This window comes from Equus asinus, chromosome 24, assembly GCF_041296235.1.
Source record: "Equus asinus isolate D_3611 breed Donkey chromosome 24, EquAss-T2T_v2, whole genome shotgun sequence".
NCBI classification, from domain to species: domain Eukaryota; kingdom Metazoa; phylum Chordata; class Mammalia; order Perissodactyla; family Equidae; genus Equus; species Equus asinus.
This window is the reverse complement of record NC_091813.1, coordinates 19,066,407-19,127,354: the sequence shown is the minus strand read 5'-3', so window position 1 is coordinate 19,127,354 and position 60,948 is coordinate 19,066,407. Positions and strand designations below refer to the sequence as shown.

The following is a 60,948-nucleotide window of genomic DNA, read 5'->3' as shown; positions in this document are numbered from 1 at the left end:
GCGATGGCTGTAGATGGTCATACCGGAGAGTGAAGACATGAAGCATTGCTTATTAAAGACAAGATAGGGTACATTTATATGAAATAAATCTGCCTTCAAATTCTGCCTTTAAAATATTTATGCGGGAATAACACGGATTTAATAAATATTAAGTAGACTATCAGACGCCTGGTGAATCTTCCAGATGTTCCTAAAAGACCTTTCCTAACTTCATTTTATACATAATATCTTAATTCGAAATATAATATGACGTAGGTAACACAATATACCTTAGTTTTCTATCACTATTATCAAGACTTGAGAAACTTTTTAAAACACATAATCCACTTTTTTCCAAATCAGTTACGAAAACCTCTCCATCCATGATAATTCATCTTCTCAGTGGCAAAAATTAAAAGAAGTCTGGCCTTATTTGCGATGTGGCACACTCAATTATGGACACATGCAAGCTTTTGGGCTGTTTGTCTTGACTGTATATGACTAGCGAGGGAGCATTCATGGGGAATAGCAATCTGTGAGACAGCATAGGAAGAGGAGAAGGGTATTCAGAATTTTTTGTTTTGTGTGTGTGTGTGTGTGTTTTGGTGAGGAAGATTGGCCCTGAACGAACATCTGTGCCAATCTTCCTCTATTTCGTATGTGGGACACCATCACAGCATGGCTTGTTGAGTGGTGTGTAGGTCCAAGCCCGGGATCTGAACCTGTGAACCCTGGGCCACCGAACCAGAGTATGCGAACTTCACCGCTACACCAGCCCCCGGAATTTTTTTTTTTTTAAGAAAAAAACTAAACAAAACTTTGATGATTTCTCATACATTTTATTAATTTCAAGCATTTTAATTTTAGCATTTGCCCCTCCTTCATAAATGATGTTGCTTGCATGTGTAGCATTACAACTATACTACGTTCCATATTCCTAGTCATGATTTTTAAAAAGTCTTTAGACTTACATGTTTCTTTCTGTCTTGATGCTCACGTGGCTATAGATGCACGGCTTTTATCCAGGGCTGTGCACACAGCACGCATCGGTCCCGGTAAGTCGCCGACGGCAACCGCAGCCTGGCCGCGCTGCCTGCACTTGCCCTCGTGGAGGCGGGCGGGCAGCCCTGCCACGCCCTGCCTGTCAAGCTCGTGTTCTCTCGCCTGCCGTGGCCCCTTCTGCGCACTCTGCGTACACGCAGGGAAGCCGCGGTGGGCGGCTCGCGGAGAACGCTGCGGTTTCTGCTCTTCCTGCCTCAGGGCTGCTGCGCGCAGTGAGGGGCTGGCATCTGTCCAATCTCAGGGCGGCGGGTGTCTCACGGTCATGCAGCCCTGTGGTTGCTGAAGTGTTTCCACTTATTGCCAATTTGAAAAATCATTAGTTAATATTGGTCAATGAAGTGTCTAAACATTTAGATGAAACATTTCTAGTGTTGGATTTAATATTTGTGAGATCGTCAATTTTCTTTCTTATTATTCAAATGAAGCACTGAACAACTGAATATTTTAAGTGAATGTAAGTTTTAGTAACGTGGGATACTGTGAATTCTCAACATTCCTATAGAATGAAATCAATATAGTTACTCCTCAAATATATGCTGACCTCTGTGGTTTGCAAATACATTTTTTAAAGATTTTAGCTGAAAATTCATATTGGTTTCTTTGCAGACCATATAAGTCTGTATCACTGTATCTGTATTATTTTAGGAATAGGTACAATGAAGACGAAGAAGAAATCTATGCTCACTTTGTAGGTATTGAGCTAATGAAACATGAAATATTAAAAATAATTTTGTATTTTATTTGGTTGACATTCAACTTTGAGTTCGTTACACTTTACTCCCTACTCCAATATAGAATGTAATACCTTAGTTTTTCATGATTAATTTAGCATGAACTAAGAAAAATTTTATTTTGATGCTATTTACATACTTGGGCTGGAGTTGATTTATTTGAATCAACTAATTGAATCGTTATACTAATAATGATTATTAGTATACTAATTCTTTTAAAATGGAATTACAATATGGCTGATTGAATAAAAAATATAAACTGTTTTTGTATGAGTTTTCATTTCTACAAATTCACTATTGCTGTCAAGTACAAATATGATTTTCTAAAATAGGCTTTCAAAGTAAAATTAATGCTAATGGAAACAAATTCAATTTAAGCATCTCTTTATTAAAAGTTACCAGTTAACCGACTTTATTAGATGCAGTTATGTAGTGGCTGCAGTCAGGATGTCAAAAACGCCTTCCCCTGAGCAGTGCGTGTGCCCTCCTGGTGAGGAACGTGTGGCACAGTGATCGTCACCCTCAGTGGGGACAGGAGGTGAAGGACAAACACCCCTGAGAGCTGATCCAGTAAGCTTAAAATGCATGTACGTTCTGACACAGTTGAAGAGACGAGTTGAGACAACAAACTGCATGTTGTTGCATAGCCACGGACTTCTTTTCTGAGAAAGCTAAGCTTTGGAGAAACAGAAGCGTGCCTATTCGAGAGAAAAGGTGCAGAGTTTGAACACAGATTCTGGAATCAATGACCCGCACTCCCCTTCCTGCTCCCATGCGTACCAGCGTTCGAGTACTCTGCTATACAGACCATCCCTCTGATTCGGGAAGAAAGCAAAGTATCTGACAGCCCGCCTTCCTTCCCCTTAACCTTTCATTAGCCAGATACCGGGAAAAGAAATGTTTAAGACACAGCCCTACTACTGAGGTGAGGACGCTACACACAGTCTTGTGTAGAGACAGATAAAAGAATAATTAGGCTGTGATTAATGTGATCAGTGTAAAACTGAGATAGGTTTGAAACGTTGGAAGTATTTACCTGTTTTTGACTCTTTGCCCACAACTGCTTATAGAAGGGAAGGAACGGAGGATAAGCGATGGTAGCTCTGTATTTTGAAAAGTAGATCCCTCCCCCGCCATGGCACCATGTTCCTACGTGGTATTTGGAGGATACGTTTTTTAATTCAGGGATCACTCACTTGTTTCTGGATTAGATTAGCACTTTCTCCTGCCACGTGGGTTTTTTACCTCTTGGTGTGGAAACTGATTTTTGTTTTGGGGCTCACTAATATTGTCTCTTAATTGTACTGAGCATGTGAAACCCTGATAAATTTTAAACCCTGTGTACCAAATATGTTTTGGTTTAGTCTTCTGGTTTTTTCACTGTTATAAGAGAACCAACTTACATTTGAAGACCAAAGCCAGCATTTGTTCATTTTGAGGTGGGACTGGTGACCTATGCGAGTGTCGCGGCTAACTGGGAGCGACTGTTGGCTGCCATGTTGAAACCGGGGGTCCCGAAGAGTGGCTGAAACAGAAACGTCCTCCTGATAAACAGGTAAGAAAAGTGTTACTCTTTCAATAAAAGAGTACAAGCAATCCCTCTTGAAAAATATTACCTCACCCCGAGAGCAGTGTCTGACTTGGATTAGCCACTGTGAATCTTGCCTTGTAACATAACTGAGCATGTGAAAGCAACTGAGGCCACATTAGATGATGACCAGAAGCTATCTGGCTGCACATACAACCTGCATAAAAAATAGTAAATGTTTATGTTAGGGCAATTTATATAGCGTTTTTTCTGGAATGAGTAACAAGCATTTGCCTCCCATATAATTTTGTTATGTAGATAATACATTAAACTCCCACTTTTGACTTCACAATTCATGTTTTTAGTTTTTTAGGCCAATGAGAAGAATTCCTTACTATCAAATTCTGGTCAACAAATCTGACAGAACTGGGATATCCTCAACTTAAATTCCTGAGAATATCACAATAATTCTGGGATGTGAATGGTGCACAGCATCATACGTGACAAATTATTTTTCCAGGTCGTATTTATTTACATTAACTCAAATTAACTCTCAAGTAAGAATACTGATAAAAGTAAGGTAAATTGGTACTACAAAAAAAGTAATCTTTAGCGTGTAACTGAATGGAATCCTAAATTTTATTGGTAATATTCAGAAATCTTATTTTAATAGTATTTCCTTTTAAAAAGGCGCTTGGAATATAGTGGTCTGCTTCAAATATCCTAATTAGAAAATGTTTCTTCTTTCAGAAAACAATAATTTGCTGCTTTCTGGAAAGATTTTTTTTTTAGACATGATGCTTTAAAAAAAATATTTTTTAAAGGTTTTATTTTTCCTTTTTCTCCCCAAAGCCCCCTGGTACAAAGTTGTGGCATGTGGGATGCCCCCTCAGCATGGCCTGATAAGTGGTGCCATGTCTGTGCCCAGGATCTGAACCGGGGAAACCTGGGCCACCGCAGCGGAGCATGCGAACTTCACCAGGCGGCCACAGAGCCGGCCCCTGGATCGAGTTTTTTTTTTTTTTTTATTAATGTTATGATAGATTACAACCTTGTGAGATTTCAGTTGTACATTTTTGTTAGTCATGTTGTGGGTACACCTCTTCCCCCTTTGTGCCCTCCCCCCACCCCCCTTTTCCCTGGTAACCACCGATCAGATCTCCTTATCAATATACTAACTTCCACCTATGAGTGGAGTCATATAGAGTTCGTCTTTCTCTGACTGGCTTATTTCGCTTAACTTAATACCCTCGAGGTCCATCCACGTTGTTGTGAATGGGCCAATTTTGTCTTTTTTTATGGCTGAGTAGTATTCCATTGTGTATATATACCACATCTTCTTTATCCAATCATCAGTTTCTGGGCATGTAGGCTGGTTCCACGTCTTGGCTATTGTAAATAATGCTGCGATGAACATAGGGTTGCAAGGGACTCTTGGGATTTCTGATTTCAGGTTCTTAGGATAGATACCCAGTAATGGGATGGCTGGGTCATAGGCTGGAACGAGTTTTTTTAAAGAGGGTTCAGAAGAAAGAAATTCTGTCAGGACTAAGTTTGAGATAGGTTTATTCTGTCAGGCTTTGTGGCACAGGTCCCCCAAGTCCTTCATTGTGAGACTCCACGGCATGCCATGTGTCAAAAATTAGATTGCCATCAACTGAGAACTAAATTTGATACCCTTACTCTTAGGTACACAGGATGTCATACATAAACAAGTCCAATCTTTGAAAGATTTCTTCTCCTAGCTGTCGTCTAGAATAGGACTGTCCATTTTACAGGATTTTTTTTGAAGCAACGTCTTTAAAAATTCCTGTAAATTCTCAAAAGTGTTTGCTAACTTAAAATTTGTTTTTTTCATACGCTAAGTTGAAAACCTTCTTTAGCAAATATGATGGAACCAAAAATATAATGAAGCCATGGCTAAGAAAAATCTACGCACATGAATCAATTTTTGAGTATGAACAATTTTTTTTTTGAGGAGGAGGATTAGCCCTGAGCTAACATCCGTGCCCATCTTCCTCTACTTTCTATGTGGGAGGCCTGCCACAGCATGGCTTGTCAAGTGGTGCAAATGTCCACACCTGGGATCTGAACCGGTGAACCCTGGGCCACTGAAGTGGAAAATTCGAACTTAACCGCTGCCCCACTGGGCCAGTCCTTGAACAATTTTTTTCTTCCTGTACAGTCCCAATTGTACTTTTCTACCCAACTGGATAAATAAAAGCTAAGATAAAATTTAACCTTTTTTGGAAAGAAAAATTCAACATACCAAACTCGTTTTCTGATAACTATTTTTAATATATTTAAAAATTCATCTTAATGGAGGATTTGGAAAAGACAACTTTTAATTGGGCTGACAGTAATCAAAGAATGCAGTTGATACACTAGCCACCATTTACTGAGTGACTGCTGTGGGCTAGGCGGTATTCTGTGGTCTTATATTTCTCAACTTAATCCTTATAGTAATAACACTGCAAAGTAAGAATTATTAGCCTCATTTCCTAGGTGAGGAGAGAGGCTTAAAGAGGTTAAAGTGCCTGGCCGAGTCTACACAGCTGGTGGACACGCTCAGCAGTTACTGGAGACCCTGCTCTGTGCTGGCCCTGCCAGGGTGCCGGGTCTGAGGACGCGGCCATGAGCCAAGCAAACAAAATCTCCATTCGAAAGGAGCTGACATTCTAGCAGTGAAGTAAGGATTTGAACAGAGCGGTGCTGGATTCTAAAACTTTTCTTTTTAGCTTCCACACTCCCTCCCCGCCAAGGACACTACAGAATAGACGGCTACAATTGTTTCAGTGCCACTTAAAGTGAGTGGGGAGGGAAGCCACATACTGGTGTATGTTGTAAAAAAGAAATATTGGTATGACGTGTATATATCAGAGGGAAAACCCTAGGACCTATTGTGTGTAAGGAATGGAAAGCCTATGCTGCGTAAGAGACCTGGCATATGGTAACCTGTAGATAATGTGTATCCAACAGCAGTGACACATCTCAGAGAGCCGTAAGGATCAGTGTCATCTCGGTGTGTAACCCTGTGCTGTCCCACATGGCAGCTGTCAGCCACTTCCGGCTTCCGAGTACTTGAAATGCGGGTAGTGCAATCAAGGAACTGAATTTTAAAATTTTAATTTAAAAACTGACACTTGATCAAGTTAGTAGATCTTTTAAGCATGTTTGGAAACACCTGGGTGTGTGAATCTATTTTTTCAACTACATATGAGGAAACTTAAATACAGATCAAGTATTTCTGATGAAAATTTAGCATCTGAATTGAGATGTGCTGTAAGATAAAAAAATATACTGGATTTAGAAGACAGTAAAGAAAAATATAAAATATCCAACAGTTACTTTAAAAATATGTATTACATGCTGAAATGATATTTTGGATATACTGCATTAAATAATTAAAATTAGTTTCAACTGTATCTTTTTTTATTTTTTACTCTTTACTTTAACATGTGTCTACGAGGGCATTTTAGCTATGCACGTGGCTCGCATTCTATCTGTACGGGAGAGTGCTGGCATAAGCGAAGGAGCCCTGGTGAGGAGGCTCTGCTCCATATACCGCCTTTCCTTCTGGCATCAAAATATGTTCCTAGTATACCTCACTACCCTTTTATCAAAGATATGTGTTGCTCATCATTCTTTCTATTAATGTTAAGAATCATGCTAATAACTGTGTCAATATTTCTTCCTGTAGTTAGAAACGTAAAAATCACTTACACATGCCCCATAGGAATTGTCAGTATTACAAGTGTGCACACACAACACTTCTATTTCCAAAGAGTATTTCCCATAGTAAGTTTTTAAAAATACCAAGTCACATAACTACTCTGTGGGCACTGTATTCAAGGAGTGACAGATTTTGGGGAGAAATACTTTATACACTACACAATATAAATATTCAGGACAAAAGCAAACATTATAAAAAGTATAAAAATAAACAAAAAGATACAAACACAATATATTTTGGTTGGAATTTTAGAGATGTTTTTTAGTCTTTTCTTTGCCCTTTACTTCAAAAGTTATAAATACTTTTGAAGCAGCATATAGCGTTGCACTCTTGATTTTTTGTTGTACAGATGATGCACTTGAGAGGCTGGATGACTGGTGGTCGTCTGTTTGGCCTTCCCATTCTTTGGTTTCTTCTTCTTTGATTAATAAAGGTTTTCCTAGAGTTTGGCCAACAAGGTGACAGACTTCTTGAGCCTTGCGCCATGCATTTTCAACAGCAACGAGACAGGCTTGCCGTCTTAGGAATTAAATGCAGAGATTATTAATGTGATATTCAATGAACTGTAGCACTGAATAGTTTTGTTTAATTAACTGATAATTTAGTGTTAAAGATGTGCTTAACTTACCTAAGATTCTCAAGAGAACCTGGAGTGTGATAGAACTGGGGTGGGCTGATGACAACAGAGCTATCTAGCTTTTCAACAAGAAAGTTACAAATATTTTGCATTTTTCCAAATTCAGTAAATGTAATGCAGACCTGTAAATGAAAAGACATTTGAAATTATTTTTATGCCTGATGCATTATTTCAAAATTTTCTCTAAATGTGAGTAAAAAAAGTGAAGCCTGATTACAATGAGGTCATTTTATAGTAACAGATAAGAAAAGCCTATTTAATACTTACAAACAAATTATTACTAAATTTATTTTTGCTTATAAATTTTGTAATTTATCTAATCTTATTTTAAAATTCATTTTAAACCAGTCAGGGATGTTTTATGAAACAGATTGGAGAGTTTCCCCTTCAACTTTACTATCTGGTTAAATTCTAACCCAGGTGAGTTTTTCATGAGTCCCTACCTGAATCTACGCCATTAGCTTCCTGATTAGCAGTAATTCCATCATACTTCTCTGCTGTGACTGAGCTATATTTCTTCTTCCAGTAGTTATTTTCAGATCTAAATGTGGAAGCTCATCTATTTCACTAAGACCTCTACCTTAACTATGTGAAAGCAGTTCTTATTTCAGCAATACTTTAAAGCAGTAATCTTAAAACTTTACAGGGCTAGACCAGTGGCATCGTGGTTAGGTTTGCACGCTCAGCTTCAGCGGCCTGGGGTGCACTGGTTCAGATCCTGGGCGCAGAGCTATACACGGCTCATCAAGCCATTCTGTGGTGGCATCTCACATAGAAGAACTAGGAGGATTTACAACTAGGCTATTCAACTATGTACTGGGGCTCTGAGGAGGGAAAAAAAACCCAGGAAGATTAGCAACAGATGTTAGCTCAGGGCCAATCTTCCGCACACACACACACAAAACTTTTCATGGAAGCAGACTAAACTTTTTCTTCTAAGGAAAATTTACACAGGCTCAATATGTAAAACAAAAAAGTACAGGTACTGGAGTAGGCTGGAGTAGCAAAGAGAAAGAGAGGGGTGAGGGGACCTCCTGAGTCATCGCATCCGATGCACAACACTGCCTTCAATCAAATGTTATCCAGGGCAAACTAACGTTCCATCTGGCTTCAATACTGTCAGTAATGTATTTTACAATCAGTTTGTCAATTTCTATTTTTAAAAAAGCTGACTGAGATTTGCAGTAATCTATATATGTAGATCAATCAAGGAAGAACTGATATCTTAATGATATTGACTCTTCCAAATCATAAACAAGGTATGCTTCTCCATTTATTTAGGTCTTTAATTTCTCTTAGCAATGTCTTGTATTTTTCAGCATACAGGTCTTTCACATTTTTAAAATCAGATTTATCCCTAGGTATTTTATATTTTTGATGCTTATTAGTTCTAGTGTCTTTTTTTGTAGGTTTCATCAGATTTTCTAGATAGATGGTCATGTTGCCCATGAGTAAGGACAGTTTTACTTCTGACTTTCTCGTCTCGATGCCTTTTCTTTCTTCTCCTTGCCTGACTGCACTGGCTGGAACTTGAAGTACAATGTTGAACAGAAGTCATGCGAGTAGATATCTTGGTCTTGTTCCCGATGTGAGGCACAAAGCAGTCAGAGTTTCACCATGCAGTATGTTGTAGTGCTGTCAGTGGCCAGCACAGCAGAACCTGTCCGGTTTTTGGCACTTGCTCTCCCCTCTGGCGCTCTATCAGACAGTGCTCCGCTGCTCTTCAGAGGGTTCTCATGGCCAATGTTTTTGGGAGTGGGTGTCCAGGTCCTTCTTCCTACTCTGTGTTAGTCTGGAAGCTCCACTGAAATCCGTCCACCATAGGTGACCCTGCTGGTTTTTGAAACACCAGTGGCATAGCTTTCAGCATCACAGCAACACGCAGCTGGGCCTTGGCGATGAGAGCACTGAATCTTAACCACTAGACCGCTAGGGCTGGCTAAGTATGATGTTAGCATAGAATTTTCATAAAATTCCCTTTATTGGTTTGAGGAAGTTCCCTACTATTACTAGTTTGCTGAGAATTTTTATTAGGAATGGATGCTGGATTTTGTTAAATTTTTTTTTTTGCATCTACTGAGATGATCGTATGGTATTTCTTTTTAATTTTGTTGATATGGTAAATTAGATTAATTTTTGAATGTTAAACCAACATTTCATTCCCAGGCCATTATGTATTATCTTTTTTATATATCACCGGATTTGATTTGCTAAAATTTTGTTTATAATTTTTGCACATATGTTTATGATGGGATATTGGTCTCTAGTTTTCTTTGCTTGTAATGCTTTTTTCCCTGGTTGTCTTATCCTCTGGCCCCAAATAATGAATTGGGAAGTATTCCCTTTTTATTTTCTGGAAAAGTTTGTATAGAATTGGCATTATTTCTCCCTTAAATTTATGCACTTTCTAAATTCTCTTTCACTTTATTTATTTTTTTATTAATGTTATGATAGATTACAACCTTGTGAGATTTCAGTTGTACATTTTTGTTAGTCATGTTGTGGGTACACCACTTCCCCCTCTGTGCCCTCCCCCCACCCCCCCCTTTTCCCTGGTAACCACTGATCAGATCTCCTTATCAATATACTAATTTCCACCTATGAGTGGAGTCATATAGAGTTCGTCTTTCTCTGACTGGCTTATTTCGCTTAACATAATACCCTCGAGGTCCATCCACGTTGTTGTGAATGGGCCAATTTTGTCTTTTTTATGGCTGAGTAGTATTCCATTGTGTATATATACCACATCTTCTTTATCCAATCATCAGTTTCTGGGCATGTAGGCTGGTTCCACGTCTTGGCTATTGTAAATAATGCTGCGATGAACATAGGGGTGCAACGGACTCTTGAGATTTCTGATATCAGGTTCTTAGGATAGATACCCAGTAATGGGATGGCTGGGTCATAGGGTATTTCTATTTTTAACTTTTTGAGATGTCTCCATACTGTTTTCCATAGTGGCTGTACCAGTTTGCATTCCCACCAACAGTGTATGAGGGTTCCTTTTTCTCCACAAGCTCTCCAACATTTGTCACTCTTGGTTTTGGATGTTTTTGCCAATCTAACGGGTATAAGGTGATATCTTAGTGTAGTTTTGATTTGCATTTCCCTGATGATTAGCGATGATGAACATCTTTTCATGTGTTTATTGGCCATATTCATATCTTCTTTTGAGAAATGTCTGTTCATGTCCTCTGCCCATTTTTTGATCGGGTTGTTTTTTTTTTGTTGTTAAGCCATGTGAGTTCTTTGTATATTATGGAGATTAACCCTTTGTCGGATAAGTGGCTTGTAAATATTTTTTCCCAATTAGTGAGCTGTTTTTTTGTTTCAATCCTGTTTTCCCTTGCCTTGAAGAAGCTCTTTAGTCTGATGAAGTCCCATTTGTTTATTTTTTCTATTGTTTCCCTCAACTGAGGAGTTACAGCGTCCGAAAAGATTCTTTTGAAACTGATGTCAAAGAGTGTACTGCCTATATTCTCTTCCAAAAGACTTATTGTCTCAGGCCTAATCTTTAGGTCTTTGATCCATTTTGAGTTTATTTTGGTGTGTGGTGAAAAAGACTGGTCAATTTTCAATCTTTTGCATGTGGCTGTCCAGTTTTCCCAGCACCATTTGTTGAAGAGACTTTCTTTTCTCCATTGTAGGCCCTCTGCTCCTTTATCAAAGATTAGCTGTCCATAGATGTGTGGTTTTATCTCTGGGCTTTCAATTCTGTTCCATTGATCTGTGGGCCTGTTTTTGTACCAGTACCATGCTGTTTTGATCACTGTAGCTTTGTAGTATGTTTTGAAATCGGGGATTGTGATTCCTCCGGCTTTGTTTTTCTTGCTCAGGATTGCTTTAGCAATTCGCGGTCTTTTGTTGCCCCATATGAATTTTAGGATTCTCTGTTCAATTTCTGTGAAGAATGTTCTTGGGATTCTGATTGGGATAGCATTGAATCTGTATATTGCTTTAGGTAGTATGGACATTTTAACTATGTTTATTCTTCCAATCTATGTGCAAGGAATGTCTTTCCATCTCTTTATGTCATCGTCAATTTCTTTCAAGAAAGTCTTGTAGTTTTCATTGTATAGATCCTTCACTTCCTTGGTTAAGTTTATCCCAAGGTATTTTATTCTTTTCGTTGCGATTGTGAATGGGATTGAGTTCTTGAGTTCTTTTTCTGTTAGTTCATTGTTAATGTATAGAAATGCTACTGATTTATGCACGTTAATTTTATACCCTGCTACTTTGCTGTAGTTGTTGATTATTTCTAATAGTTTTTCTGTGGATTGTTTGGGGTTTTCTATATATAAGATCATGTCGTCTGCAAACAACGAGAGTTTTACTTCTTCGTTACCTATTTGAATTCCTTTTATTTCTTTTTCCTGCCGAATTGCTCTGGCCAGCACCTCCAGTACTATGTTGAATAGGAGTGGTGAAAGTGGGCACCCTTGTCTTGTTCCTGTCCTCAGAGGGATGGCTTTCAGTTTTTGTCCATTGAGTATGATGTTGGCTGTGGGTCTATCATATATGGCCTTTATTATGTTGAGGTACTTTCCTTCTATACCCATTTTACTGAGGGTTTTTATCATAAATGGGTGTTGGATCTTGTCGAATGCTTTCTCTGCATCTATTGAGATGATCATGTGGTTTTTCTTTTTCATTTTGTTGATGTAGTGTATCACGTTGATTGACTTGCGGATGTTGAACCATCCCTGTGTCCCTGGTATAAATCCCACTTGATCATGGTGTATAATCTTTTTGATGTATTGCTGTAATTGGTTTGCGAAAATTTTGTTGAGGATTTTTGCATCTATGTTCATCAGTGATATCGGCCTGTAGTTCTCCTTCTTTGTGTTGTCCTTGTCAGGTTTGGGGATCAGAGTGATGTTGGCTTCATAGAATGTGTTAGGGAGTTCTCCATCTTTCTCAATTTTCTGGAACAGTTTGAGGAGAATAGGTATTAAGTCTTCTTTGAATGTTTGGTAGAATTCTCCAGAGAAGCCGTCTGGTCCTGGACTCTTATTTTTGGGGAGGTTTTTGATGACCGTTTCTATTTCCTTACTTGTGATTGGCCTATTCAGATTCTCCATTTCTTCCTGATTCAGTTTGGGGAGATTGTAGGAGTCTAGGAATTTGTCCATTTCTTCTAGGTTGTTCAATTTGTTGGCATATAGTTTTTCATAGTATTCTCTTATGATCTCTTGAATTTCATTGGTATCTGTTGTGATTTCTCCCCTGTCATTCCTAATTTTATTAATTTGCGATTTCTCTCTTCTTTTCTTGGTGAGTCTGGCTAGGGGTTTGTCGATTTTGTTAATTCTTTCGAAGAACCAACTCTTTGTTTCATTGATCCTTTCTATTGTCTTTTTTGTTTCAATATCGTTTATTTCTGCTCTTATTTTTATTATTTCCCTCCTTCTACTGACTGGGCTTTGTTTGTTCTTCTTTTTCTAGTTCTGTTAGGCGTTGTTTGAGGTTGCTTATGTGAGCTTTTTCTTGTTTAGTGAGGTGAGCCTGTATTGCGATGAATTTCCCTCTTAGGACTGCTTTTGCTGCATCCCAAATGATTTGGTATGTCGTGTTCTCATTTTCATTAGTCTCCAGATAAAATTTGATTTCTTCTTTAATTTCTTCAATGATCCATTGTTTGTTGAGAAGCGTGTTGTTTAGTCTCCACATTTTTGCACCTTTCTCTTCTTTTTTCTTGTAGTTGATTTCTAGTTTAATAGCATTATGATCAGAAAAGATGCTTGATATTATTTCAACTCTCTTGTATTTATTGATGTTTGCTTTGGTTCCCAAAATATGGTCAATCCTTGAGAATGTTCCATGTGCACTTGAGAAGAATGTGTATCCTGCTGTTTTTGGATGAAGTGTTCTATATATATCTATTAAGTCCATCTGGTCTAATTTTTCATTTAATTCTATTATTTCCTTGTTGATTTTCTGTCTGGATGTTCTGTCCATTGGTGTTAATGGTGTGTTGAGGTCCCCTACTATTATTGTATTGTTGTTGATGTCTTCTTTTAGTTCTGTTAAGAGTTGCTTTACAAATTTTGGTGCTCCTGTGTTGGGTGCGTATATATTTATAAGTGTTATGTCTTCTTGGTGGAGAGTCCCTTTTATCATTATGTACTGTCCCTCTTTATCTTTCTTTATCTGTTTTGCTTTGAAATCTACCTTGTCTGATATTAGTATAGCGACACCTGCTTTCTTTTGTTCATTATTAGCTTGGAGTATTGTTCTCCATCCCTTCACTCTGAGTCTGTGTTTGTCTTTGGGGCTGAGGTGTGTTTCCTGGAGGCAGCATATTGTTGGATCTTGTTCTTTGATCCATCCTGCCACTCTGTGTCTTTTGATTGGGGAGTTCAGTCCATTTACATTTAGAGTGATTATTGAGATGTGGGGGCCTACCACCACCATTTTGTGTCTTGTTTTCTGGTTTTCTTCAGTTTCCTTTGTTTCTCGTCCCATGGTTTAATCTGTTCTGATGTAGAGCTGCTACTCTCTGTTGTTGTCCTTCTACTTATTTCCTCTGCTCTTGGTTTTGTAGCCCCTTTCCTTTTTTGGATTTTTCAGGAATGAGGGTTTTCCTGAGGATTTCCTGAAGAGGAGGTTTTGTGGCAATGAACTCCCTTAATTTTTGTTTATCTGGGAAAGTTTTTATTTCTCCATCGTATTTGAAGGATATTTTCGCTGGGTAGAGAATTCTCGGCTGTAGATTTTTGTCCTTCAGATTTTTGAATATATCATTCCACTCTCTTCTAGCCTGTAAAGTTTCTGCTGAGAAATCTGCTGATAGCCTGATGGGGGTTCCTTTGTAGGTTAGTTTCTTTTGCCTGGCTGTCCTTAGTATTTCCTCCTTATCGTTGACTTTTGCTAGCTTCACTACTATATGCCGTGGAGTTGGTCTTCTTGCATTGATAAAGTTTGGAGATCTATTGGCTTCTGTCACCTGAAGATCCATCTCCCTCACCAGATTTGGGAAGTTCTCAGCCATTATTTCTTTGAATAGGCTTTCTGCCCCTTTCTCCTTCTCTTCTCCCTCTGGTATACCTATAATCCTTACGTTGCATCTCCTAATTGTGTCTGAAAATTCTCGGAGAGTTTCTTCATTTCTTTTTAGTCTTGCTTCTCTCTCCTCCTCTGCCTGCAGCAATTCTATATTGCCATCTTCCAAATTGCTAATTCTTTCCTCCATATTATCGGCCCTACTGTTCAGAGCATCTAGATTTTTCTTAATCTCCTCTATTGTGTTCTTCATTTCCAATATTTCTGTTTGGTTCTTCTTTATCGTATCAAACTCTTTTGTGACATAGCTTCTGAACTTGTTGAGTTGTCGGTCAGAATTCTCTCTTAACTCATTGAGAATTTTAATGATGGCTGTTTTGAAGTCATCATCATTTAGGTTATATATCTCATTTTCTTTGGGATTGTTTTCTGTGTATTTGTTACTTTCTTTCTGTTCTGGAGATTTAATGTATTTTTTCATATTGCTTGATGTTGTTGATTTGTGCCTCCGCATGGAGATAGACTTTAGTTGCTCCTTTCACTTGTTTCAGCTGCTGCGGTAGGGGAGCAGCTGTTTATACTGCACCAACCAGGAACTCTGTCCGCAGTTGCTAACTGGGCCTGGGCCCCTCCTCGTAGCCACAGTGGCCCTTTGGATTCCCTCCTCTGCCGTGGGGGCCGTCACAGGGGGGCTTCAGGCTGCTGGTGCCTACTGTTGCAGCTCACCTAGATGTGTTCTCTCCTTGGGGTCTTCAATGGTGTTATGGGCTTTTCCAGCGGCCAGGGGTGGGATCACTTATATTTGTCTCTCCGTTGCTGACGGCACCCACAAAATCTCACTTGTCCTCTATGGGTCGCAGGAGAGCTATTGGCATCTTCTACAGTCTGTGGTTAGTTCACCTAGCTATGCTGCTTTTGCCCTGGGGTCTTCCAGCCTTATGGCTGGCGGCTGGGTGCCTTCTACTGGTGCTGTGCAGAGGCTTTCCCTAAGGCTGCTGTGAGCCTGTAGGGTTTCCCCCTAGGCTACGAAGCTGGGTCTCTGGTACTCCCCCCAGCCCCAGTCCTCTCCGAGATCTCCGGCTATCCCTAGTCCCACGGGGCGGGCAACAGCTGGGCGTTGCCCCGCCCTTTGGGATTCTCTCCGGGCCTCTCCCGGAGCCGTGAATGCTGTGCGTGTCCCCTCTGCTAATGGCAGACAGAGAATTTTGTCTGCTGCCCGGGCGGAACTCCCGGCGCTTCCCCTCCGGGTCGCTGAGCCGGCCTTTGAAACTTCCCCCAGCCCCGGTCCTCTCCGAGATCTCCGGCAATCCCTACTCCCTCAGGGCGGGCAACGGCAGCTGGGGGTCGCCCCGCCCTCTGGGATTCTCTCCGGGCCTCTCCCGGAGCTGTGAATGCTTTGCGTGTCCCCTCTGCTAATGGCAGATAGAGAGTTTTTGTCTGCTGCCAGGGCGGAACTCCGGCGCTTCCCCTCCGGGTCGCAGGACCGGCCTTTGAAAGTTCCCCCCACCCCGGTCCTCTCCGAGATCTCCGGCAATCCCTAGTCCCATGGGGCGGGCAACGGCAGCTGGGAGATCTCCGTGCCCTCCGTGTCTCTCTCTGGGACCCTCCGGGCGCCGCGAACACCAGGCGGGGTCTCCCTGCCAATGGCGGGGAGAGACTCTCCCCGCGGGCTCAGGTGTGCAACTCCAAAGTTTCCCTCTGCATTTAGGAGTAACTGCGGGGGGTTTAGGTAGGGTTCTGGTCACCTGCTTCCACCGTCGCTCCTCTGTTGTGTGCTCGCTCCTGCCCTAGATGTGTGTAGATCCTCTGGGGGCGTCCGTTGGAAGAAAGCCGCTTGCGGGTACTAGGCTGCTCGTCGGGGTCAGAGAGTTTTCACCTATTTCCACATCCTCCCGGAGGAAAGTCTGTCCGCCTTCCGATGTATAGTCGCGTGGGTATCTCAGACGTCCTGAGATGCTGTCTGGATATCCTTTGTCAAGCGATAAGTGTCCAAATAGTTGTAGACTCGAAGGGGGAGAAACAAAGAGGACTACTCACGGCGCCATCTTGGATCCACCTGTTTTTCACTTTATCCTTTGACCCATGGGTTATTGACAAGTATGTTATTTAAACTCCAAATATTTAGGGAATTTTCCTGAGATCTTCCAGTTATTAGTTTCTAATTTAATTATACTGTGGTCAGAGAACTTTGTATGATTCAAATACTTTTAAATTTATCAAGACTTGTTTTAGGACCTAGAATATAGTCTACCTTGGCAAATGTTCTATGTCCGCTTGAAAGGAATATGTAGTCTGCTGTTGTTAAACTCAGGTTTATTAAGGTATAACTTAAATATAGTAAAATGCACTCTTTATGTATGTTCTGTGAATTTTGACAGATGCAGTCAGTCTTGTAGGGACTATTCTGATCAGTCTTGTCAACCTCCCAGAATTCCCTTCCTCCCCCTATCCCAGCCCCTGGAAACCAGTGATCTATTGTTTTTTCAAAAAAAAATTTATTTTTTAGAGCAGTTTTAGGCACACAACAATACTGAGAGGAAGGGACAGAGATTTCCCATGTACCTGCTGCCCCAACACATGCATAGCCACTCCTCCCTTACCATAATCAACACTGCCCACCAGAATGGCACATGTTACCATATATGAAGCTACACTGATACACATCATAATGACCTGAAGTCCACAGTGTACATTAGGGTTCACTCTTGGTGTTTTATATTCAGTGGGTTTGGACACATGTATAATAACATGCATCTATCAGGCAGTATCATACAGAGCATTTTCACCGCCTTAAAATCCTCTGTGCGCCACTCGTTCATCCCTCCCTCCCCCCGACTCCTGGCAACCACTGATCCTTTCCTGTCTCCACAGCTCTGCCTTTCGCAGAAGGTCATGTAGTTGGAATCATATAGTATGTAGCCTTTTCAGGTTGGCTTCTTTCTCTTAGTAACAGGCATTTAAGGTTCCTCCCTGTTTTCAAGGCTGATCGCTCACTTCTTTTTAGGGCTGAGTTATATTCCGTTTCCTGGATAGAAAACAGTTTATTTATCCATTCACCTACTGAAGGACATCTTGATTGCTCCCAAATTTTGGCAATTATGAATACAGCTGCTATAAATATCCATGTACGGGTTTCTATGTGAACATAAACTTTCAACTCCTTTGGGTAAATACCAAGGAGTGTGACTGCTGGATCAAATGGTAGGAGTGTTTACATTTTATAAGAAATTTCATCTTCCAAAATGGCTGTACCATTTTGCATTCCCAGCAGGAATGAATGAGAGTTCCTGTTGTTCCAAAACCTCACCGGCATTTGTTGTTGTCAGTGTTTCAGATTTGGTCTACACACCTAAACAGGTGTGTAGTGGCATCCCATTGTTGTTTTAATTTGCATTTGCCTAATGACATATGATGTGGAACATGTTTTCATATGCTTTCTTGCCATCTAGATGTCGTCTTTAGTGAGGGAGGTCTGACAAGGTCTTTGGCTCATTTTTAAATTGAGTTGTTTTCTTATTGTTGAGTTTAAGAGTTCTTTACATATTTTGGACAACAGACCTTTAAAATAAATGTGTTTGCAAATATTTTCTCCCAGTCTGTGGCTTTTCTTGTTTTCTTGACATTGTCTTTCACAGAGCAGAAGTTTTTAATTCTAATGAAGTCCAGCTTATCAATCATTTCTTTCATGGATCGTGCCTTTGGTGTTGCATCTCAAAAATCACTGTGATACTCAAGGTCATCTAGGTTTTCTCCTATGTTATCTTTTAGGAGTTTTACAGTTTTGTGTTTTACCTTTAGGTCTATGATGCATTTTGAGTTGATTTTTTGAAGGGTATAAGGTCTGTATATAGATTCATTTTTTTTTAATGTGGATGTCCACCTGTTCTAGCACCAACTGTTGAAAAGACTATCTTTGCCCCACCGTACTGCTTTTGCTCCTTTCTCAAAGATCAGTTGACCATATGGGAGTCTATTTCTTGGCTCTCCATTCTACTCCACTGATCCATTTGCCTGTTCTTCAAATAACACTACACTGTCTTGATTATTGTAGTTTTATACTAAGTCTTGAGGTCAGGTGTTCTTCAATATTATGTTGGCTGTTCTGGGTCTTTTGTCTCTCCATATAAACTTGAATCATTTACTAATATCTCAAAAAAAAACTTGCTGGGGATTTCAATTGGGATTGCATTGGATCTACAGATCTAGTTGAGAAGAACTGACATTTTGACAATATTGAGTCTTCCTATCCATGAACATGGAATACCTCTCCATTTATTTAGTTCTTCTTTGATTCTGTTCATCAGAGTTTTGTAGTTTTCCTCATATAGATCTTATACATATCTTGTTAGATTTATACCTAAATATTTCATGTTTTTGGGTGCTATGGAAAATTGTGTTTTTAATTTCAAATTCTACTTGTTCATTGCTGGTACACAGGAAATAATATTTTGTTGAGGATGATATTGGTCTGCAGTTTTCTTATCCTGTAATATATTTCCACAGGATCTGTAGTGATGTTGCCTTTTTCAGTTCTAACATTAGTAATTTTTCCTCTCTCTTTTTTTTCTTTCTTAGTTAGCCTGGCTAGAAGCTTAATGATTTTCAGTGACCTTTTCAAAGAACTAGCTTTTGGTTTCATTGATTTCTTTTCTTGTGTGTACTTTGGATTTAATTCACTTGTTTGTTTTTCTAGTTTTCTATCGCAGAAACTTGGGTTACTGATTTTAGATTTTTCTTCTTTTTAATATATGCATTCACTGCTAAAATTTCTAAGCACTACTTTCACTGCATCCTGCAAATTTTGATAAATTGTGTTTTCATTTAGTTCCAAATATTTTAAAATTACTCTTGAGATTCCTTCTTTGACCCATGTATTAGTTAGAAGTGTGTTGTTTAATCTCCATGTATTTTGACACTTTCTAATTATCTTTCTGGTGTTGATTTCTAGCTTAATTCCACTGTGGTCTGAGAGCAGACCTTGTATGATTTCTATATCCTTTTAAATTTGTTAAGGTATGTATTTTGGTCTAGACTGTGTTCTATCTTGGTGAATGTTCCATGGGAGTTTGAGAAGAAGAATGCTGTTTTTGGAGACAGAACTCTATAGGTGTCCACTATATTCAGTCTATTGATGGTATTTATTATTGAGTTCAACTATGTACTTACTGATTTTCTTCCTGCTGGATCTGTCCATTTAGACAGATAGAGGGGGGTTGGAGTCTCCAACTATGATAGTGGCTTCATCTATTTCTCCTTGCAGTTCTATTAGTTTTTGCCTCATATAATTTAATGTTCTGTTGTTAACAGGCATACATGTTAAGGATTGTTATGTCTCTTGGAGACTTGCCCCTTTATTATTATGTAATGTCTTTCTTTATCTTTGATAACTTTCTTTCCTATGAAGCCTGCTCTGTCTGATATTAATATAGTGACTCTTGCTTTCTTTTGATGAGTGTTACGATGGTGTATTTTTCTCCATGCACTTACTTTTAATCTATAAATGTCTTTATATTTAAAGTGGCTTCTAGTAACAACATACAATTGGGTTGTGTTTTTTGATCCACTCTGACAATTTCTTTTAACTGCTGCATTTAGGCAATTGATGTTCAAAGTGTTACTGATATAGCTAGGTTAATATCCACCAATTCTTGACTGTTTTCTATTTGTTGCTTTCTTTCTTTTTTCCTAGTTCTGTACTCCACTCTTTTTTGATTTTATGACTTTAATTAAGCATTTTATGATTCCCTTTTCTCTCCTTTCTTAGGGTATCAGTTATATGTCTTTTTTTTTTTAACTTTTTTTAGTGGTTGCCCTGAAGTTTGCAATATACCTTTATAATTAATCCAAGTCCACTTTTAAATTACACTATACCACTTGATGAGTAGTGTGAGTACCTTTTAATAAGAAAATAATCCTAATTCCTCCCTCCCACCTCTTGTATCATTACTGTCATTTATTTTACTTATTAGCATACATAAGTATATACATAAGAAATATACATAAGTATACATAATTGAATACCATGTTATTATTTTGAACAAAATGTTACCTGTTAAATTAATTAAAAATAAGGAAAATAAGAGTTTTTATTTACCTTTACTTATTCCTTCTTTGATGCTCTTCCTTTTACATAGATCCAAATTTACGGTCTACACCGTTTTCCTTCTCTCTAAGGAACTTTTAACATTTGTGGCAAGGCAGGCCTAATGGTAACAAATTCCACCAATTTTTATTTGTCTGAGAAAGTCTTTATTTCTCCTTCAGTTTTGAAGGATAATTTCATGGTGCAGAGAATTCTAGGTTGTGTTTTGTTTTTTTTTTTCCTGTTAACACTTTAAACATTTCACTCCACTCTCTTCTTGCTTGCATGGTTTCTGAGGAGAAGTCAGATGTAATTCTTACCTTTTTTCCTCTACAGGTAAGGTGTATTTTTCCTCTGGCTTCTTTCAGGATTTTTTCTTTATCTTTGATTTTCTATAGTGTGAAAACAATATGCTCTGCTGTAGTTTCTTTGGCATTTATCCTACTTGGTGTTCTCTGAGATTCCTGATCTGTGGATTGGTGTCTGGTATTAATTTGGGGAAATTCTCAGTCATTATTGTTTCAAATATCCCTTCTGTCCCTTCCTTTCTTCTGCTTCTGGCATTTCCATTACGTGTAGGTTATACCTCTGTAGTTGTCCCACTCCTTGGATATTCTGTTCTTTTTTCCTTCTTCAGTTTTTGTTCTCTTTGCTTTTCAGTTTGTGAAGTTTCTATTGAGATACCCTCAAGTCTAGAGACTCTTTCATCAGCTGTGCCTGGTCTACAAATAAGCTCATCAGAGGCATTCTTCATTTCTGTTACAGTGTTTTTTCTCTCTAGCATTGACTTTTGGTTCTTCCTTAGGATTTCAATCTCCCTGGTTACACTGCCCATCTGTTCTTGCATGATGTCTGCTTATCCATTAGAGCCCTTAGCATATTTATCATAGTTGTTTTAAATTCTCAGTCTGATAATTCCAACATCCTTGCCATGTCTAGTTCTGATGCTTGCTCTGTGTCTTCAAATGGTATTTTTTTAACTTTTGGTATGCCTTGTAATTTTTTTCTTGATAGCTGGACATGATGTATTGGGTAAAAGGAACTGCTACCAATAGGCTTTAGTACTAGTTGTGAGGTGTGATGGGAGGGGAAGTGTTCTATTGTGCTATGATTTAGACTCAGTGTTTTAGTGAGCCAATGCCTCCAGACAGTGAATTTCACAAGTGTTTCTTGTTTTTTCCCTCCTGCCCTCCCGCCCCCCCCCTCCCTGTAGGTAGGAGAGAATGGCTAGGGCTAGAGTGGGCTGGAGTTGGGTATTTCTCTTCCCTCAGGTCAGCCGGGCTCTGATAATATACCAGCAGGTTAGGCTCTGGTTACCTAGTTTCACCTGAGGGCAGACCTTGTTAAGAAAACGTGTGCTCTGGCATATTTCAAAATGGTTCCTTTCCGCCTCCCTCTGCTAGACAGACCAAGGAAGTCTTGTCCAATATTTACTGTGGGAACCTGGTGGAGCTCATGGAAGTAAAATCTCACTAAACTGTGAGCTCTGCTCTCTGACTGGGTCACCTAGAGTTTTAATTCCCAGAGCTGTCCACACCAAGCCTCCAGGAGTCTATCAATTATAGTTCAGATTTTCCTACCCAGGTGCTGGTTCCAGAGGTGGTTTCTTTGTGAATTTCTGCTCTGGTCAGCTCTGACTCACTGTATTTGCCTGTCTCTTCAATTTTCGGAGCAGTGTTTGCCCTGTGTCCTCACTTCTCTTATGGATCCTAGAAGAGCTGTTGATTTTTCAGTTTGTTCAGCTTTTTACTTGTTGGTAGGAAACAGTGGTGACTTCAAGCTCCTTACATGCAGAATAGGAAACTGAAAGTCTCCCATTACTTTTAACCAATTGGTGTCTTCATATTTGAAGTATGCTTTTTGCAGGAAGGTTATAGGTAAGATTTGCTTTTTTATATCATCTGAAATATCTGCCTTTTAATGGAGCTATTTAGAACATTTATATTTAATGTGATTATTGATATGGTTAGGTTTAAACCTCTGATCTTACTATTTATTTTCTATTTGTCTCATATTTTCTTTGTTCCCCTTTTTCTCATTTTTTTTTTGTCTTTTTTTTGATTGAGTATATGATTCTTCTATTTGATATCCTTCTTTGGCTTATTTGTTGTAACTATTTGTTGTTGCTCTTATTTTAGCATTTGCTTTAGGGTTTACAGTATATATGTTTAATTTATCAAAATCCACCTTCAAGAGCAATACCATTTTACATGTAACAACTTTACGATATTCTATGTCTGTTTCTCCCTTCTTGACCCTAATGCTATGCTGTTATACATTTTACTTTTACACATAATTCCTACAGTTCATCATGATTTTTGTTTAAACAGTCAATTATCTTTTATACAGATGTAGAGATATAGAGATCATATAAGAAAAATATCATGATTTATCTATGTAGTTATCATTTTCAGCATTTTCCATTCCTTTGGGTAGATTCCTATTCCTTTCTGGTATCATTTCCTTCTGCCTTAGACAACTTCATTTAATGTTTCTTGTAGTGCCGGTCTATACATAATAAATTCTTTCAGCTTCCTGAAAAAGTCTTTAATTGGCCTTTGATTTTGAGCAATACTTTTGCCGGATATAGGTTGGCATTTTTTTTCTTTCAGTACTTTAAAAATGTTTCTCCACCTGCCTTCTTGCTTGTATTGCTTTCAAAAGAAATCTGTTGTCTTGTTGTTGTTCCTTGGTGCATAATATGTTGCTTGTTTCTCCGGCTCACTGAGATTTAGTACTGGTTTTGAGCAATCTGATTATAATATGCATTGGTATAGTTTTCATATTTCTTGTGCTTAGGGTTAATTGAACTTCTTGGATTTGTCGGTTTATAATTGTCATCAACTTTGGAAATTTCTTGGCTATTATTTCTCCAAATATTTTTCTTGACCCCATTGGGACTCCAATTACATGTCTATTAGGCCACTTGAAGTTGTCACACAGCTGATTCATTTTTATGTCTTTCTTTCTGTGTTTCATTTTGGATAGTTCTTATTTCTATGTCTTCAAGCTCACTATGCTTATCTTGTGTAATGTCTAATTTGATGCTGGTACTCTTCAGTGTACTTTTCATCTCACATATTGTAGTTTTCATCTCTAGCAGTTCAATTTGGGTCTTTTTATACCTTCTATGTCTCTTAACTTTTTGTGTGTGTGTGAGGAAGACTGGCCCTGAGTTAACATCTGTTGCCAATCTTCCTCTTTTTGCTTAAGGAAGACTGTTGCTGAGCTAACATCTGTGCCAGTCTTCCTCTAATTTATGTGGGATGCTGCCACAGCATGGCTGACGAGCAGTGTTAGGTTTGCACCCAGGATCTGAACCTGTGAACCCTGGGCTGCCAAAGCAGAATGTGAGAACTTAACCACTATGCCACTGGGCCGACCCCTCTTCTTAACTTTTGAACATATGAAATACAGTTACAATAACTTTAATGATTTTGTCTGTTATTTCTAATATCTGTGTAAGTTCTAGGCTGATTTGAATTGATTTTTCCCCTTATTATCAGGTTTATTTTTTCTGCTATTTTGCATGCCAGGTAATCCTTGTGAATTTACTTTATTGGGTGTTGGATATTTTTGTATTTCTAAATACAAAATATTCTTTATCTGTTCTAGAACTCTGTTACTTTATTATTTACTTGGAAACTGATCTCTTTGGGTTTGCTTTTAAGATTTGTTACGTGATTAAAATAATGTTCAATGTAGGACCAATTATTCCCCCTCATAATATAAGACCCCTCTGTATACTCTACCTAGCACCCCAGGAATCGTGAGATTTTCTAGTCTGGCTGATACCCGCCTCAGCCCTGCATGAGCGCCAAACACTATTCCCTCTAATCTTTTTGTGGTTCTTTTTCTAGCCTCAGATCATTTCCTCAACATGCTGATCAGTATTTTGCTAACTACTTGAGGGGGTCCCTCTGTATTCTCTGAAGATCTCTCTCTGCAGCCATCTATTTTCCATGTCACTGTGCTAAAAACTCTCACTGTCTTGGGTGGGCTCTCAGTTCCATTTTCTCAACACAAAGAGTTTAACAGGCTCTATCCAGGTTCCCTCCCTGTGCAGATGCCTGAACACCCTCTTAAGACAGTGAACTAAGACAACTGTAGGACTGTCATTTGTTTCACTTTTTGCAGGGATTACTGTGGTTCAATGCCTGATGTTCACTCTTTTGAAAACTACTGCTTTATATATTTTGTAACATTTTTTGGTTGTTTCAGGTGGGAAGGTAAATCTGGTCCATGTAACTCTATCTTAGCCAGAGGCAAAAGTCTTATCTATCTTTTGAAGAGAAGTCTTATAGTGTGTGCTTTTGTTGTTTTTTTTTTTTTTAAAAAAAAGCTTGTATGGGCTAAACTTTTCTGTTAGTCAAAATCAGGCTTCCCAGCCCCACCCAGGTTGCTAGTTTTTAACCTCTGGGTAGCTTCCAAATTTGCATTTCCTCCCTGGTTGAAACTCAAAGCTCCAAAATGCCTACAGGCTGCCTGTAGAAATACAGACAATATCATACTTTTCTGCATTTGCATAGTTTAAATATGGAAAAATGCTCCTTCTTTTGCTGCTATATTTAATTTATAACCAACACCTGAAAAAGACTCAGTCATACAGCGGTAGCAGAAATATGGAAGCTTCGCCTCTTAGATCCATTTGTCCTGGACTTGCAACCTCACATGAAATGAACCATGGCAAGATTTATCATGCCTTTGTGGAAACTGGAAGGTAACTAAATTTGAGAGTTCAAAGGGTTTCTCTGCTTGCAGGTTAAAGTGATTGAGCATAGTGGGTTCTAAGTGTCAACAAAAACAGTTCCTTACTATCCAAGTACCCTTGGAATCAACTTTATTTTTGAAAATTATTCTAATGTGTACTCTAATAGATATCTCAAACAAAAATAATAAAAAAATTTCCACTAATAAGCTTTATGAAACTGTTCACATTCTGTATTTTATCCAACAGATTTGAAATAATGGGAGAGTTGAATGCTCATAATGAAAAAACTGGGATGCATGCCAGGCATTTCTAAAAAATAATAAAGTAAAAATTTGTATTTGAATTTGGGCTAAAGGTGCCATAAATTTCCTCAATAAAATATAAAATTTGACACAGATATATTTTGTTCTTCTTTACTACCACTGACACATATATGCAATGTAGGACTTCCAACCTTTTCCAACCTAGAATATAGGTTGATGTAGAGATATATTAAGTCTAATTACAGGCATATCTCGTTTTATTGTGCTTTGCTTTATTGCTTTGCAGATACTGTGTTTTTTACAAGACCTTCCACCAGCAAAAAGAGTATGACTTGCTGAAGGCTCAGATGATGGTTAGCATTTTTTAGCAACAAAGTAATTTTTTTTCTTTATTTTTGCTGAGGAAGACTTACTCTGAGCTATTTCTCAATCTGAGGATTGCCAATCTTCCTCTTCTTTTGCTTGAGAAAGATTATCCCTGAGCTAAGATCCATGCCAATCTCCCTCTATTTTTTTCTATGTGGGACACCACCACAGCATGGCTGGTTAGTGGAGTAGGTCTGCACCCAGGATCCAAACCTGTGAACCTGGGCTGCTGAAGCAGGGTGCACAGAATTTTAACAACTCAGCCATGGGGCTGGGCCCAGCATTTTTTAATTAAGGTATTTACATTGTTTTTTTTAGACATAATGCTATCACACACTGAACAGGCTATAATATAGTGTACACATAACATTTATATGTACTGGGAAACCAAAAAATTTGCTTGACTTGCTTTATTTGATGTTTGCTTTATTGCAGTGGTATGGAACTGAACCTGCAATATCTCTGATATGCCTGTATTTATTATGGGTCTCTATGACCAACAGGTTTATAATTCAGTATGTCACGGTGTCAATGAAACCGATTCTAGGTCTAATCCCTAAATTGGTTGGTTTGACAGAAAATCCTAATTAGTTTACTGTTATGGACTGAATGATTGTATCTCCCCAAACTTCTTATGTTGAGCCTCAACCCACAACATGACTATCTTTGGACATAGGGCCTTTATGGAGGTAATTAACGTTAAATGTGGTCATAAGGGTTGGGCCCTAATCTGAGAAGATTAGGTCTACATAAGAGACACCAGAGAACTTGCTTGCTCTCTGCCCACCATGTAGGACACAGTGAGAAGGCAGCCATCTGCAAGCCAGGAAGAGGCCCTCACCACAAGCCAACCCTGCTGGCACCCTGTTCTCAGACTTCCTGCCTCTAGAACTGTGGGAAAATAAATTTCTGTTGTTTTCTAAGTGACCTAGTCTGTGGCATTTTGTTATGACAACCCAAGCACACTAATACAGTTACCAATATCCATTCTTGTTTCTCTTTTCTTTAATGATAGAACTCACAAGTTGTAGCTGGGCATTGGCGTCTGACTACATTTCCAAATCTCTCTCGCATCAGTGTGACTGAGTTCTGGGTAAAGAGAGGTAAGCAGCAGTGATGGGTCAAGTCCTTAAAAGGAATGGGCTTATGCTCCCCTTTCTTTTCTCCTTTCCCACTGGCTGGAATATAGTATGATGGTGGGAACTGGAGGAGCCACCTAGGTACAGAGATGGATGCTGTGAGTAAGGCTGCAGAGCTGACCTACTATCATTGGACTGAGTACCTCCGGTTGTTAGAAGTGAGACACATTCATATCTTGTTTAAGCCACTGTGTTTTTTGGGTCTATTTGTTACAGCAGGTTAGACTGTTCCCTAACTAATTCAGGTGTTTATTTTTACTATATACTGTTAACTATATATTGCAGGTATAGTCTGACATAACATGTACATATCCTTATTTTACCACACAATTTCATTAAAATTCATTCTTCTAAAGCCAGTGTGCTCAGTGGGGAGGGGGAACATTAGCAGAGACAGCTCACAACAGGCAGACAAGGTCCCATACGCTAGCTCAGGCATGCTCAAAGAGTGGTCACGGGATCCCTTGCAGAGTGGCTGTCAGATCAAAACTATTTTCATGATAATACTGGCGTTATTGACCTTTTTCACTTATTCTTTCCTGAGAGACGAGTTTCTCAGAGGCTACATAACATGCGATCTACAGATAAGGTGATATGTCAGATTCTATACAGATATTATGTGACACATCAGATTCGATGCAGAAGCACACATGACAATCCAGGTATCTTCTATTAAGCCAGAGAGAGAGAGATTTGCAAAAATGTAAACCAGTGCCACTCTTCTAAATTCTTTTTGTTTATAGTTATTATTCATAACAATGTTATTTATGTTAGCGTATAAATTTATTATTTTTATTTTTAAATTAATTAATAAAAAACATTTTCAGAAAAGAAAGTGGCAGAGCCAGAATTTAAACCTGGGTCTGACTGGTTCCAAAGCTGCTGGTGCTCCTACCTGTGGGAGGGGGGTCTGTGCGTGTGCGTGTGTGTGCTTGTGCTCCTACCTGTGGGGGGGGGAGGGGTCTGTGCGTAGTTGATTAATGCTACTCAATATTTTTATTAATTACATAGATGGGCACACTGATGATCAAATCAGCTGATGACACAAAGCTGGTAGGACTACATATAAACACTGCCTGGTAACATCAAGATCCAAAAAGATCCTAACAGGCTGGAAATATAGATCAAATCTACTGGATAAAATATTACAGAGATAACTGTAAAATCCCACACTCCATTGTGAAAACAGCAATAACAAAGTATAAGATAGCAGGAGGAGGATTTAAAAGCAGGATGTGAGAAAGACACTTTTTTAGTTGTCATTATTGATTATGACTGTAAACTTGACAGAAGGGAACAATGTGATGCAAGTGCCAAAAAGTTACATCAGTTTTAAGTGTCTCATTAGAAATAAACATTCCAGAATAAGGGAGGTAATCACCTTTCTCTAACATGGACTGGCCAAATCATAACAAGGACACTATTGTTGTAGATGCTTTAGGAGGAAATTGGTTGACTAAAGAAAAACTTTGTCACATAACAAATGGCCAAAGAAACGGGATTCTTACCCCTGGAGAAGAAAACATTAGCATCAATATGATACTGAACTTCAAGTATATACTTCAAGGAAGAAGTATGAGCCTTGTTTTATTCTTGGAGAGGTACACTATTAATAATGGATGAGTACTAGTGAGTCAATTTTGGTTTAATGTTAAAAAATTATATATGGATTAGATGTCTTAAAATGGAATAGGCCTTTTATATTCATGACTAAGTATAAAATATTCCACAACAAAAATGAAGAGTTAAAAAAGATTACACGAGAGGGGCCAGCTGGGTGGTGTAATGGTTGGGTTTGCACATTCAGATCCTGGGTGCAGACCTACACGTTGCTCATCAAGTCATGCTGTGGAGGCATCCTACATACAAAATAGAGGAAGATGGGCACAGATGCTAGCTCAGTGACAACCTTCCTCATGCAAAAACAGGAAGTTAGGCAACAGATGTTAGCTCAGGGCCAATCTTGCTCACCAAAAAAAAAAAAAAAGATTAGATGAGATAATATATGAAAAACACCTGACACATGGCAGACATGCAAGGAAAGAGAGGGGGAAGACTGCATGAGTGGTTATACTCCTTTCTCCATTCAACAGACTTTACTGAATGCCTACTATATTCCAGGCTTTTAAATTCCCTCCTAACACTAAGATTATGACAGGAAAACAACATGAGAAGTGGAAAAGAGTAAAGATATAGAAATTACAAAGCCAAGGTTTTAATCTAACCCCTCGCTCCACAAATACTCACCCTTAAAGAAGTCACTTAGATAATTTCTAACTTTCAATATCCTTATCTTTAAAATAAGGAAAAGCAGCAGAGTAGGTGGGAGGTAGATAAAGAATCTCTAAAGTGCTTTTCAGGATGAAAATTTTAGACATTACGTGAAAAGTAATTTCTACCATCTAATCTTATTCTACACATTTAAGTGTCCATCATGGTGTATGTTAGACATTAGGTTTCAGTGTTCACGACATCCACAGCCATGAAGCCACATTGTTCTTCACACACAGCTTGGCATACTTTGTACCTGGTGGCCCTTCAAGCTGGTCTCTGTGGACTGTTAATGCTGACCTAAGGACGATTATGTGCTGGGTTATGTGATATAAGAGTTCTGGCTACTAGGGAGGCCTTATACAAAATATAATCAGATTTTCTCAAGAAATTTGAATACGAGACATTAACAAGGTAAGTATAGCAGAAGGAAGAGGGGCAGAGGTTAGCGAAGCCCTCATTTAGTCATGTTTTATAACAAAAGCAGCAGCTCTAAAGCGCTTTCTATACCTGAAGGGTCAGTCTGAAGAACCACTCAGTGTGAAAAACACTCCAGTTTTCCATGAAGCCTGGCTGTGTGTTTGCTAGGACTGTTCCTTTTCCTCCTTACTCCCTGGTGTACCCTCACAATAAACCCCCTTAACTAAGATAACCCGGGCCTCTCTCCGTTCACTACAACCTGAAGCCCTGTCAGGTAGGAACTACTGCAGGAATGCTGGAACAGCTCTCTGCTTTTGACCCTGTGACACAGAATCTTACCAGACTGCTCTTCATCCTGTTTTGAAAGGTAGTTTTCAGTCCCCATTGCTACAAAATAGCTTTTGCCAAATGGATCCCTAAAGTCATCATGAGCCATTTTGAATCCCTTGAGATAGTTAAATTTTAAGTGGAGAAGTCACAAAACTATAAAAAATTGAAATTACTATCTCAAGAGATAAGAAGTTAGGATTCTAATTTCCAATCTAATTCTTGTAACATGATCTTTGAGAAGTCTGAGACCAAGCAATCTGAGGCTAAGGTCACACCCTTAAAATTAGAAAAATATATTATCTGCCTGAAGGTAGGACTAGTTGATTTCTTGAGGTATTTTCCACCTCTAAAGACAAAGATTCTCTGACTAGATAAACAAGATTCCACTCTAACCCCTTTCTTGTTTGTTTCCTGTGGCAAGGAGGCCGCACGGACTAAGCACATACCCCCAAGATGTCTGGAATCTGCACCCTAATCACAACTATAACACACTCTCATTTCATAAAATCCTGATCATAAAATCTTTAAAGATAAGTAAAAAGTATAGGCAGTTGTAGGAACTAATGTTATCATTAAGTGAGTGTACAAAAGATATTTTGGTTTTTTAAATTTATGCAAAGGTTGAGTAGTTTTTATTTTTAAATAAACCTTGACTTACCAAAACACAATAAAATTACATCGTGAAACAAAAGAATGTTGATAAGTGTTTCAATCCTTTATGTTATCACTTTATTTTTTTTTTTTAATCTGAGAAGACATTTCTCTCCTGTAGCATTTTCTGCTCACTAGGTGATAACATTACTAAAATTTTATTTAGGTGGCAATTAACTGTTACTTCTCCTTTGCTCGGTTTATTTCATTTCAAAACAATTTATCTTTAGTAAATCTTATTAAATTTATTTTAAAAGCTCACACAGATACGTAACACCACAAATGATTATGAGAAAAATAATCTTTTATCAACACCTCGAGAAGCATTTCTCCTGTATATTTCAGTTGAAGAATAAAAATAAATGCAAACTGTCCCCATAAAGCCACGCTGTTTCCAATTAAGTACAAACCTCTGCTTCCATGTGATAAGCATTTTCCACTCTTCTAAAATCCTTTGTCACTGTTACATTTTCTGCCTAAAACAGAAAGTACAAGAGTGTGATTACTAAATGTTTGGCTACTAAATGCAATTACTCTAAAACATAAAGTAGAAACCTGAACTTACTAAAATCAGAATGACAAGTATGCAGGAAAAACTGGTTTGCCCGATGTTTTAAAACTTTCCTAAAAGTAAGATCAAATAAAATCAGCAGCCTAAAAATATTTACTGAAAATTCCATCATAATTGTCACTCCATGTGTAGTAATTTTTACATTAGCTTGTACAAAAAGTATGAACTTCGGGTGATATGTTTATGTGGAATTATTTGTACATAAAGCACTCTGAATGCTATAGGAGTGTTGGAGTTTTAAAAATGTTTAATTTACAAATAATTTAATCCAAATTTACTGAATACCTACAGTTTGCAATTTTGGGTAAGTTACCCAACTGTTTTGAGCCTGAGCTTCTGCATTTATAAAATCAGGTTAATACCATGTATACTCACAGGACTGTTTTGAGGATTTAATGAGTCGTAGTATCTACAGTGCCTGACGCAGAGAAGGCACTCAGGAAACGCAGACGCTATACTCTTAGGATATAAATGTTCCTGAAATACTGAACCCGGGCCAGTTTGTTTTTAAAAGTATATTAATGCTTTTTGATTCTCTGGGTAAATACAAGGTCCATACTTCTGATAAAAAAGTGATATTTCTTGTTTACTTTTCAAAGGGTTTTAAAATTCAGTGAAATGCACTCTTCACCTACTCTCATCCTTGAGGACAGGCAGAATTTGTATTTTATAAATTTTTCTACACCTTTCAAAATATATGCTAAATAAATATAAAGATTACTATGCCCTATAATGATTTAATATAAGTTAATTTGTAGGGGAGTTAGCTGTGTCTAAATTTTAAGATAAAGTAATTTCAAGCAGTTTATATTATCCAGAAAAATTCTAAGAAGATTTAACCTGAAAACTTGAACTCAAATTCTAATTATAGCTCTGATGTCTGTCATGCCATGAAAATACTAATGCATTTTTTAATAATAAAAGTAATATCTGCTCATTGTAGTAAACTTAGAATACAGAGAAATACAAAATAAAACAGTACTGGATATATTGCTTGTAATCAGCTTTTTTCATTTGATTAACATGAAACTTTTCTGTCATTTAATATTCTTTTATGACATGTAAACATATCTTCTATTTTTCTGGATGTCTCTTTTTTCATTTTTTTCCCCACTTCACTTGATAAATACATATAAAAGTTCTGATGGAAAAATTATTAGAGAAATAATTTTAGGAAAGGTAGCTGGAAAGAAAGTATCTTTTATTGTTACATTTAAAAGTGTTATTGTTTTATAAAAAATAATATATGCTAATTAGAGAAAGTCTAATATTAGAGAACAGAACAAAAAAGTAATATTGTCTCCAAACCCTATCACTGTTAATAATTTGGTAAACATTTTACTAAATTACCTATCAATGCCCATAAACACATCTAGATCTATGTACAGACTTTCTCCTAATGAAATTATATTCTACATGCTGTTTCATAACCTACTTTTAATAAACTTTTTATTTTAATTTTAAATTTACAGAAAAGTTGCCAAGATAATATAGAGAGTTCCCATATACCTCAGTTTCAGATTTCTCTGATGTTATAATCTTACATTACCACGGTACATCTGTTAAAACTGAAAAACCAACCCTGGTACCTTACCATCAACTAAACTCCAAGCTTTACTTAGACTTCACCAGTTTCTCTCCTGATGCTCGTTTACCACTCCAGGATCCAGTCCGTGGTACCACTTTGCAGTAAAGCATCATGTCTCCTTAGTCTCCTCCAGTCTATGACAGTTTCTCGGTCTTCCCTTGTTTTTCAAGACCTTGGAAGTTTTTTGGTCAGGTATTTTGTGGGATGTCCCTCAACATGGGTTTGTTTGATGGTTTTCTCTCATGATCAGACCAGAGTTATAGGTTTTAGGAAAAAATACCATAGAGGTGAAGTGCCCTTCTCATCACACGTCAGGGACCACATGATATCCACATGACATTATTCATGATGTTAACCTTGATCACTTGGTTAAGGTAATGTCTGCCAGGTTCCTCCACTATAAAGTTACTATTTTCCCTTTCCATGCTTTATTCATTGAAGGCAAGTCACTAAGTCCAGCCCACATTTACTCACTAAATACTACATTATTTATTTTCTTGCTCAAATTGTTCTAGCTTTGGCTATTGGGATTTCTTTCACGTTGGCTCCTATATCCCTTTGACCTACCTCCATCCTTTTATTTTTTGAGCACTTCTTTACTTTCTGGTGCAAGGTGCTACAGGCTCATGTTGCAGTTTCCAGGCCCAACCTTAGAATCAGCCATTTCTCCAAGAAGCTTCTTATCTTTGAGATGGGTATTTATTTTTTAAAAGATTTTATTTTTCCTTTTTCTCCCCAAAGCCCCCCGGTACATAGTTGTGTATTTTCAGTTGTGGGTCCTTCTAGTTGTGGCATGTGGGATGCTGCCTCAGTATGGCCTGATGAGCAGTGATGTCTGCACCCAGGATTTGAACTGGTGAAATCCTGGGCCACTGAAGCGGAGTGTGTGAACTTAACTGCTCGGCCACGGGGCTGACCCTAGAGATCAGTATTTAGAACCAAGGTCTGGGTGTTGAGCCTGCTCATTGCTACAAGAATCTCACTCCTTTTAGGCCCTCTCAGTGGACAGTTTGGTAATACACATACGTATACAAACTCACACACACACACATATAATTGTTTCTGTATCTATCCATCTGTACATATACTAAGATAAACATGAGCCCATATTGACATTTCCAACTCTAATCCAGAACCACAGAGTTCATCCTAACCTTCCTTTCTTATCTGTAACTTTCCTCTCCAATAGTGAGAAACCTGGCTCCCATCACCCACCACACACTTACTCATTTGTTCAAGCCTAGTATGTACATAAAGCAGTTTCAGAATTGTTAACCAGTATCTTCTTGGAAAACAAATTGGCCAACTATAGTGTTTATGTATCTTTTGTCTTTATCCTCAGTTTCCAGTCAAAACATCATTTTCCAAAGTGACTAAGGAGGGCACTCCTCTCATCCCCCACCCCCATGTTGAATGCACTTATGTCATTCATTTGGAACAGAGTTAGGCTCGTTTGTCACAGGCTGGAGTCTGTCCTGGGGTTGATCATTTTTTTGATGTCTTTTTTTTCAATTTGCATACATTAATGTTCGCTCTTTCTGATCTACAGTTCTATGGGTTTTGACAAATGCACAGTTATGTATTCACCACCTCACCACCACACAGAATAGTTCTTTCACCTGAAAGTTCTTCTGCACATCCCCTTTATAGTCAACCACTGATTTGTTTTCTGTACCTATAGTTTCACCTTTTCCAGAATATTCACAGGAATGCCTCATAAAATATAAATCTTTTGGGTCTGGCTTCTTTCTCTTATAATATGCATCTACGAATCACTCGTGTTGTTTTGTGAATCAACAGCTTGCACTTCTTTATTGCTGAATACTATTCCAACACATGGCTACTAGTTTATCATTCCCTTGTTGAAGTTATCTTGGTTGCTTCCAGTTTTAGTGATTTATGAATAAAGCCACCATAAACATTCGCATGCAAATTTTTACGTGAACATAAGTTTTCAATTCTTTTGTGTGAGTTAGTAGTTACCATGGTAAATCTATGTCTTCCAAAGTGGCTGTACCATTTTGCAATCTCACCAGCAACAAATGAAAATTTCTGTTGCTCTACATCTTCGCCAGCATTTGCTATCATCAGTGACACTGGAGTTCAGCCATTCTAATAGGTGCATAGTGGTATCTCACTGTGGTTTTAATTTGCATTTCCCTAATGACAAATAACGTTGAGCATCTTTTCATGTGTTGATTTGTCATCTGTATATATTCTTTGGTGAAGTGTCTGTTCAGATATTTTGTGCTTTTTAACTGAATTGCTTGTTTTCATACTACTGAATTGAGTTCTTTACATATTTTTTACATAAGTCTTTTATCAGATAGGTGATTCACAAATATTTTCTCCCAGTCTGTGGAATGTCTTTTTTTAAAGACTTTATTTTTTCAGAGCAGTTTTAGGTTCACAGCAAAATTAAGTGGAAAGTATAGACATTTCCCATATATCCCCTGCCCCCCACACATGCATAGCCTCCACCATGATCAACACCCCCACCAGAGTGGCACATTGGTTATAACTAATGAACCTGCATTGATACATCATTATCACCCAAAGTCCATAGTTTGCATTAGGGTTCACTCTGGGTGTTACATATTCTAGGAGTGTGGACAAATGTATGACATGTATCCACCACTATCATATCATACAGAGTATTTTCACCACCCTAAAAATACTCTGAGCTCCGCCTATTCATCCCTCCCTCTCCTCCAACTTGTAGCAACCACTGATCTTTTTACTGTCTCCAAAGTTTGCCATTTCCAGAATGTCATACAGTTGGAATCATACAGTATATGTAGACTTTTCAGACTGGTGTCTTTCACCTAGTAATATGCATTTAAGTTTCCTCCATGTCTTTCCATGGCTTGGTAGCTCATTTCATTTTAGCACTGAATAATATTCCACTGACTGGGTGTACCACAGTTTATTTATCCATTCACCTTCCGAAGGATATCTTGGTTGCTTCCAAGTCTTGACAACTGAATTGTCTTTTCATTTTCTTAACGATGGTTTTTGCAGAGCAAAATTTTTTAATTTTGATAAGTCCAATTTATCTTTATGGTGGTTTTTTCATGGATTGTGCTTTTGTAATACATCTAAAAACTCATCTTCAAACCCAAGGTGACAAAGATTTTTCTCCTTTACTTTCTTCTTTATGTTTTACATTTAGGACTAAGATCCATTTTGAACACATTTTTGTATATAAGGTGCGAAGTATGTGTCAAAGTCCACTTTTTGCATATGGACATTCAATTATTATAGCATCACTTGTTGAAAGACTCTCCTTTCTCTACTGAATTGCCTTTATATCCCCCTAGTGTTTTTCTCCCTGAGAAAGAAAAAAATCTTAGAAGCAGGAAAGTACTTATTGGTTTAGCCCAGTGATTTTTAAAGGGAAATGTGTGTAGCTTGAAAGAAATCTATATAAGACAGTTACCTTGCTTATCAATGTAGTCGTATATTTGATAAATTTTGAAATTCCAAATAATATTATAGGGAATGGACAAATAAAAATTGCCTATTGGCAATCAGACTGAGAGGGTCTAAGCAGAATATAAACAATGCTTCTGACAGAACACAGATATAACCTAAGCAAAGTTTCTAACAGAAACTAACTGAACTGCAACCACAAAAATGATTAACATTCTTTCTGTTTGACTGCTGCCCTTTATGGCAGGCAACTCTGGTCAACTTTAATCCTCTGGCTTTCCTGTGAAAAAAATGAATAAAATAGCCAATCATCAAATTGTCCCTACTTCACTTCCTTAGAACCACTTAGCACAAGTCCAAAATCTCTAAGAGGTCCCTCCCTACTCCCCCTTGCTGAAACACTCCTAAGGTCCTTCGGGATTTATTCTTCTTTGCTGCATCATGCTAAGTAAACCTACATTTGTTTCACTACAGATAAATTCCTGGTAGTGTTGGCTGGTGGGGTCCTACACAAAGTCTGAGATTTTTTGTTTATCTGCAGGGCAATGGTTCTCAACCAGAGGGTGATTTTGTTCTCCAGGGGACATTTGCTAATGTTTGGAGACATATTTGATTGTCACAATGGGGAAAGGGGAGTCCACTGCTGTGATGTAGTGAGTAGCCAGGGTGAACAAATGTCCCTGTTTACCAGGAACTAAGGAGGTTCCTGAGACATGGGACTTCCAGGTGTAAAAGTAGGACAGTCCCAGGTGAACCAGGACAAGCTGGTTAGCTTCTGGGTAGGGGCCAGGAATGCAGCTACATACTCTATAATGCACAGGAAGCCCCTCACAACAAAGAATTATCTAGTCCAAGATGTTAATACAGTGCCAAGATTAGGACATCCTGCCACACCATGTACAAACTAAAAAGTATTAAAATATAGTAGCCGAGTCCATTAAGTTTTCCCAATTAAGCTACTGGGAAGCTATTTTATATAAGCTATTTTATATCTAAATACAAAGGGCAGCGTTTTAAAAATCAAAATGGTCAATACAAGAATAACTACTTAAATATATGAAGGAAGCAAGCTAACATTCTCAATAGCCATAAAAAACTATGTTATTGCAGGAATAAATTTTAAAAGGGTAAACATGAAGAAACCATAAAACTTTACAGAAAAAATATTTGAATAAATGGACTGGGATACAACACTGTAAAATCAGCAATTCTCCTGAAATTAACATATAAACAATGCAAAATATGAACAGAACTTTTATTTGGACTGTAGGATTTTCCGCGGTCTGGATTTTCTGACCGTATCCCCACCGTGTCATTTAGCATGTCCCTTGCTGACACAAAACCTTTAAGTAGAAGAGTAATGAGGGGAGAACTTGCCCTGCAAATGTTTTACAAAGACGTAATAACTTAAACAATGTGGTAGTAATATAGGAACAAAACAAGGATCAAAAGAACTAGTAGTCTGAAACGGATCCAAGGATGTCGGAAGACTGCAAACGTAATACCAGTAACATTTCAAAGCAACAGGCACACCAAGCAGTACGGAACCCTCATGTTGTGCATTCTGCCCCTACTCTCTCCAAGCAGCAACTATGTGCTTCCAGGTAAGCCCTGACAGGTCTAAACCATTCAGGATTATTAACTCTAACATGCCACAGGATGAGGTTAGAAAATGGGCAGAAATCCAAATCTAAGCTAATTAGTATACGGCACTTCTCTGGCCACAGAGAAAAGTTTAGGTTGTCCACTGAGAGTGAACTGTAGGAACTGTTATTACTATGTGGTTGCAGGAAATAAGAACTCCTGTCTTCCTCTTTATGGTACAGTATGTGGTGTAAGGCTCGGGAATGTTGCAGCCATTTTGGTATCATGCAGGAAGCTGCAGGTAAAGCCAAGAGAACTGCATCAAAATAGAACCTTGAGGGGCCAGCCCCTTTGCCAAGTGGTTTAAGTTCTGGGCACTAAGCTTTGGCGGCCCAGGTTCACAGGTTCCGCTCCCAGGCACACACCTACTCCACTCGTCAGCCATGCTGTGGAGGCACCCCACATACGAATAATAGAGGAAGACTGGCAAAGACGTTAGCTCAGAGCTAATCTTCCTCATGCAAAAAAGGAGAAGGGTTGGCAACAGATGTTAGCTCAGGGCAAATATTCCTCACCAAAAGAAAAAAAAAAGAGAGAGAGAGAACCTTGACCACTGCATACCCGGAGCCCATATTAAAACGTGACTTTAACGTTATGTAAAGCAAGAAGTTTTACTTCTAAAGGCAGTCTGAGTTAGGTTCTTGCACATGCAGTAAGGGAAAGATAGACTTTAATAAATGATTGCAGTACAGAGACTTACCCATTTAGGAAAAAGCAAAATTCTTTTCCTTATACCAAAATAAATTCCAAACACAGTCACTATTTAATGTACTAAAAATGGTCCCAGGGTCCCTAAAGATTCCAGAAAACATTAATGGTTATACAGCCTTAAGCTTGGGGAGGACCCAAAAAACATTACACTAAAGGCAAAAAACAGAGACGAGATGAACGAATTTGACTAAATAAATCTTGAAAACTTTGAATGCTCAATACTGTAAACAAAGTTATATGGAAAATATGAAACTGGGAAAAATTTTGCAATATGTGAGAGAGACAGAGTTATCGGTAATATTAATTTTTAAAGTTCTCATTGCCAATCTTCCTCTCTTGGCTTGAGGAAGATTGTCCCTGAGGTGACATCTGTACCCATCTTCCTCTATTTTGTATATGGGACACTGTCACAGCATGGCTTGATGAGCAGAGTAGGTCCACACCCAGGACCCAAACAGGCAAACCCCAGACCACTGGAGCGGAGCGCACGAACTTAACCACTATACCACCAGGCCAAGTGCAAGAGTAACATTGTTTTGACAACAGAATTGGCAAAGTTAAAGAAGAAAATAATGCTCTCCATACCAAGGATATATTTCTGGTGAAGATATAAACTTATCTTCCTGAAGTGTAATTTTTCATAAGCTTTAAAAATATGCATAAGCCAGGAATTAATGTCAAGAAACATAATTAAGAACATGTATAAATACTTAGCAACAAAGATATTCCTTTTGTCACCATTTTTTTTGAGGAAGATTAGCCCTGAGCTAACATCTGCTGCTCATCCTCCTCTTTTTACTGAGGAAGACTGGCCCTGACCTAACGTGTGCCATCTTCCTCTACTTTATATGTGGGACGCCCACCACAGCATGGCTTGATAAGCGGTGTGTAGGTCCACACCCAGGAGCCGAACCATCGAACTTAACCACCAGCAGAGTGCACGAACTTCCCCAACACGCCACCGGGCCAGCCCCTTGTCACCATTTTTAATAACGAAAAACTGAAGCCAACTCAAATGATATGTTCCATCTGTTCCTAACTCCTCCCTCTGTTAATGTGGGTGCACCCAGGAACAGACTCTGAGGCAAGGATTTGAGTACAAGCAGTCAATTTTTAAGATGATTCCAAGCAACACTGTAGGGGAGTGGAAGTGAAAGAGAGAAGGAAAGAAAGCTATTAAGAATGTGCTGTCAAGCAATCACCACTGTGTGCAACTGGAACTTATTCCTGCAGAGAAACTCCGCGAACTGAAGTGGAAGACATGCCTCAGAGTTACCCCGCCCAAGCAGGGAGGAATCTGGGGTCTCTTTCCCTCACTCCCCTCAGCTCTTAGGTGAAGGCTGCGGGGGCTGGGGAAGGGGCCGTTAATTCTCTGGCACTACTGGCTGTCCCACTTGTAGGCAGCGTAGATTCCTGCAGCCAGGGAAAGCTGGCAAGGAATCCACGACTGTTAGCAGATGGAAGTTGGGCCTGTACGCACACAAATGTGAAGTGCTACGGGATACAAGTGTGGTGTACCAATAGCATCTGCTACATCCCCTACCTAAAAACTCCATCACCCACTGCCAAGCCAATTAAGCTGCAACAGAGGACAGTGGTTGAGAGCATGGGCTTTGAGGTCAAACTTCTTTTTTTTTTTTTTTTTTAAAGATTTTATTTTTTCCTTTTTCTCCCCAAAGCCCCCCGGTACATAGTTGTGTATTCTTCGTTGTGGGTTCCTCTAGTTGTGGCATGTGGGACGCTGCCTCAGCGTGGTCTGACGAGCAGTGCCATGTCCGCGCCCAGGATTCGAACCGACGAAACACTGGGCCGCCTGCAGCGGAGCGCGCGAACTTAACCACTCGGCCACGGGGCCAGCCCATGAGGTCAAACTTCTTGACTGGAGTCTAAACTCTGCCACATCCAAGCTGTGTGACCTTGGGCAAGCTACCTGCCAATAATCACTCTGGTCCCGAGAGTTCTCATCTGTACAACAGCAACTGAAATACCAGTCTCATATGGTGGGAGTATCAAACAAATAACATCTGTCAAAGGTTTAGCAGTAGTCAGCAGTTTTTTTTACTATCAATAATATCCAAACTCCTCAGTCTGGCACACAAGGCCTTCCTCCACATCCTGCCTACAGCTTTCTTCTGCGGTCTAATCTCATGATTCCCCTCCATTTTCTCCAGGGACGCCCGTGTCCTAGCCATACTGAACTGCATATAGCACTCTGAACACATACGCTTGCTGCATTCTGGTGTGGAACTGGAATGCTTTTCCTTTAGCCATTGTTTAAGATTTGATACAAGTGTCCCTTCCATTATGAAATCTTTCTGAAATTCCTCAAGTAAAATGAACATCGCTTCCATTCTTACTCTATCATGCACATACTTTCATCACCACATTTACTATATATTAGTCTATTCCTATCACAAGACTCCTTCAGCACAGTGCCTAAGTTTTACTCATTCTCTATTTCTGGTGCCTGGCAACATGCTTGAAGCATCCAAGGGAAGCAACCGAGATTCTGGTTTCAGGAATACAGGAGTTCAAATACCACCCTGGCTGAAGTTCAGAACATTATTTAACCTTTTAAAATCTAAAAAATGGGGACATTAAAACCTGCCTAACAGGGCTGATGTGCAGATTAAATAAGCTGGCCCATTTTTTCTTATTTTCTTAGAAGCAGGCTGAAGGTAACATTTATTCAGTGATTTTTTCATGGACACCTCTAGTAACTAGAGTTATTTCATATATGTGGCATCTGCAACACACTGGCTTAATTTCTTTTTTAAGTTAAAACTAAAAAATTTGGAGAAATTTTTTGAGACTTTTTATAAAACGAAAATGGATGCAATTTTCCCCCCATGTTACCTTCTGTGAAAAATACTGAAGAACCACTCCCTGCAAAGTTTTATGTGGTTGGGAGGAAGCAGATGCTTATTTCTTGCCAATTCCATGGTGCAAAATAAAAACAAAAAATGATTAGTGTCAAAAATTAGCTTAAAATGGATTAAAGACTTGAATCTAGGACCTAAAACCACAAAACTCCTAGAAGAAAATATAGGCAGTACACTCTGACATTGTTCTTAGCAGTATCTTTTTGAATATCATGTCCACTAAGGCAAGGGAAACAAAGGAGAAAATAAATCAGACTAAAGAGCTTCTGCAAGGCAAAGGAAACCAGGAACAAAATGAAAAGATAACCCATCAACTGGGAGAAAATATTTGCAAATCATATATCCGACAAGGGGTTAATCTTCAAAATATATAAAGAACTCACACAACTCAACAACAAAAAAAACAAAACACCTGATCAAAAACAGACAGAAGATATGAACAGACATTTTTCCAAAGAAGACATACAGATGGCCGACAGGCACAGGAAAAGATGCTCAACATCATTAACTATCAGGGAAACGCAATCAAAACTATAAACTCACCCCACACCAGTCTGAGTGGCTATAATTAACAAGACAAAAAGTAACAAATGTTGGAGAGGATGTGGAGAAAAGGGAACCCTCACACACTGCTGGTGGGAGTGCAAACTGGTGCAGCCACTATGGAAAACAGTATGGAGACTTCTCAAAAAATTAAAAACAGAAATACCACAAAATCCAGCTATCCCACTACTGGGTATTTATCCAAAGAACATGAAATCAACAATTCAGACTTACGCACCCCTATGTTCACTGCAGCACTATTCACAATAGCCAAGAAGTGGAAGCAACCCAAGGGCCCATCAAGGGATGAATGGATAAAGAAAATGTGGTTTATATATACAAGAGAATACTAGTCAGCCATAAAAAAGAGAACATCGTGCCATTTGTAATATGGATGGACACAATATGGATGGACACTGAGGGTATTACGCTAAGCGGAATAAGCCAGACAAAAAGACAAATACCATGTGATTTCACTCATACGTGGAAGAAAAACAAAGAAGGAGAGAGCGAAAGGGATAAAGGGGCCCACATGTATGGTGACGTACAAAAATTAAGACTATGAGTGGTGAATACGATACAGTCTATACAGAAACTGAAATACAATAATGTACACACAAAACTTACACAATGTTATAAGTCAATATGACCTCAATAAAATAATAAGAAAAAGTGATTTCCGTCTAGCGCACTGCTTAGGCAAGCATTTACATCTGCTTCAAGTTTAACAGTTCATCATTTCAAGGTCAAAAACAAAATCACTGGCAAATATCGCCAAATAAAAACTCACTCCATGTGCATTGTTTTATTTTACAAGTCACTGCAGCCGATAATCACTTTCATCTAGAAGAAGGATGAGCCAGCGATTCACTCTGCCAGGTCCTGGAGCCGTGTGGGACCGACGTGACAACCGTCCCTGCTGCTCCAGACCCTGCGGCCCGGCTCCTGCTCCCCCCGCGGAGCTCTCACCTGCACACCCTGCTGCTGGAGGCTCTGAGTGATGTAGTCCAGGCGGCGGCCAACGCTCTTCTTGGCCTCGGCCGCCGCCTCCTTGGCGCTGCTCACTCGCACCGCCACCTGCGCCCGGTCGGGGCCCGCCGACACCTCCGCGGTGCCGCTGACGTGCACCTCGCGGGCCGCAGTCTGGGCCTGTGCTGAGGGCAGGGCGCGGCGGAGGCCAGGCTGCGTCTCTCCGCCGGAGACCAGATTGTCCTCCCGGCCCCGCTCAGCCCAGGGTACCAGCTCCACGAACACCCGCGACGGAGGGGCCTGCTGCAACGACATGGTGAAGGCAGCCGCGTTTCCATAGTAACTCAGGCCCGACGGCGGCCGAAGAGGCCACCGCACGCCACAGCGTTCCCGTGCGCGGCGCAAAGGACGCCGGGAGTGGCTTGGCGGTCCGGAGCTACGCCTGGCGGAGGGTTTTGCCGCGCCTCATCTGCGAGGTGTTGACTGGCGGCGTCGTTCTAGTTCTTAACACGTTTACTTTGCGGCCTTCGGAACTCCTAGGGTGCTCGCTCTGCAGCCTCGCTCGCAGCGAGCCCGCCTGTTACGCCCGCCGAGAGGCCGGGAGCGCCCGGCGCGGGGTCGCCGTGTGTGTGGCCGTCGCCGTGTGTGTGGCCGCCGCCGTGTCCTCTCTGATTGCACCTTGCCGCCTGGGCGCGGCTTCCTGAGGCGCCACCGTGTGCGAGAGGTGTCTGCGGGGATGAGCTGATCCGGGGCACTTTGTGACTCCTCGAGTCACAGCTTCGTCGGCTCTGAAGCCCGGGTGACAGTCCGTCTCCCTTTCGCAGTGTGGCTGCCGAGCTGGCCACTCGGAAGGCGAAGAGCAAGCAGGAGATCGCTGAGAGTACTAAGAGCTGAAGCGCGGGCACCGTCAGGGCTCCGAGGGTCCTCGAACGTCCCCGGCGCGGCCCGGACGTGCGCAGGGACAGGAGACTCCGAGTCAGCACGGGCCGTTCCGCGTGGGCGCTGCGTGGAGCCGTCCGCCCTCCTGGGGGGCGACGCGCCCCTCGAGCGCCGCCCCTTCGTGGAAGACCCTCCGCTGAGTGACGATCTGTGTGAAAACAGCGCTCCTGTCCCCTGAGGGAAAAACAGAAATTTTGAATAACTAATTGAAAAAAAGAAGAGGACAACTGTTCTCTGAAAGGAGCCTGGGGAAGTCAACTGATAGTGCTCGTGTAGTTTCTTGTCTATTATTTTTCTTTTCTTTTTGATTAGTGGATAATTAAACTAAATTATACGGTACTCCCTCCCCTCCTTCATTTGGCTCATCGCTCAGTTAAAGCAATTTTGTATGTATTTTGATGTTTATTGTCAGCTAAAAACAGTTGTGTGATAGTACCTTAATTTAAAAGCTAAAAACTTCCCCCTATAATTGTTTATAGTTTCAGACACCCGAAATGATGTTTCTTGGATTTGGTGGAAAATTCTTTTTCCCTAATGATGAGTGGGGAGCAATATAATCTCCAAAATGAATTATTGAATGAATGAGTAGATAAAAAGCAACAGCAATGTTAAGTGCCTATGTAGGATGTGATTTTAAAAAGGGTGGAGATGAGTAAGTGGTACAGCGAAAACTTGTTAGCTCTATGAAAAAGGAATCTGTCTCTTACGTCATACACGGAAGACAGAAGTCAGTCAGGACCAAAAGTAAAGAATTGGAAGAAAATATACGTGAATATATAATTCTGGGAATGGGGAGGCCTTCTAAGCACAATTTCAAATGGAGCAGTCATAGGGAAAGGTTTGAAAAATTTGACTACACTGAAAGAATTTCAGTATAAAAACGAAGTTTGGGGGGCAAGTAAATTGGGAAAAATATTTGTAACATTTATTTTGTGTAAATGGCTAGGAGCCTTAATGTTTAGAGAGCTCTTGACAAGAAAATAAACAGAAGAAAAATGGATAATGAACACAGGCAAACTGTGCTAGTCCGGGGCTGCCGCAAGGTGTCTCTGAAGGTCACACAGTTTGATTGGACCCAGAATAGGCACCTGATTCCAGTGGGCCAGTTAGAGGTGTTTGTTTGTTTGTTTGTTTACCATGGAGTCTGTATTTACACCAAATTTTACAAATTCAGTCTCTGCGATGTACATCTGAAAGCTATATATTGTTATAATTCAATGTTACTGCAATTAAAAAAAATAAAAAATTTAAAAACAAAAAAAATTCAGTCTCTCAAATCGTGGACTGTGACATACATTCACATATGCATATAAAACCTTGAGACATAAAGACTGACCATTTTCCACATACCATTTCTAGTAGAGAAGCAGAAATGTCAGTGTATAGAGAAAATGAGAGAGAGAGAGACAGAGACAGAGAGAGGAAATCATACATTCAGAGAGGGTCAGAGATGAGATGGAGGGAGAGTCCAGATGCAATTCCAATCTCTGTTTCTAGAATTTTCCTTAGGCCTAGATTTATTCCTGCCCTGGAGTTCTATAGAATATTCCTGTATCCTTATAAAATCCCCCTCTCCTTTTTTTTTTTGCACAAGTAACTTGACTGAATTTTGTGTTATCTTAAAACTAAGAGTATTGACTGACAGTGGTGGATAATGGAGAAGGAGAATTCAAAGCTGCCTTGTCTAGCTTTCAGCCTTAAGGAATTTATAGAGCTCCACACAAAGTGGGTCTTTGGGTGCTCAGTTTAAAGCTTCACCCTTTGATAAAGTTTTGCTCTCCACTGTCATTCGAGGACACCCTGAGTGATGCTGTCATGCAGCTGCTTGTTTTCCATTTTCTTCTGGAACCTGCCTGTTGAGTCGACCTATCCATAAATGCTCAGATCTTTTCCTCCTCCTTTAGCTGTTCATACAAGAACCCCCATATAACCATTGGTGTGAGCTGAGAATGGTATTCTGGTGCAACTGTCGTGGGTGGCGTGCAGGTCTGGGCTACCTCCTCACGCAGCTTGCTTATGCCCTCTGGTCCTGCTTATGGTTGGTGTCCCGGATGTACAGTTTTCATCTCTTGATGGATTTCTGCTGGGCTGCCTGTTTGTATGATTTGGAGTGTGTGACAGGACCCAGCTTATGATAGGCAATTCCAAACATCTCAAAAAAAAAAAAAACTGTCAAAAGAAAATGGAGCAATATATTCTAAATGCCGAGGGAAAAAAATAAATTAGCTTAGAAGTGTGTATTGGTTAAACCGTCCCTCAAGAATGGGGGAAAGATAGAGATATTTTCAGACATACGGAGACTAAAGGGAGTTTACTACCTACAGACTCTTACTAAAACGTTATCATGGAATATGCCTCTCTAATGTTAGTAAGTCCAAAAGGAAGGCATAGCATAGAAGAAACAACAGCAATCACATATGTCCAGAAACTTAATTTAATTACTTATCCAAAATCATTTCTTGTTTGTGTGTGAGTGGTTAAACAAAAAACGGAAACTAAAAAAGCTAGACGATTATGGAGGAGACAAAAGAGGAGGAGAGACATTCATTGCATTTGGCTAAAGCATCTTAGGGTCCTTGGCTTGTTCAAAATAGGCTGGATATACTGAATTACTTTAGACTTTGTTGTAACAACTTGTAATTACCTATGGAAAATATATAAGTAAAGGAAGAAATTAAGGGAGGCAGAAAAGAAGGCTCAAAGACATAGGACAAAGATTAAGATAGCAGAATGTTGTGGAACCACAAGATGTAAAATTTTCAAAAAGGGAAAGGTGATTAATAATGCCAAATGATAAAGACAAATAAAAAATTTGAAGATGGAGATATGTCTATTGAATGTAATATTTAGAAGATATTAATGATCTTCAAAGAATTGTTTCACTGGGAACTGGATGACAAAGGGTTAAGGGATGAGTGAGTGGAAAAAGGAGAAAGAGATAAGTGTTTATTTGTTATTACTGTCTGAAGTGAGGTTTTTTGGTTGCTTTTTTCTTTTCTAAAGAAAAAGTAATTGGATCCAGGCTTTCCAGAAATGGGGAGTGATAATATTCTACCTTATCTCACAAATACTTCAGACACTGGAAGCAACTCTCTTTCTTGTCTTTTCTCATTATTTCCAGGTTTGTTTTTTGCTTTCTTACAGGTTGCAGATGTTTATCTTCTGGTACCTTAAATGATATGAGTAGAATGGGATAGTGGGCATAGGGTGTGCTGTGTCCATGGGGACTTCTGCCAGTCAAGTTTGTTTACTTGTCTCCCCTGCCTGCCTTACACAGAATTCTAGAGTCTAATGATTATATCTTCACCTTGAAAGTTACAAATTAGTCCAGAAAAAGTATTCTCAAGTACATCTCTATTCCCAGAGGGAAAATAAATACGATACTGCCTCCTCACTATGTCATCTTGTTGATAGACTGAGCTGTCCTATATTTTGCTACTAGATGGGAAACCACCTGACTCTGTGTACATACTTGACTAACCTCTTGGACGCTTCAATTTTTCAGGTAAGCTTTTTGATTAAATCTTTTCTCGCTTTACTCATTTTCTCCCTAATCCTTTTTACATCACTGGTTTTCTTTGATATTATCTGGCTTATTATTCTTGGTTTTCATGTGTTTGGCTGCATAATATAACTGCTTAACATTTTAATTGCTTATGCAAAGCATTGGATGTCTCATTTAATTAGAGGAGAAGTAATATTTTGTAAATGAAGCTACTATAGTAATAGTAACAATTATTAGTTGCAATTATATCTTAACTGATTTATACTGTTTATATTCCAAGAGAGTAAGAAGTGTTTGACAGCTCATTTGTAAATTTAAGCTGTGAAACTCCCACTTGGGTGAAGACTGCTGCCTCTTGATATTAACTCCCTTTGAAAGCAGGGGATTAGAGAGAGCTTTGCCAATAGATATTTTAATCTCCAAAAATTATTTAATTCCAAATTCTAGTAGTATCAAGCTAATAGGATGTTGCAGATACATAAATGACTTTAGAGAGGAAATCTTTAATTTCCTGAGTTTATAAAGAAGAAATGGTCAAGTCTGTACTGCAACATCCTGGTGAAATTGTAACAAATAAGAGAGGGCTACTTACATAAATTGTTTTTCTGCTCACAAATACTTTATTAGATATTTTAAAGAATTATTGTAACAATAACTCCCTAAGCATGCAGAAGGGAAATGAAATCTTGATTAAATGCCTAATCATTAGAGATCTAATGGCACAATGAGGTAGATGCCAAATAATCAAAATTATCAGAGAAGAAAGATGATATCCAAAAACTTGATAAAGTAAAAGAGAAACTACTGTAGAAAAGAAAACATAGAATTTGGAAGCTAGAAGAAACAGTCTCATTTTGTAGATAAACAAACTAGAACAAACCAGAAAGGTTTTATTGAGGTAACATTGGTTTATAACATTGTATAAGTTTCAGGTGTACAACATTATAATTTGACTTCTGTATATATTACAGTGTGCTCATCACCAACAGTCTACTTTCCATCTGTCACCATACTATTGACCCCCTTTTACTCAATTCACCCTCACCCAACCCCCTTCACCCCTGGTAACCACCAATCTGTCCTCTGTATCTATGTGTTCCTTTTTGTTTGTTTGTTTGTTTGTTTTTATGCTCCACATATGAGTGAGATCATACTGTATTTGTCTTTCCCTGTCTGACTTATTTCACTTAGCATAATACCCTCCAGGTCCCTCCATGTTGCAGCAAGTGGCAAGATTTCATCTTTTTTATGGCTGAGTAGTATTCCATTGTATACCACATCTTCTTTATCCATTATTCCATCAGTGGGCACTTAGGTTGTTTCCATGGTTTGGCTATTGTAAATAGTGCTGCAATGAACATAGGGGTGCATATATCTTTGCAGATTAGTGTTTTCATATTCTTCAGATAAATACAGAGAAGTAGAATAGCTGGATCATATGTAGGTTCTTTTCTTAATTTTCCAAGGAATCTCCATATTGTTTTCCATAGTGACTGTACCAATTTACATTCTTACCATCAATGTACAGGGTTCCTTTTTCTCCACATTCTCTCCAGCACTTGTTATTTCCTGTTTTTTTTTTTTTCAATAATAGCCATTCTGACTAGCATGAGATGATATCTCATGGTTTTGATTTGCATTGCCCTAATAATTACTGATATTAAACATCTTTTCACATGCCTGTTGACCATCGGTATATCTTCTTTGGAAAAATGTCTATTCAGATCCTCTGGCCATTTTTTAATCTGGTGTTTTGTTTGTTTGTTGTTGCATTGTATGAGATCTTTATATTTTTGGATATTAACCCCTAATCAGATGTATGACTTGCAAATATCTTCTCCCAGTCTGTAGGCTGTCTTTTTGTTTTGTTGATGGTTTCCTTTGCTGTGCAGAAGCTTTTTAGTTTAGTGTAGACTCTTCCAAAAAATTGAAGAGGAGAGGATGCTACCTAACTCGTTGTATGAGGCCAACATTACCCTGATACCAAAACCAGACAAGGAGAACACAATAAAAGACAATTACAGACCAATATCCCCAATGAACATAGATGCAAAAATCCTCAGCAAAATATTATCAAACCAAATACAACAATACATTAGAAGAATCATATGCCACAATCAAGTGGGATTTATCCTAGGGATGCAAGGATGGTTCAACATCTGCAGATCAATGTGATACACCACATGAACATAAGGAATGATAAAAGTCATATGATATTTTCAATAGAAGCAGAGAAATCTGCATCTGACAAGATCCACCATCCATTTCTGATAAAAACTCTCAATAAAATGGCTATAGAAGTACCTCAACATAATAAAAGCCATATATGACAAGCCCACAGCTAACATCATACTCAATGGTGAAAAATTGAAAGCTATCCCTCTAAGAACTAGAACAAGACAAGGATGCCCACTCTTGCCACTCTTATTCAACATAGTATTGGAAGTCCTAGCCAGAGCAATCAGGCAAGAAAAAGAAATGAAAGGAATCCAAATTGGAAAGGAAGAAGTAAAACTGTCACTGTTTGCAGATGACATGGTTCTATAGATAGAAAACCCTACAGAATCTACCAAAAAAACTATTAGAAATAATAACCAAATACAGTGAAGTAGCAGGGTACAAAATCAACACACAAAAATCTGTTGTGTTTCTATACACTAACAATGAACTAGCAGAAAGAGAAATCAGGAATACAATCCCATTTACAGTCACAACCAAAAGAATGAAATACCTAGGAATAAACTGAACCAAGGAGGTGAAAGATCTGAACACTGATAACTAGAAGACATTGTTGAAAGAAATTGAAGAAGACACAAAGAAATGGAAAGATATTTTGTGCTCATGGATTTGAAGAATTAACATAGCTAAAATGTCCGTACATTTACATCAATCCACAGATTCAATACAATCCCTATCAAAATCCTGACAAAATTTTTCATGGAAATAGAGCAAAGAATCCTAAAATTTATATGGAACCGCAAAAGATCCTAAATAGCCAAAGCAATCCTGAGAAAAAAGAACGAACAGACACACAGATCAATGGAAGACAATTGAAAGCCCAAAAATAAACCCACACATAAATGGGCAGCTAATCTTTGACAAAGGAGCCAAGAAATACAATGGAAAAGAAACGTCTCTTCAATAAATGGTGTTGAGAAAACTGGACAGCCACATGCAAAAGAAGGAAAGTAGACCATTATCCTACACCATACACAAAAATTAACTTCAAATGGATTAAAGACTTGAATGTAACACTTGAAACCAGCAAACTCCTAAAAGGAGACATAGGCAGCATGCTCTTTGGCATCCTTGTTAGCAGTATCGTTTTGGACATGTCTCCTCAGGCAAGGGAAACAAAAGCAAAAATAAACAAGTGGGACTATATCAAACTAAAAAGCTTCTGCACAGAAAGGTTTTAAAGTTGTGTGTCCCAGGCTATAAGGCAGAGGCAGTCTAATGCTCTTTGCACTGTGCCACGCTCCCTCCCGGTGATCAATGACTGTCTGCCCTACATACAGGCCTGTTGCTGCTGGCAAAGCTCTTTCTCAAAGCAAATGAACAAAGAATCTGCTCCACTTGCAGCTTCACTTGACTCCTATAACACTCTGTTCTTGTTCTACTTCCTTCTCTGGTTACTTCTTTACTGTAGGTTTCACTGACTTCGCCTTTCCTCTAAATGACTTAGTCCTCAGGCTGCTTCTTCTCTCTCTAAATTTGTAGCTACTTTCATGGATTCAGTTTTCACCTCTACTGACTCAATTTTCTTATTTGTAAAGTGAGAGAACTGGAGTAGCTTCTTTTTAATTTTAGAAGTAGGGTCAATGACAATACAAAATAATGGATATTTAAAAATTCTTATTTACAAAACCCACATTGTCTGAACTGACACGTCACCAAAGAAGATATACAGATGGCAAGTAAGCATATGAAAAGATATTCAACATTATATGTCCTTAGGGAATTGCATATTAAACAATGAGATACCACTACACAACTATTAGAATGGCCCAAAATCCAAAACTCTGACAACACCCAGTGCTGACAGGAATGTGAAACAAGAACCCTCAGTCATTGTTGATGGCAATGCAAAATGGTACAGCCACTTTGGAAGAGAGTTTGGCAGTTTCTTCCAAAACTAAACACACTCTTATCATACGATCCAGTAATCACTGTCCTTAGTATTTACTCAAAGGAATTAAACACATGTCCACACAAAAACCTGCACATGGATGTTTAAAGAAGCTTTCTTCATAATTTCCAAAACTTAGAGGCAACCAAGATGTCTATTAGAAAGTGAATGGATAAACTGTGGTACATCCAGAAAATTGAACATTATTCATCATTCAAAAGAAATGAGCTATCAAGACATGAAAAGACTCGGAGAAACTTTAAATGCATATCACTAAGTGAAGAAGCCAATCTGAAAATCTGTATGATTCCAACTATATGAATACATTCTGGGAAAGGCAAAACTACGGAGACAGTAAAAGGATCGGTGGTTACCAGGGGTTGGGGGGAGGGAAGGATGAATAGGCAGAGTACAGAGGATTTTTAGGGCTGTCAAGCTATTCTGTATGATACTACAATGGTGGATGTATGTACATTTGTCAAAACCTATAGAATATACAAAATCAAGAGTCAACCCTAATTTAAACTATGGACTTTGACTTATTGCGATGTGTCAATGTAGGTTCATCAATTGTAACAAATGTACCACTGTGGTGCAGGGTGTCAGTAGTGGGGGAGGTTGTATGTGTATGAAGGTGGTGGGTATATGGGAACTCTCTGTATTTTCTGCTTGATTTTGCTGTGTGCCTAAAACTGCTCTAAAAAATATGGTTTATTAATTAAAATTTAAAGAAACCCAGCACTGTGTTTTAAGAAGACAAAGGTATTTAGAGTAAAATGACATGCATTGTCAAGATATGTAAGCTGTGAAATATATCTCCTTTGAGGCTTAGTTACTTTATTTTTTAAATGAAATATGTATATATATATGTGTCAGAAAATATTTTTAATCACTGGTACTAGAGGTGCACTTAGGGAACTGTTTTCATTTAGGATAATGCCTTGATAAACTTCCATGATTGTGGAGGGAGAGGCCTTAAGAATGAGGTCTAGAAGGAGACTTCAATACCAGGAGAGAGCTAAACAGTTATGCACAAAGAAGTGAACATAGATGTGGGAGGAGAAACCCAGGATGAAAGACAAGGGAGGATGGAGTTAGAGAAAAGGCCATCTAACACAGAGGGGAGGCTTGATCCTGTGGAGAAAGATGGAAAAGTTCCCTGGAGGTATAGTGGCTGAGAGCTGTAAAGATCATAGATATCTAATTTACAATATTTAGTTGTTGGACTTTTGACAGTGTAACAGCTTATGGCATTGCATTGTCTGTGTGGTTTGGGGGAAATCAAGGAAAGAAGTTCAGCATAGGACGAAAAGAAGCAATCATCTGCAAGAGATGAGACGTGAGAGAAAGAGTTCAGCAGCAGTAGGAGCCCCAGTTGACCACAAGAGTGCAAGTGCACAGGATTAAGGGCAGCGGAATTTCTCACAGGAGCCTTTCTCACAGGCAGGATGAGGTTCCAGTTGACAGATCAGATCGCTGGATTCACAGGATGATTATGGGGATATTTGAAGGTGCGCAGTGCAACACTTAACGCATGGTAGAAAAACTTCAGGAAGCACTCAACTTCCAATGGTCTTGTATGGTCCTGCATCACTTTTGTAGCTGAGACAGCCTTAGCTTTGAGGATTATCTCTGAGTGAGGTAGTGGGGAGGCTCTGATGGAAGAAAACTCTTACATGGTACCTAACAGAGCATGGAGGAAAACTGCTTATCTTCACCCAGTTAAGGGGCAGCAACTGTAAGAGGAAAAGGTTTAGCTCAAGTCATGTCCCCTTGAGGATGGAGTTAAGACATGTAATCTTTGTTTTTCCCAAACTTGTAGAAAACATATTAAGCTTAGAAAATATCGTATATTGTGAGAACAGAAGACAATTGTCCCAAGAAGCTTTAAGTTTAGATAAATAACCTCTGAGAATGGCAATGGAACTGAAAAAGAAAACAAACTGTATTCTCTCAGAAACGTGTTCATAAAGTTTGGTGGAATGAGGAATACTGACTAACAAGATATAGAAGTGCTCCTGAGATGCAATGCATACAAAACTAGAGGAAAAAGAATAGCAAGTGACTAGCATCATTGGAACTGCCCTTTTTACTACCATGGTTATCCTTCTAGACAGCTTTCCTGTTTGCTTCCAGACTTTTCCACTTGAACCAATTGCATAATTCAACGGCCACTAAAAGAAGTTTGATCATTTGCATCAGCAATTTAGACCTAAGGTGGCCTTTCATATTAAATTCACATTTTAAATCTGTGAACTCTAAGTTTTTTTATTAGTTGTTCCAGCAATTTTTACCTAACTAGTCTTTTGATGTGCCTTGATTTCTGTCTCATTTATTGCCAAGTTAGCTGAATGACTTTCACATATGCTTAACAATTTTGTCTTCACTTGATAGCCAGCTCCCTAGTCATCTGCCTATGAAGGAAATGCTCCACTTTCATCTTAATCCCTCATGTTATGTCCTTCCCCTAAAGACAGTTGATTTCTTTGTCCAGAAATGCCAGGGAATGAAATGACTCTGAACATCTGAACAGTGTGGCTGATCTAACATAACAGCCTACATGAATTATCAACTTTAAATGAGTTATCTTATACTGTAATTCTTAATGATAAGATGAAACTAAATGTAATAAAATCTCTCTTTGATAATTCAGAAGAAACTTCAGAATCTTGGAGTGGCTTAGGTTCACCAATACAAGCAAGAGTTGTTATTCAAATAGAACTGCAAAATAAATCTGATTATTAAGGTGTTCTGAGTGTTTTTGGATTCTGGATAAATAGAAGATTATTCTAATCTTCAAAACACAAATATTCTTTGGTCTTCTCATACTAACCCTGTTGGACTGTAATCATTTATGGAATATCCCTGTGATTTAGGTATTTGACTTTGGCATTTTGGCAATGAAATAACCCACCTCATTGGTTCTATGTTTTTGTGTGTTAAAGATTCATCTCAAGTCTTATAGACATATTCTTTAATGATGCAAAGTGAAATTTTGATTGTCTAAACAAATTTTCTGAACATTGCCCTTTGGTAATGGCAGGAGAGGATAGACAATTCAATCCCCTGTGAATCTCCTGAGCATGTGCTTAATCCTCCCACTGAGGTAAGTATATGAGATGGTGATGATTTCTGTGAGTTCTGCAGTGTTACTTGGAAAGAACATGGGCTTTGGAGTCCTACAGACCTGCAGTTGAATGTCATTTTCTAGATCTGTGACCTTGGGGAATTTATTTTAATGTTTCTTAGACTCAGTTTCCTCATCTATAAAATAGAGATACTACTATGTACCTGTTGCAGAGACTGTTAATACTTAGAATATCCATGTTCTCCTTTTATTCTTCGGCACACACTATGTACTTTCAGCCTCCCTTGCAGATTCCTGTGTCCATAGCTGAGTTCTGGCACCAGAATGTGCTAAAAATAAAAAGCATCGTTTCCTGCTTAGCCCATAAAAATCCCCCATGTGTACTCTTCTCTCATATTCTCCATCTGCTGGCTGACTGGAGAGGACTCCAGAGACCTATAAGAGATAAGAGCTATAAGATAGAAGAAGCCTGGAGCAGATCCTGCTGCCATTCCTTTGCTACCCTCATCAGATGTAAGCACAAAGTAACATTTATTTTAGTAAGCCACTGAAACTTGGAAGATGTTTGTTTCAACAGTTAGCCTACCCTGACTGATACGCCTCTAGGATTGTTATAAAGATTACAAGAGGAGTCTTTCTAAAGTGTCTGACATAAATTAAGTGTGCAGTAATTGACGGTCCTCGTCACCATCATCCTTTACGTGTATAAGCATGGACGCATTCAGGCGCTGCAGGTACCACGGATTCCCCCAAGTGACCAGACCGACAGGATCTGAGTTGGCAGGGCTGGCTTCTTGCTGCCACTCTTGCAGTTAGACCCATTGTTACCTCTCAGATTCCTGGGAGGTGTGGATGGTTAATTTATTTAGCTATAGATTTTTTTTTATTGAGGTATAATCGACACGTGACTTATATTAGTTTCAGGTGTACAACATAATGATTTGATATTTGTATATGTTGTGAAATGATCACCACAATAAGTCAACATCCAGTTATAGATTTCGACATCACATATTTAATCCTTTTGTTGGCCTGTTAATTTTATCCTGTGTCATTGTAACATGTGATACCCATAACTTAAGTCGTATGTTCTGTACATATAGTTGTGTACCATTTAGGATCCAGGACAGAGAGACTAGACCAGCACTGTTCAATAGATATATAATGTGAACTACATACATAATTTTAAATTTTCCAGTAGTTCCATTAAAAAAAGTTTTAGAAAAAGGTTAAGTTAATTTTAATAATTAATTATTTAACCTAGTGTATGTAAAATACTATAATTTCAACATGTAATCAATATTATTTGCGTTCTTTTTTTCATGCTGATTCTTTGAAATCAGTGTGTATTTTACACTGACAGCACATTTTGGTTTAGACTAGCCTGATTCCAGGTGTTCAGTACTCACATCTGTATCGTGGCTATTGTATTGGACAGCTCAGGAATGGACAAATCGGAAAAGACCTATCACCACTTCTGAAAAAGAAAACATCTTCAAAGACGTGTGCTGCATTTTCTCTGTAGATGTAGGATAGCATTATTCTTATTGTTCTGGGAGAATAGACATGGGAGGCAAACATTCACGTCACCGTGTTCAGGAGATGAACATTTTGCTCATGAGGTGTCATTTATTTGGAGACACAAGTCTGGAAACTTCTTTGCAGCTCCATCTTCTGTGGTACTTTGTATATGGAAGGCTCTTACTGAGAGTCATCAATGAAGATGATCAATGTTCACATAAATATTTAATATTAATAAATTTATAGTAAAAATATTTATAACTCTTACAGGAAAACTAACATTTTGAGCTCATATGCTAAGGGAAGCCATGCAAGAGCCTGAAATACAGTGACCTCAAATCTAAGATAGCAATAAAAAGTTTATTTTTCTTAAGGAAACACTAATTACTCTTGGTCTCAGTCTTCAAAGAAAATATAACTTCTTTGTATTGTCAACATAAATAAAAGGCAAACTGAGGCAAGCTCAAAAAAATAATGAGTTTATTCAGGAATAGCAGAGGAATTGCAATTCGAGACAAGCCAACTGTGGTGAACCACGGGCATGTCCAAAGAGACAAAGGGAAGATCAGCTGCTATTAGGTTTTAGGAGGAAATTGTGGAGAGTTGTTCTGAAGAAAAGCTCCTTGAAGAAAAGCAGAGGTTCGAGGTTGTGGTGGTTTCTTTCTGGCTGCAAGCGGTAGTTAGTGTGTTATTGCCAGGGCAGGGAGGGGTCTTCCTTCCTTTTCTTAAAAGCAGGAGATGAAATTCCCATGTGAAAAATGTACCACAAGAAAAGTAACATTCTTATCATCATGGATAAGAAGTTGAGACCAAGAGGATTTTACACAGCGAGTTCTGTACAAATAGACCTTATTATCTTCCTTCTTCCTGCTGGTTTGCAGCTGCAACAAGTGATACATGCGTGAGAGCTCCCCCTTTAGGGCTTCCCAACTCCATTTGAAATGAGGTTTTGCTTTATTTATTTTCACAGTATATAGACTTTAGAAATCCATTACTGCATATTGAAATACAAATCTATCCCTTTTTCAGTGAAAGCATAGAAATCAGTCACTTCCTAGTATATAAAACGAAAAACAGAGGTTAGTTCAGAGACATTGGATTGACCATAGTAAACAACGTTCGAATAGTCTGGTTACTTTAAAGATGACAGGCGGTGAGTCCTAGGAGGGAAATAATATGTTGCCGCTTTGAAAGAAAATGGATTATTCAAGATGTCATTTCATGAAAAGGAAAGTGTCCTTGATATTCAAAGCACTCAAAGAGAATTTAGCACACTGTGCTAGAGAAACCAGAGATACATTTGACAGAAAAGATAGAGTTTTAAGAAAAAAAAAATTACCTTGTTTTCCTCTTCCATCATAGAAAGGGGATTAGATATATGAGGCAAATTGGGGGGAAAGTAGCATATACAAATAAGATGAGGGGCCAGCCCCATGGCTGAGTGGTTAAGTTCGCACGCTCCACTTTGGTGGCCCAGGGTTTCACTGGTTCGGATTCTGGGCTCAGGCCTAGCACTGGTCATCAGGCCACGCTGAGGTGGGGTCCCACACAGCACAACCAGAGGGACCTACAACTAGAATATACAACTAAGTACTGGGGGGCTTTGGGGAGAAGAAGAAAAAAAAGATTGGCAACAAATGTTAGCTTAGGTGCCAAAAAAAATCAGATGATATAAAGAAAAATTAATAAAGCTAAATACACACAGATTATTAAGTGATAATGGAAAGAGACAGATCGTGTTTAACATAACTGCATTTTTTTTTAACTATAGCCATTGTGTTATACATTACATCCCCAGTACATATTTATCTTAAAAACGTAACGGTATGTTAAAATTAGAGTGCTCTTGATGGGAATGTAAATTGGTACAGGCCTTATGGAAGTTTCTCAAAAAATTAAAAATAAAACTACCATTTGATCCAGCAGTGCCACTTCTCCACTGTCATTTCTCCACTCTACCCCTTACTAATCACACTACAGAGAAATGAAGACTAAGCTTACTCTTAGTGCAAATGACATGGCTTTACAGTTATGAACTAGGAATAGAGGACTGGCCCAACTGTTTTATTCCTGGTAGAAGAGAGATGGGCTTTAGATCAACTATTCAAAAGCGAAGCTATCTTGTTGGGAGATGTTCCCTGGCCTTTAACTTGCTTGTAGCGATCAACCTATTTAGTAGTGGACTCTTTAGGTGACTTAGAATACATTTTGCAACGTTTTATTTTTGGAAGATTTACCAAGAGATGATATTTATTAACATTAAAGATTCTATGGTTGTTATACTAACGACATTTTTAAGGCCAAAGTTATTAGTGATTCTGACCTTAAAAATCACTGACTATCGTTACTACAGTCTTGCTTTATATCATAGAATTACTTGCTTTTAAAATTGGTAAGTTTTCTGCGTGGGTGTGTGTGTGTGTGTGAAGGGGCTAGGAAAACAAAGTTTGGGGTAATAAAGATAAAGAAAAGTTTTTTGTTAAGTAAACTTAGGCCTTAAGTACTGTGACTATAGTACCTGCTGAATAAAATTTCCTTGACTTTTGGGTAGATTTAGAATACTTTTTAAAAAAAATTTAACCTTATAGGAAAATTTCAGCATAAATTGAAACAATGAAAAATTCGGTTCTTTAATTCGTCTTTTTTATCTACTTCATTGGCTTTAACTTAAGAAGAATAGAGAGAGGTACGTAGAAAATAAAGCAATATAGTTTCTCAGATAGTTTCTTTTAATTTTCATTATCAAAATAAGTATTGTTCTTAAGTAGGATGAAAATGCTGATTCATCTTTGTAAAACTCCCCTCACTGCTTTGGGTGACAGCTTCCCTGGATTTGCTGTGGGTCTTTTGGAAGCTAGAGCTATAACGGACCCTTGACACAAGGAGGAACAGACCATACAGTCTGCTGACAGACAGGGGAGGGAGAGCAATGAGAAACTTTGACTTCTGCAGAGAAGACACAGCAATGGAACTGTTCCTTACCTTTCGTCATTGCTTGCCACAACTCTTCGAAGTTTAAATTTAGATTCAGTACATTTATTTATAGAGTATGATGCAACTATGCCGTTTGCTACTAATTGCTAAATTATACATTTTTGGCCTATTATGTTATGGTCAATTTGAAAAAGAATGGTTTCATTATATAGTAGTGTCAATAGACTCCCTGGACTGTTCTAGAATCGTATGACATATTATCATTACTAAATTTTTAAGGCACCTAAATATTGATGCTCTCTGTGGTATTTAAAACTAATTTAATCATAATAATCCCCTGAATTCACATGTTAATGAAGCAGGAAAAACTGATTAGGTTTTAGTGCATAAAGCTTATGCTGCTGGAAACAATTGTTTTCTAAATTCCTTCATTTATGAAAAAAGTTAAAAATGGCTCTCTTAAGGACGAATTTGTGCACTGAGCATGGAAAGGCATATATAGTGTAACTAAATTTAGGATAATACATATTTTTATAGCTTTGTTGTCCCCAGAACACTTTGGTATTGACTAGTTCGTGTATGGAAAACATGATAGTTTCTACCCCATCATGCTGACTAGAAATGTCTTCAGATTGTCTATTGACTTGAGAGACCTTAAAGTAACATTTTTAAGCAGTAGTTCCCAACATTGTATGTTACTTTGTAAGTTATGTACTTAAGTATTATGGTTCTTCACATGATTTTAGTAAGTATGTTTTAAAACACTTGTGCCCCCATAGCCCCTGTGCTAGGTTGCATTATTTTCGCCAGCTGTTTGCTGCCTTCCCTGTAGGGGGATTATACTTCCCAGCGCCAGGCTTGGCCATGTACTTTTCTTTGGCTTGTGTGAGTATCAGTGGTATACACACTGTCTAAGCAGAAACTACTTGCTATCAGTCATTTCACCATTGTTCTTTTCCCTCTGTCACAAGAAAGGTGCATCACAGATAGGGGCTGTTCCATCAGCTGGTATCCTTGGAAGAAGACAAGTGGAACAGAATCGCAGCCAACCTGCAGTCAACACGTGATTGATGTGGGCCAGAGATAAACCTTCATTCTTGTAAACAACAGGATTTTGCGGTTTGATTTTTACCACAGCAGAAAACTAGCAAAAGCTGTCTTCTCAGACTACAATTATAGCCCTCGTTGAAAGAAAAAAAAGGAAGAGGCTTAGGTGGTGATATAACTCAACTCTGCTCCATCAACCTCCACTTTAGTCTACAATTGCTTAGGTCCAATCCACTCATTTTTTTATTTTGCTCTCAAGAACTTGAACAAGAGGTGTAGAATGTCATGTTCAGTTATGGTGAACTTGAGCTGAAAGGTCTTGTAGAGCAAAGGTTACAGTTAAGATGAAGCTAAAGTTACGAGGAAGCAGAAGGTATGAGTGAGCAAAGGAAGTTGGTATGCAAATCATAACAGTTAGCATTTATTGAGAGCTTACTTTGAGCCAAACGTTGCTTCAAGCACATCCTGCCTCTTTTAATCCTCATATCCACGCTGTGAACAGAGCTACACTGAGACTGATGACTGCAATAAGTACTGAGA

At 38.7% G+C, this 60,948-nt stretch overlaps 1 protein-coding gene across 1 annotated transcript; it reads right to left on the bottom strand.

Annotated features, from left to right (window-relative positions):
* Positions 1-4,848: 4,848 nt before the first annotated feature.
* IRAK1BP1 (interleukin 1 receptor associated kinase 1 binding protein 1) lies at positions 4,849-43,650 on the bottom strand. The gene is made up of 4 exons (XM_014829366.3): positions 43,246-43,650; positions 31,316-31,381; positions 7,662-7,792; positions 4,849-7,552 (listed from the first exon to the last, which is right to left on the bottom strand). Exons 1-4 carry the CDS (start codon positions 43,558-43,560, stop codon positions 7,282-7,284), a joined length of 783 nt encoding a protein of 260 aa, XP_014684852.1. The 5' UTR covers positions 43,561-43,650; the 3' UTR covers positions 4,849-7,281.
* Between the last annotated feature and the right edge of the window lie 17,298 nt (positions 43,651-60,948).

Coding starts and splice junctions, on each gene's coding strand:
- IRAK1BP1 (XM_014829366.3), bottom strand. CDS start 43,560: ATGTCGTTGCAGCAGGCCCCTCCGTCGCGGGTGTTCGTGGAGCTGGTA. Junction 7,793..31,315: donor CTTATCACATGGAAGCAGAG/GTTTGTACTTAA, acceptor TTTCATTTACAG/GTCTGCATTACATTTACTGA. Junction 7,553..7,661: donor GGTTCTCTTGAGAATCTTAG/GTAAGTTAAGCA, acceptor TTAATTCCTAAG/ACGGCAAGCCTGTCTCGTTG.